Source organism: Lactuca sativa, chromosome 3 (assembly GCF_002870075.4).
Source record: "Lactuca sativa cultivar Salinas chromosome 3, Lsat_Salinas_v11, whole genome shotgun sequence".
Taxonomy (NCBI): Eukaryota; Viridiplantae; Streptophyta; class Magnoliopsida; order Asterales; family Asteraceae; genus Lactuca; species Lactuca sativa.
Window position 1 is genome coordinate 243,119,717 of NC_056625.2, and position 72,089 is coordinate 243,191,805.

General features: G+C 35.8%; 3 protein-coding genes and 1 pseudogene across 4 annotated transcripts in view; 3 read left to right on the forward strand and 1 right to left on the reverse strand.

Moving 5' to 3' along the window:
- Nucleotides 1-28,529: 28,529 nt before the first annotated feature.
- Nucleotides 28,530-29,279, forward strand: LOC111893928 (uncharacterized). Its single transcript, XM_023890004.3, has 2 exons — nt 28,530-28,629; nt 28,706-29,279. The coding sequence occupies exons 1-2, from the start codon at nt 28,593-28,595 to the stop codon at nt 29,053-29,055; spliced, it is 387 nt and encodes a 128-aa protein (XP_023745772.1). The 5' UTR covers nt 28,530-28,592; the 3' UTR covers nt 29,056-29,279.
- A 1,931-nt stretch (nt 29,280-31,210) lies between these two features.
- LOC111893930 (uncharacterized) lies at nt 31,211-37,012 on the forward strand. 2 transcript variants are annotated; one of them, XM_042900365.2, is made up of 7 exons: nt 31,211-31,610; nt 32,446-32,556; nt 33,965-34,123; nt 34,755-34,916; nt 35,177-35,290; nt 35,864-35,977; nt 36,684-37,012. In XM_042900365.2, the coding sequence occupies exons 1-7, from the start codon at nt 31,341-31,343 to the stop codon at nt 36,798-36,800; spliced, it is 1,047 nt and encodes a 348-aa protein (XP_042756299.1). In that variant the 5' UTR covers nt 31,211-31,340; the 3' UTR covers nt 36,801-37,012. The 2 variants fall into 2 exon arrangements, with proteins under 2 accessions (XP_042756299.1, XP_023745774.1); XM_023890006.3 differs by having other exon boundaries at nt 31,214-31,610; nt 36,389-37,012.
- Nucleotides 37,013-40,155: 3,143 nt separating this feature from the next.
- On the reverse strand, nt 40,156-42,238 carry LOC111893918 (putative pentatricopeptide repeat-containing protein At1g12700, mitochondrial; annotated as a pseudogene).
- Nucleotides 42,239-71,649: 29,411 nt separating this feature from the next.
- The window catches only part of LOC111893924 (uncharacterized), a 2,419-nt gene continuing 1,979 nt past the window's right edge, over nt 71,650-72,089 (forward strand). Inside the window, exon 1 of the mRNA XM_023890001.1 lies at nt 71,650-72,089. This exon is cut by the window's right edge and continues 44 nt beyond it. Within this exon, the coding sequence (XP_023745769.1) occupies nt 71,650-72,089 (440 nt within the window).

Here is a 72,089-nt window from a genome sequence, read left to right on the forward strand (position 1 = left end):
ATTGTATAATGTTTTGAATAATCAACTTAATACTTGAATTAAAACAATAGTTGTCCCATGCTCCAAGCATGCACACTATATTTATCTATGATCCTTACTTTGTGAAATAGATCAATTGGCAACATTTCAATGATGCTCATTTCACAATTCCAAATCTTTATTGCAAGTGTAAAAATTCCAAATTCTTGTCACTGCTAAACTGTTAGATTCTAAACTTATATGCAATGATCCTCTTGTAATGACTATGCATAAAAGTCACAGAGACTTGGCAACAGACATTACAAAGTATTCCAATGGGGAGCAATTCCATGGAAACGAAGTCTTAAATTCAAAGTAAATTCCTTTGAACATCCTTCTTGCATAAAAGTTCCCTAATCTTACACAGATTTAAAGAATAACTTCCACTTATGGAAATATTTTCATATTCCCATTTTGACTATCACTTCTGAGCAAGAGTTGCCTCTTTTTAGAATATGTCAATATTGTAACAATGTGAATTTCCAAAACAATTTTTTGCATTTTTAAACATAATTTCATTCATAAGAAATATCAAAATCCAATGTAACACATGTCCTCCAAATAAAACAATCCCAAGATCTCAAATACATAAAACTCCATCAATGTGTACAGATCATGCGGACGCCTTCCCGCGATCCTGGCTGGTACCTGAAACACATATCACATAAAACGGTAAGCATAAATGCTTATTGAGCTCCCCAAAATACCACATATGTACATACGCCACTCAAGGCTATAGCTCTACAAGACCTTCCGGTCCATGTGTCTCAGGGGACTTCCGTCCCATAGTCCTGGTAGACCTTTCGGTCCCACTTCTCTGACCTTTCGGTCCATATCATCTTGACCTTCTGGGCCATACACTGTTGACCTTCCAGTCCATATCATAATACTCATAACATAACATAGCAAATACATATCATATAATAGCATGCATAACATACTCATCATAGCACATAAGACCATCTAGTCACACATAATTACCACTCTAGGTAAAGTATAGTGAGAAGACACACCTTGTACGATGTCGGATAACCTCTCATGCTCGATACCCCGACCTAGCCTACTCCTATCAACATAATAACATCTCTATACTTTCTCTTGTCCTCATTTCTAAAGAATGGGTAGAAGACCATTTTACCCTCCCTGACCTCTCTTGAACCAGCTTGACCAAAACCCTAAGGTCAACTGAAGTCAACTCTAGTCAACAGTCAAACTTTGACCAAACTCGTCGAGTGCACTCGTGTGACTCAACGAGTCCATGCGTGTCCTCTTAATCCTCATAAATCCTCACTCAAATCGTCGAGTTAACCTTACACTCGACGGGTTACCATTGGTCACGAATCTCGGGGCAACCCGACTCGTCGAGTCCCCTTATGGACTCCACGAGTTCCCTCCATGGCAACACTCAAAAGACCTTTTGAGGTCAGATCTGCTTCTCTAACCTATAGATATGACCTTCCAATACACAATAATCATGTAAAGGTCAAACATTTACTCTCATGCAACACTCATAGGGCTTCTTTTGGTGAAATAGCATCTAAAATGGCTACCTAGGTTCATATCTCCAAAGGAATAGCATAAAGCAGGTTAGATAGGACTCTCTAGACCTCTTAAGGTCCATATCTAAGCATAATTCCACCTTGGGACCTCATATGCTTCGAATTCAAGCTAAAGAAGCCATAAGAAAACCCTAGATTCAAGTAGATCACCATATACACGAGAATGAGCATAGATTTATACCTCTAGCAGCCTCTTCTGATCAAATGGTAGTAGATCTGAGCTACTCAATCTGCCTAGCTTGCCCTCCTTCCTTCTTTCTTGCAAGATCACACTAGAAATGATGAAAATGGCTTCTTTTCTCACTCACAATGTTCTCAAGTTCTCTGGTGCTCTCAAGGGTGAAGGTGGCCGCAAATGAGGGCCATAAGATCCCTTAAATAGGCCATAGGCCCGAGGATTTAGGGTTTCTGTCCACAATGCTGACTCGTCGAGTCCATTCATTAAATCCAGTCAGCAATCGCGATCCTACTCGATGAGTCTATGCGTCAACTCGTCGAGTCCCCTTTCTTGACACAAACTAAATAATTAAAAATATAATACCTGGAATTCCAGATGTTACAATTCTCCCCCACTAGAATCAGACTTCGCCCTCGAAGTCTCACTCTGCAAACAACTCTAGATGTTGCTCCCGCATCTCCAACTCCGGCTCCCAAGTCAGCTCGGACCCTCTCCGATGTTGCCAATGGACCTGAACCAGGGGCACCTCCTTGTTCCTTAGAACCTTGATCCTCCGACCCAAGATCGCGATTGGCCTATTAACATAATTCAGGCTCGCATCCACCTGAATGTCTTCTAGTGGCACTACCGCTAACTCATCGGTTATACACTTCCTGAACTGAGACACGTGGAAGGTATCATGTATCTGGCTCAACTCAGCGGGTAGCTCTAAACGATATGCCACCCTGCCCACCCTCGCGGTCACCCTGAAAGGACCAATGTACCGGGGCCCCAGCTTGCCCCTCTTCCTGAATTGGATCACTCATTTCCAAGGAGATACCTTCAGGAGTACGAATTCACCAACCTGTAACTCGAGCTCGGATCGTCGCCTATCCACATAACTTTTCTGGCGACTCTAAGCTGTCAGCAACCTTTGTCTGACCTATTGTATCTGCTCAGTCGTCTGAAGCACTATCTCAGTGCTTCCCATCACTCGCTGCCCTACCTCTCCCCAGCAGATGGGAGTCCGACACCTCCTCCAATACAACAACTCGAAAGGAGGCATACCAATACTCGAATGGTGGCTGTTGTTATAGGAAAAGCCATCCATGGTAAGTACATGTTCCAACTTCCTCCAAAGTCCAACACACATGCTCGATGCATGTACTCGAGCATCTGAATCGTCCGCTCACTCTGTCCGTCCGTCTGTGGGTGGTAAGCGGTGCTGTAATGTAACCTCATACCCAACTCCTCATGGAATTTCTTCCAGAATCTGGATGTGAAATGTAGATCTCGGTCTGACACAATTCAGATTGGTACTCCATGCCACAATACCACCTCTCTCACATACATCTCTACCAGTCTCTCTGCGGAAGAGCTCTCACTGATAGCAAGGAAGTGAGCGCTCTTCGTCAGCCGGTCAACGACCACCCAGATTGCATCGACACCCCTCGCGATCCTCGACAATTTGGTGATGAAATCCATAGAAATCTATTCCCACTTCCATTGGGGAACCTCAAGTGGCTGTAACTTGCCATGCGGATGCTGGTGCTTGGCCTTAAACCTGCGATAAGTCAAGCACCTCTCAACAAACCACGCAACATCCATCATCATACATGGCCACCAATAATCTCTTTTCAGGTCCAAATACATCTTAGTGGCCCCATGATGGATCGAGAACCTCGATCTGTGCGCCTCCTCCAACAAGATGGGACGTGCCCCGCCTGCGAACAGCACCCAAATCCGACCCTGATAGGTCATAAGCCCTCGGCTATCAGTAACAAACTCAGATACCTGCCCAATCACCTGCTCTCTCTTGTGGTTCTCCGGTCTCACAGCCTCTTCCTGGGCCTCTCAGATGGTATCCAACACCAGAGTCATCACCGTCATCCTCATACAAATATCTCGTATCGGGGCACTCTCTGCCCTACGGCTCAGGACATCGGCTACAACGTTAGCCTTGCCTGGGTGGTACAGGATCTCGCAATCATAATCCTTTACCACATCCAACCATCTCCTCTGGCGCATGTTTACGTTGGGCTGATCCATCAAGTACTTCAACTCTTGTGGTACGTGTATATGATACACCGAACCCCATACAAATAATGACGCCGTATCTTGAGGGCGAACACCATGGCCCCCAAATCTAAATTGTGGGTGGGATACCTCACATCGTGAGGCTTCAGCCTCGATGCGTACGCTATCACGTGCCCTCTCTGCATAAGCACCACACCCAACCCTGGTATCTATGTGTCACAATATACCACTAAATCCTCCATTCCCTCTGTAGGGGATAACACTGGGGCTTCGCGGAGTCTCTGGCGAAGAGTCTAAAATGAGGTCTGCTACTCTGGACCCCAAGTAAAAGCAATTCCCTTTCGGTTCAACCTGGTGAGTGGCATGACAATCTTGGAGAAATCCTTGATAAATCTCCGTTGGTAGCCAGTCAACCCCAAAAAACTCCTGATCTCTGTATCTCGGCACCTTCCAACTCATCACCGCCTCAATCTTTGCCGCTTCGACCAATATCCCATTCTGATTAACGAGATGCCCCAAGAACTGGACCTCTCGTAACCAGAAATTACACTTAGAGAATTTGGAGTAAAGCCTCTCCGATCTCAAAACCCCGAGGATCTCCCTCAAATGCTCCTCATGCTGCTCTCGGGATCTCGAATACACCAGAATATCGTCAATGAACACGATTACCAATCGATCCATCATCGGCATGCACACCGTATTCATGAGATCTGTGTATGTTGTCGGTGCATTGGTGAGCCCAAAGGGCATCACCACGAACTCGTAATGCCCATAACGAGTCCTGAACGTCGTCTTTTAGATATCCTCATCCCACACTCTCATCTGATAAGAACTTCCAGTCACACATAATTACCACTCATCATAGCACATACATATCATATAACAACATGCATCACATACTCATCATAGCCCATAAGACCTTCCAGTCACACATAATTACCACTCTAGGTAAAGTATAGTGAGAAGACTCACCTCGTACGATATCGGATAACCTCTCGTGCTCGATAACCCGATCTAGCCTTCTCCTATCAACATAATAACATCTCTAATCAACACTTTCTCTTGTCCTCATTTCTAAAGAATGGGTAGAAGACCATTCTACCCCTCCCTGACCTCTCTTGAACCAGCTTGACCAAAACCCTAAGGTCAACTAAAGTCAACTCTAGTCAACGGTCAAACTTTAACCAAACTCGTCGAGTGCACTCGTGTGAATCAGTGAGACCATGCGTGTCCTATTAATCCTCATAAATCCTCACTCGACTCGTCGAGTTAACCTTTCACTCAACGGGTTACCACTGGTCACGAATCGTGGGGCAACCCAACTCGTCAAGTCTCCTTATGGACTCGGCGAGTTCCCTCCAAGGCAACACTCAAAAGACCTTTTGAGGTCAGATTTGCTTGTCTAACCTATAGATCTGACCTTCCAATACACAATAATCACGTAAAGGTCCAACCTTTCCACTCATGCAACACTCATAGGGCTTCTTTTGGTGAAATAGCTTCTAAAATGGCAACCTAGGTTCATATCTCCAAAGGAATAGCATAAAGCAGGATATATAGGACTCTCTGGACCTCTTAAGGTCCAGATCTAAGAATAATTCCACCTTGGGACCTCATATGCTTCGAATTCAAGCTAAAGAAGGCATAAGAAAACCATAAATTCAAGTAGATCACCTTATACACGAGAATGAGCATAGATTTATACCTTTAGCAGCCTCTTCTGATCAAATGGTAGTAGATCCGAGCTCCTCAATCTGCCTAGCTTGCCCTCCTTCCATCTTTCTTGCAAGATCACACTAGAAATGATGAAAATGGATTCTTTTCTCACTCACAATGTTCTCAGTTTCTCCGATGCTCTCAAGGGTGAAGGTGGCCGCAAATGAGGGCCATAAGATCCCTTAAATAGGGCACATGCCCGAGGATTTAGGGTTTCTATCCACAGCGCGGAATCGTCGAGTCAACTTGCCGACTCGTTAAGTCCATTCATTAAATCCAATCAGCAATCGCGATCCTATGCGACGAGTCTATGCGTAACCTCGTTGAATCCCCCTTCTTGACACAAACTAAATAATTAAAAATATGATGCTTGGAATTCCGGATGTTACAAATATGGTCCATCCATTTTATACTTCCAACTACAAGAGACCAATCCTTGGCGAACCTTAGATTGTCCTTAATAGTTGTTAACCACTTTAGTCATATCCAGTTCTAGTCCGTTTTCCCTCTTAATGCCCTAGGCATTTAGAAAATTTAGAACGCGAGAATATTATAGCATATGCAATCGATCCTATACCCGAAGTATATGGGACATGATTCATAATGTCTAACATAAAGACATGATACTTGATCAATCTTTGCTATAATATTTTTATTTTCCATGTTCTCATAATTTGAATTATGAAGAGGGATGTCGTAATCATAATCAAATTTTGAGAACGTAATTAAAAATTCCATATAGAATTTCCTTATGTCGAATCTTTTCAACATAGCATTCATATATGTCCTTGACTAAATTTGATTAAACTCAATCTAAGCTTTTAGAATTGAAATGAAGTATAATTTCCTTTCCCTTAATTATAGCAAAACAACTTTTCAAATCCTCAACTTTGCGAATTGAAACCTTTTGTTTTCTATAATTAACATTGCTAACTTGCAACACTTACCATAATAATTATGCGCCCACTAGCACAATAATTATTATCTTACATGCATAATACTTATGCTCCCACTAGCTTTGACATGTACTTGAAATCAGCTGGACTTCTAGAAATCAATACCTATTGACTTTCATCACCAAAGTTCAAATTTCTGATACGAGTTATAACGAAGAAGTTATGACCATTCTAAGATTTCTGACAAAACCGGAAACACTGATTAAACAAAAAATGCGAAGCTTCAATACAATAGTTTTTAGCCTTAATTATCTAAATGAAAGTTGTAGATAACATTAAACCATGAGCGTACATAAAAAGAACGTCCAAATATGACTTCGTATGAGGAAGTTATGATTTTTCCAAGATCCGAATATAGTAGTAGGCAGCTAACACCTCGAAATAGAGCTCGAGAGACTTTTAGCCAAAACAACCTAAATGAGAATCTAAGGTCTCAATAATAGTAGCGCAACGGCGAAAAGTCTGACGAAAACGGACATCGGATGAAGAAGTTATGGAATTTTAACGGACTTTTCGTGTCCCGGCCCGTTATAAATAAATAATTAAAAATAAAGTCAAAAATTGCCGATGAAGTCTAAACGAGAGTTGTAGATCATATTTTCAGCTACGTGTTCATATAAAGAACGTCGAAAACGGAGCTCGTACGCGAAAGTTACGGACTTTACAAGTTCGAGGCCCGAAATCTGAGGCTGTCAGGCTTGCCACGATGTGGCACAAGTTTGTCGCGACCCGGCAAGTGACTGAGGGCGTCCAACCAATGGAATAGGATAATTTTGACTCCCCACAACGTGGCCATCCCTTTCCACGACGTGCCACACCCCAAAAATACCCCTATAAATAGATTTCAAGGGCTCCGGGTTCCATTGCTCAGTTCCCTTCTTTCTCGCACCGAAACTCTGCGTTTAAGCCCCCGAGACCCTCCCAAAGCCATGGTTTTCACCTTCAACTCCCGAAGGAAGGTTTTGTGTTCACGAGGTTCCCAAGAATCCCGAGATTTCCCGCATTTTCAACTCTTCTTGTCGAAGTTCTGCTCTATTCTTCTCTCAGCTACTTCAAAATCAACCACTTTAATCATGTGAGTTCATACCCCTATAATCTACACTTTCAAATGCTTTATAAATGCTTTTTATACACTTTTAAGGGGGCGAATACAAGTAAACACACGGTTATCCCCGTGTGAAAGACATAAATCTTTGTTATACTTTTTGGTTATGTAATCAATCACATGTGATTTATAACTAACATATAATTGGACTTACTACATTTTTAGCCGTTTCACCAAATGGAGTACTTCAAATAGTTTTCTCAAATGTTTTTACATGTTAAAACACTTTTAGAAACTATCTTACAAACTGTATGTTTCCTTTCTGAATCTGTTATAGTTGTCCTTCAAACAAAGGTTTTCTTACACTTAAACGGTCTTATCAACGGTTTTTGAATCATTTTATAAACTGACATCAAGTCATAAATTCTTATTTATTTAACTTTTCAAAGGTTTTTTTCAAAACATCTTTTATACTTTTATATTGTAAATGCTTTCCTACATATGGTAGTTAAATAAGAAAGGTTTAAAAGACTTGGAACGGCTAGCACGCCTTATTTCTTTTTTTTTTTTTGTTCTCATTAGGATGTGGCCTTAGGGTATCAGTTTATTCATCCAAATGTCATCTAAATATTAGTTATATATATATCATGTATACCTATATAGACATAAAAGTTCCAGCACTTAGTTCAGTTCCGACACTCTTGGGTAGCAAGGGTGTATAAACCTACTTGGACACTCATCAATTATATTCTAGTAAACTATTATAGGAATAGTTTAGGGGATACAAAACATTATTCCTATTACAAGGAATCACACAAGAGTCAGTTCATTCATGAGTCTATACCAACGTTTTATTTACAAGTATGCATTTGCATAACAAGGATAATCTTTTCATACAAAAAGGCATTTCGTTATATTACTCGTGAACTTGTTGTTAGCAAACATATGAGACAATGGCTTTGTTGGTACCAAAACGAAAGTCCCCACCTATAACCAGAGTCTCTTGGAGGGAGAGCGTGACAAGTGTGTATAGATCTATACGGGGCTGACGACTCCGCACCCTGATTGTTAGCTACAGTTCACGGGGTGACAAATGTCAACATAGGTACTGCGTCCAGTATGGTTATGAGGAACTCACAACACTCGGAAACAACAACTCTTGTACGTAGTAATATACATTTAACTCAATCATGCTCAGGGGGTAATAACTACACCATGGGATATTATTAGCATGTTCACAATTCGGGATAAACACCCTTTTAACCAGTTTTACTTAAACAAAAGACTCACAGGGAGTATTAAAAATATATTGGTTTACAGAGTCATCAAGTACCTTGGCGATTTTATACATACATAAATCTATTACTTAGGCATGAAAAACATCATTGTGTTATAGTTTTGGAACTTTTAAACTACCACACACTTATGGATAAATGTTGGACTTTTAGAAACAAATATTCAAAAACGGTCAGGTCTTGGTAGAAGACTAGTTTCAAAACATTCAGGTCTTGGTAGAAGACTACTTACAAAACATCCAGGTCTTGGTAGAAGACTACTTTCAAAACATTCAGGTCTTGGTAGAAGACTACTTTCAAAACATTCAGGTCTTGGTAGAAGACTACTTTCAAAACATTCAGGTCTTGGTAGAAGACTACTTTTTATACTAGTAGGAAATATGGGATTTTCTAGGGTTTTCATACTTATACTAAATGTTTCATCAAACATTCACCAGTCTTTCATAACAACTTTTTAAAGCAATAACATTAAAATACTTATGAATTCACCAGCTTTATTGCTGATACTCGCTTTCAAAATAACTTGTATTCTCAGGTTACAAATAGACAGGTGCCGATGCAAGGTTTAGAGAAGACGGAGCAGTCAAGACTCGTCTTTTATTTTGATTAGTTATCATGTTGTCTTATACTATGAAAGAACACACTTGTAATCAAAATTATACTATTAATGAAATGGATGATGTTGTTGCTTGTTTACTACTTTACATTTGTTGTGATACATTACATGACGTCCTCCGCCCCAGAACGTTTCCGCCGTTCTTGGTTTTGGGGTGTGACAGCAGCACAAGGGCCTACCATTGCTTCCAAGTTGTTATGCAAACAACTGAGAACTCCCAGAACTCACATGCATAGTCAACTTTAACTGGAACGGGCACAGAAACAAGAATATGTCAACACGATAGGTTACAAACCTCAAGTCCTGTGCTAGTGTTTAACAACAGATTTACTCTTGATTAGTTCTTCAAACTATCAAGATCTTTAAGACTCCTACTGAACTCTTGACATATACGATTCACTTTGTCAAGGAACATTACTTTACAAACAAATATTCAAGAGTTAGTGCGGATTCTAATCAAGACTAACACTTCACACAATTAGCTTTAGTTGGTCATTGTTTTATTCAACACATCACAACTTACCAATTTCAAATGTACAAGAGTATAAACATTTTACTCTACATTTGACAAGTGTTATAAACCTTTATTAAGATTATGTCACTCAAGGCTCAATCTTGGAGTATGGCCCTAGGACTCGATTTGGAACGAAGTATGACTCATCATCTACATTTAACCATTTCAACAATTCACGATTCCACTTCTTAACCATACAAATGCACTAAGATATCCTTATAGGGTGAATTGTGACATGGTTTTCCATAATCAGTAAGATGATCATAAAACACGATACTCAACTACTCTCCCATCTTCAGATTGGAGAAACTTCTATCTTTCTGCCTAATTTGATTCTTTTCATTCATTCTGCCATACATTGAACTTTTCCAATGATTCAGAATTATACTTAAACTTGTAAGCATAACCATATTTACTAAAATTTAGTAAATCATGACGAATAGTCATATCATTCTTTGTAGTGGATCTGACCAACGCACACCCAGTGTTCCCGATCCCCTAGTCCTTTACTTGACTCACATATTCATGTGAACAGGGAATTAATCTTAATTTCCCAAAGATGAAGGTTATATTCATCACACAATACAAGTTGCATGATTCCAAGTTTCTATCCAACTGAAACTTGGGTGATGAGAATCTTTCCTTATTTGATGAATTATGACACTAGCATAAACGAAATATTCAAATCCATATTGAACATTGCTAGAAAATACATAAACATCAATTTTCACAAAAGCCATTGTAAGGAGATATAAAATAAAAAAAAATCAAAATATTATTTATTTATAAAATGTGGAAAACTTTTCCTTACAATGCAATTACAAATGAAAACTATGTTTCTAAATATTTTGAAGCAATCTATTATAACTCTTAAGAAGCAGCTCAAGAATCCGATCATCGAACCATGCGATCGAAATTCATTTCTTCGCGATCAGACTCAGCCTACTCTTCTTTTAACTCTTAATTGCATTGCATCATGTATTAAGAATCTTCAAATAGGAACTTAATAGAGTTAGACAGTGGATTTTACCTGAAGTAGAATAAAATTTTTTGACTTTACCATCCTTGCGATCTTGCAGGTAAATCTGGCAGCTTCGTAACCAATGCGCCTTCTTTTGGCAATAGAAACATATGGACTCTTTGGTACACGGGACTATCTCATACTTAGATTTTCTCTTTACCATTTGGTCAAATGACCTGACCATGGCTGATCCCTTTCCATTAGAAAGAGAAAGCTTTTCTGGACTTTCAATGTTACCATTTTCAGTGTCCATGGAATTTTAGGGAGTAGATCTTCCAATCAATTTTGCTTTACCAGTGCACCAAACCATTTCTGATTCAGCAGCAACAAGCAAATATGTTAGATCAATAAGGGTCATGGCGTGATCTCCCATATAGTAGTCTAAGGGAACCCGCTATATGACTTAGGAAGTGACTGAAGAACCCAGTCAACAGCCAACTTCCTCGAGACTTTGACACCCAACTCTCCCGGCTTGTCAGTATGTAACTTCATCTCCAAGACGTGACCATATACAAACTTTCCTTCCTGCCAATAGGGATTTGAGTGACCTAGAACTTGTGAGTTAAGTAGAATTATTGGAGGAGGTGGAGGAAGTGAAGGGACTACAGAACGAAAAAGGGATCAATCTTTTACCTTGATCACCTTGTGGAAAATCATCTTTATAAAGAAAGCTTTTTCCAAAAGATTTGGGAAGACCATAGTTGTCTGAACTAGACATCTATAATGGGAGAAATTCAAGTTAGTTGATTTAAGTCCTTAATATAACACCCAAATGAAATATTAAAGCTAGGACCCAACGCAATATTTTACATTTCGGAAGAGCGATGTCGTAATCCGAATGCAAAATATTTGAAGGTAGGTAAATGACGATTTACCAATTTCCACCATGAAAAACGAAATTGGTTATTAAGTTTTAAATGGATTGAAAGTCTTAGATCCTTTGAGATTCATTGAACTTTTCAATGGCATGTTTAAATCTCGATTGTGCCCTTCAAGTTTGTGACTGGGATGCCGAGGATCACAAACAAGGTGTGAATAACCATGCAAATTAGCTTAGTACACCCAATGTTACAACCACCTAATCAATGTGTCGGTTAACCAAACACGCTCCATTGATCTATGATTAACATCAAGCTACCCTTTTCCACACATTGTTAGTCCCAAATTAGTGTGTCAATTAACCACACATGCTCCACTAACGACTTAACAAGGTAAAAAGTGCAATTTCATGGGTTAGCACCAAATTCACATTTTTCCTAAGTAACTAAGTTTGGGAATTTATAAGTGTTTAGTTACTTAGTATTTCATTACACTTTTAATGAGAATTTAAATGCCCTGTCAAACCCATTCAGCTAACGACCCTCCATCAGTCAACAAAGCGGTAGGTAAGAGTGGACACCCATTAAACTGCCATTTTATAGCCAGTAACCTTATACCCTTCTTATAGACTGGCTTCGTGAATGAGGCATACTAATGGTAAGACTGACTTTACTTTTATACATATATAAAAATATTAAACCTATAATATTACAATAGTATAAGGGTTAAATTTTAAACTTTTAAAATTCTATGGTTTGGAACTAAATGTTTCAAAGTGAGACTTTGCATTTACAAATTCAAAAACTTGAGGGCAAGTTTGAACTATTCAAAAACTTTTGGAATCCATAACTTATGAGTTTAATATAGGTTTTATGAAAAGACTCTTAGCATTCCATAACTTGAGGACAAGTTATGGAGTTTATAAAAATATTTATGTAAAAGACTCTTCAAGTTCCATAACTTGAGGACAAGTTATAGAAGACTTAAAACGATTTAAGATGACATTTAAAAATGAGACCTTTCATTTTCCATAACTTGAGTACAAGTTATGGATTTCATCAAAAACACCTAGATCAAAAAATTGTAACTAACAAAACCAAACAATTTGTCTATTATCTAACTAAACTCATAAATTAAGATAATTCATATCAAACAAATTTAAAGAAATTAGCCTAATCATATAAACTAATACAAATCATGAAACTTTGACAATTATCTTTTATTTAGATGAGAATCATCATTACCATATCAACAAAATCAGATTTTATGAACTAAAACATTTTATGGTAATGATTCTAATCCAAAATAGGCCAAAAAACTCGAACATCTGCCCACTAGAGCACCAACTCGGCGAGTACATGAACTGGACTCGTCGAGTTGGCCATTTAAAGAGGGGACTCGGCGAGACACCCAGTGGAATCGGCGAGTTCACTAGGCAGAAGGCGAGTGCCCCAAGTGTTGCACCTCAAATGGAATCACAACACACCTAGAACAAACGATACTTTTGAGAGAGTATTTCTTGCACCAAAATTGGCTCATGAAACTCCAAGGATCAATAGTGTGTCATTTTGGATGCTAAGGGGCTTCCTATATAGTGTGGCAAGATTAGGGTTACACTATGATAAGGGGCTTCTTATATGTGTATGTCCTTCCATATTCCTTAGGCTCCATGGGTTTAAAACCCCTAACATTGGTTTATCCTAACCTAAAGAATCATGGATCATTGGCCCACACCATAAGAGTGAATGATTTACCAAATCAATCCCCCTACATTTAATTAGTCTCTTTTGATCACAAAATTAATTCTTGATCAATATTAATTAAATAATATGATTTCATATTAATATATTAGAGCTTATAATATATTAACAAATCATAAATAACCTTTTCTCAAAAGTCCATCCTATCAAATTGTCCTGGTGATATGCAACCCAAATGGATCATGTTTCTCTCGGGTCAAGTACATACCAATTATAGTTATGGGCTTAGACACCTAATCCAACAATTTACGCATAGCATAAATACACAATGCACAAAAATTAATATTTATGTTTTTATGGAATTTACCTGGGAACAGAGCATTACACACGACACAATTATCTACTAGGTTGGCACTTAGGGTTCAGACTCATGATGAGAGTCGCCCTTGTTTTGATATGAAAGTTCCTTACGATAGCGATGATTCGTCAAGGATTCTATTTTCCAGTAATATCAACAAGATAATTCAAGTTTGGAAGGGTTTTTTTCATTTCAGATTGCAAAGTGGAGTCATATTGACAGTGTTCCAGAATGATTTCGTATGTTGAGAAGTCAGACAATGTATTGGATTTTTATTTTTGAGCAGAGTGGTGATGGTTATTCTTCAGTGGTTAAGGTTGGTGGGGTAAGGATTCATTTGTCGTAAGTATGTGGGTACTGTTAAGTGTTGGATTAGTGTCTAAGTCCATAACTATTTTGGTATGTACTTGACCTGATGGTGCATGGTCCTTTTGGGTTGCCTTCACCAAAGCAACTTGATAGGATGAATTATGGAGAGAGATGATTAAATATGATTTATTAATATATTATGGGAATAATATATTATAGGAGAAATCATATTGTTTAATTAATATTAGTCAAGAATTAATAAGAATTAAGTTTGTGACTAAAAGAGATTAATTAAACTTAAGGGACTGGAATTGTAATTATAAGATAATTGCAATTGGGCTATGGATTGCCTTATATTATAAGGTTGGACGAATTCTATGGGGAAACCCATTGGAAATCGTCCAAGGCCTTTAAGGAAAGGAGTCCATGGGTTGCTTAGGGCTTAAGCATCCAAATTAGGGTTTCCTTGTTAGATAACCCTAATAGCCTCACTATATATAGAACCCTTATGCTCCAAAAACGTGGTGAACAAATTATCTAGGGTTTCCACACGTTTTTGAGAGCCTCCTTCTCTTCTCTTCTTCATCCTCTTGCTCTTGGTGTTTGTGAACCATTAGAGGAGTGACATTTGTGACTCTAAGCTTTCTAAAGTCATTACAAGGAGGATTTGAGATTGTTATTGCTACATAACAATCAAGGTATGATCTAAACCTTAATTATATGTTGTGTTGATTATCATATGCTAGATCTAGGGTTTATAGTCTTGGATAAATTGCATGTACAATAGAGAAACCTAGATCCAAGCATTAGGGTTTGTATGAGCACATAGGATGTTCTTATGGCCAAAACCCATCATTAAGGTTGGGATCGATTATTATTTTGGAAGGTCAGCATATGTTAGAGTCGATTTGTTTAGGGTTCTAGAAGAATTAATCGAATTGTCTGGGGTGCTTGGAATATAGTGATGTGTGATTTCGAGGAAGAAATCTAATTTAAGTGGGGGAGACTTGTAACACATGTGTTCTATATTGGTTGTGCTTACTTTTAACAAGTACCTAAGATGGAGTTTTGGAGGAAACTATGTGCCATGGCATGACCAAGGAAGGCCGCAACATGGAAACAGTTAATTGGTCGCGTGATTTTTTGGACCACCACGTCGTGTCCAAGGAAGGCCATGACATGACAGTTGTCCGGTCCCAAACTCATGAATATTTTAGGGTTTACTTCATATTTAAACTCCTCTAAGCCATTATTAGGGTTCCTTGTCAGCCTCCATCACCCTCAAGTTTCAGAAAACCATAACCCTAATCCTTCTTGCAAGTATGAGCTCATTTTGGGAGTCTTTGGTTACTTTTGAAGGAGGAATAAGCGTTGGAAAGGATTGTGGTGAATTTTGGCCAGCTTGAAGACCTATTTTAGGCATCTCTCGACCTTTTTAAGTGTCCAAGTTCATAGATTTATGGCTTTTGGTGGTTAGATCTTGAATTTTATCTTATGTTCCTTATATTTGAGCAACGTTGGAGGGAAGGAACTCATAAAGTTGTCAACTTTATAACTATCATGAGTCCCAAGAGCTTCTTATGTTATGGATCTAGCCTTTGATGCAAGTTATTGTCATTTTCTCAAGTTTTTGGTCTTTAGAGCTCATTTTGACCTAAAATTGATCTTAGACATGTATTGGACATAAATGTCTAGAAAGCTTCCACCTTTATGATAGATCTGGTATTATACACCCTTTTGGAGTGGTTGGGTCAAGGAAATTTTCAAATTAAGGACATTATGAATTTTGGCCTCATTTGGACCAAGGGTTTGAGATCTTGATCCCTTTGGATGTCTTAATGGATAAAGTTGGAAACTTTATCCATTTAGACCATAGTATGGACCAAATATGAGCTTTGCAGCTCTTGGAATCGAGGAAGGCATCTTAATACATAAATATGCTCGAAACCTAGTGTACACACGTATGGCCATACGTCTCCACGGCGTGGCGACTGGGAATTTCCCATATGTTTGGATGGGTGAAGGCCACGACCTGGACAAGGAAGGCCATGACGTGACAGTTGACTAAAGTCAACTTTGGCCATTGACTTTGACCATTGACTTTTAGCATGCGTTGACTTTTGTTCAATCTCTATTTTTAGAAGGTAGACTTAGGGTTTGCCTTGTGTGGATTGTTAGGAGGTGTTTAGTCTCCATCTTTTGGCGGTGAGAGCTGTTGGTTGTGGTCGGTGCAGCGTTGCATGAGGTTTTAGTTAGCTTTATGATTTAGGTAAGCCTCCTCACTGTACTCGAGGGTCGAAGGCACAAATTTCGGCTCACTGTGTTATTTGATATATGAAGACCAGGGGTGGCCCATGGCATTTGTATGACAGACTTGGAGGTGGCTACCAGCAAATTGTATGCAAGGCCAGGGACCGCCCCTAACAGTTATATGTACCGGACCTTAGCAGTTATATGTAGTATGCTAGTTGTGTTTGTGATACTTGAATGGAAGACCGGGAGGTGGCTCTTGTCACTTGTCTGTAAGACCCAGGGTTTTGGTCCCCAGCTTGGCAAGGAAAGACCATGATACGGCTCATGGCATAATAGCAAGACTATGGATGGAACATAGCAATCTCTATTGTAAGTATGGTATGTGGTATTCTGGGGAGCTCACTAAACTTTGTGCTTACAGTTTTTTGTTCATGGTTTCAGGTACTTCTAGTTCGAAAGAGAAGGGTCTGACATGACTACATCATCCCTTAGAGTTTTCCGCATTGTCAATTTATGATATTTTCTCTAAATAATATATTCACCATGGTCAATTTTTGGAATAGTTTGTATGGATTATTGTTTTAAAAATAAAAAAAAAATACTATGAATTTTTGAGATGTTACATATCTTAAGCCCCAAAGGCATCAACTATCAACCAACATTAACAAAAGGTTAAAATTGTTTCAAACAAAACCCTTCAGTGGAAAAAAGATCAATCTTAAACCTCCCCACCACCTTCAACTGCCTCACCTTCTTCTCCCTTCTCTATCGTACCTTCCTCAACATCCTTGCTAGCATCTGTACATGTATTCTCAACCACTTCTGGTTCCTCTCCCATTATTTTCTTCTTCTTAACCAGCTTCCATCTTTATCAATAAAAGCACTATCGCCCATCTCCACAACAAGGTTCTCTAAAGATTCATGACATGCTTCCATGTCCCATTAACCTTGTTTACTCAATTCAAGATCCTCCACCATTTTAAGAAGAGCCTGAAGGATGGACATCGCAAAAAAAATTGTAGCTCCACAAATAATCCCCTTCACCTCCTCCCCAGGATTTTCTAAACAATCTCGGTTGATAATGTCATTGGCAATTGTGATTTTGGATGTAACACCTTGTTTCGGGTCGTTCCTTAATTCAGGGCCATGATCCAAGGTTCAATCATGAAAAGGGTTTTGGGCTTTGAGTAAAGGAAGTTTTGGGCCTTACTCAAGGTTAGTAATGTGGGTTTTGAGGCTCAAACTATTTTATTTGTGTGTTGGACCAAAGGGTAGAAAGGGAAAAGTTATAGATCAGGCTTCTTGCAAGGGTTATGGTGTTTGAATAGTTTATGGTAAGTCAACTATATTGGATTGTGGGTCTTTTCAAGACCTTTCTGTGCATATAAGGAACACCGAAAACGGAGTTGGGAAGAGCAAGTTATGGTTGTTGGATGTTAACATGGAAATAAGAATTGGTCTGCACGTTGTTCGTACATAGAATGTACATTAGGCGTACATCATTAAAGTGGATGCGAGCATCCTTAAGTATGTAGGGTGTACTCATGTAGCTCCCAAACCCTAGTCTTTAGGGTTTAGACCTTATCTAAAGACCGTATGTCCTTGAGACATCCCTTATCTTCAACCTCCATTCCCTCATCCTGTCAACTCGAAACCCTAGCCACATTTGTGAGAGTTTAAGGTCTTGGTGTGGGCTTTTGATGTGATCTTGTGAAAAAGGAATCTATTATAGAAGCCTTGGTGAGCTTGAAGTTTCAATATCCAAAACCTTCATCACCTTTGCAAGATACTAGAGATATAAAGCTCTCAAGTTTATGGTTCTATGAATAGATCTAGGTTAGAGCCTTGCTTTACAAGCCTTTGGACCCATGGTTTTGGTTCTTGTGAGTAAAAGCTACTCCAATGCTCAATATTGTTACTTTATGCTGTTTTCGAGGACCTTGTGTCAGAAAAATGAAGTCTTTGTTGCTATTTCTCACCCATGTAAGAGTTTGAGGTTAATAAAGTGTGTTATGGATCAAGGGTTTGATTTTTGGATCCCATTAAGCCATTCAAAGTCATAAAGTCATGAACTTTATGACATAGGATGTCAATAAGAGTCAGATTCGGGTGTTAGGTGTTTAGTCTCAAGTTATTAAGAGATTAACACAAAGGTTGGCATCGTGCTCGAGTAAGTTGGGTGTAACTCTCTGTTATGCAGCGTGCAACAGGTTTTGACCTGTTTCCTTTTCAGTGATTGATCAATATGTAGATCGTAAGGTTGGAGTATGCATGGTGTACTCCTAGATGTGTACTTGGGCCATTTTTGGGCCTTTAGCCATGTTTGGGTGGGTTCGGCTTGGAAAAGGAAAATGGACTTTTACCCTAGTGAGAGAGAATATGAAAGGGACCTTTGATTATAAATTATTACCTTAATTCTTAATTAGGGTTTAATTTTGATACGTTCAGTGTGAGGAGCTTTTGTAGCATCAACGTGTGTCTAAGTTTTGGCTATCTTCGGATTGAGGTGATTCTCCTCATAGTATTTACGGGTCGAAGACACCAATGTCGGCCCATTGGTGTATGTTTATAGGATGCTAGTTGTCTGTGTGACTCTTGTATGTATTGTATGTTTTTGTATGTATACCAGGTGGGCCCTGATGAATGTGTTGTGTGGGGCCCATTGCATGTTACTGACATATAGGTATCGGGTGGGGCCCATTGTATGTATGTATCTGCTATTTTGGGGAACTCACTAAGCTTCGTGCTTATGGTTTTATGTTTCTGGTTTCAGGTACTTTGGTTCTAAAGGGAAGGTCCCAACATGACTACACAGTATCCCCCTAGAGTTTTCCGTATTGGCTATTTGTGAGTTATACTCTGATGTTAGTTTTTTAATTGATATTGGTTGGTTTTGGAATCAGTATTTATCACTTTCTGATTTTAAAATGAAAATTTTTCTATGAATTTTTAGGACGTTACATTAGAACGTATGTTCTTCTTTTCCATTATCATAGAGGAAGAAAACATAAAGGATTAAAAAAACATACCTAAGAGAAGACATAGGAATTCAGCTGAGAGAAAAAAAAAAGGGTTTTCATTTGAAATCGTGCCTCCAATTTATAGCATTCTCGAGAATCTAGAATGCAAAACGATGATGTTTTGAAAATAAAGGTAAGTGTTGCATCTTATCACTATCCTACTAGGCATATTCTTGGAATTTTAAAATTTTAAAATCTAACTTTATCTTTAAATTCATATTTTAAGGGGCAATTGTTATGGGTATAAAGTCTCTATAAAATCTTATATAGGATTTGGGGTAACATGTTGATCAGGATCTTGCCCAAAATTTTGACAAAGATGCTAGAAATTATTTACCTTCATGTATGCTATTTATCTGTGTATTTCTTTGATCGATGTCCTGAATGTGTCAACACCCGGTCAAATCAGATTTATCATAGGAAATGTGAAGAAAAGACTTGGTCATTAAGAAATTCAGGATAAGGGAAAATTGATCATCAAGAATCTTGGAAGAGAAGATAATGTCGAGATTCTAGGGATATAGCTTATAGCCATTAGGAATTCTCATATATAAATAAGCAGTTATACTCACGAATACACTCTTTTTTTACTTATAGTCTACAACGAAAGTCACAACAATTTGTAATGGTATGATTATTCAATAAAATATCAAAGGTAGCCCCAATACTTCTGGATCCCAAGGTTTTGTGTCAGAAATCTTAGTAAAGATAAACGGATTTCCTCGTAATTCTTGTGTCTTGCACCTTGGGATCTTATGTAAGGTTCTAATTACAAAACCACAACCTTTACTAATTAGGTTGCTATTTATTTGGTACATTTTTCTACCAAACGCTTATCAATATTTAAATTAAAAGAGGTATTATCCAAAAATTTTAAAAAAATATTCAAGGTTGTTTCTTGCAAGACAAGTTAGGAAACTTGTGAAACAAGTTAGGGTTTTAAGGAGGTGAATATGGTAGAGGCGCGGCGTGCCTGAGAGGAGGCGTGTCGTGGTCATTCGATTCTCCAAGTTTCTTTTCGACTTTAGTTATAAGGTTATGGTCATTAAACCCTAGCTTAGAGCACAAGTAAAACATAAAATGACCATATAAACACGAAAATAAATCTTTCTCACCGTAAAACCCTAAACATAAAACAATATTTAACCCAAATAAATTTGGATCTAGCAGTACAAATAATTATGAACTAAGGTTATGATACCACTATTAGATTTTCTATACACTAACACACAATTATGAGAAGCGAAAGCATATAACAAAATTCTATGTTTTTCATGCAACCTATGAGGATCTAAGTTTCACTTTATTATTATAACTGCTAGAATAATATGAAAAACATATATACCTCTTTATTAGCTAGATATCTCCTTACCTAAGATTGGTTTCTTGACAGCTTTGCTTGCATGAGAGGACCCAAAGTAGAATTCCTCTAATGGTATCATACCCAAGAACACCGAAAAAAAATCAAGCCAACAAAACCATAGGAGAGGGTAGGCTAGGAACGAAAACTTTACAAACCCTAGAAAAGTTAGGATTTTCTTCCAATATGGTACAAAGCAAGGGAGAAAATTTTTTTGGAAGAGTAAGGTGTAACGCCTGGTTCCTGGTACGCATTTAAACTATAAATTATTCATTTCTGTAGAGCAACTCAATGAGTTGGGAGCCCCAAACTCGTCGAGTAGAGACCAGAAGTGACGTAGGTTTTAAGTAACCTACTCAACGAGTTGAGAGCCCCAACTTGACGAGTAGGGCTGCCAGAATGAAATCCTAATTTCGTGGTTTTTCACCCTATTTAAGCATCCTAATCCCCACATGATGGCCTCACTTCCAACCTCCAAGTCCCAAACCCTAAATCTCGAAACCCTAATGCATTGTGTGAGCTTGTAAGTCATTTTTGAGAAAAATCTTGTGTGTGTGAAGCTTGTGGAAGAAGGAGAAGCTTGAAGACTCAAGAAGGAGATATGGATCAAAAAACTTCATTTCATTCTTAGTATTTTCTGGTAAGCAAGTCTCAAACTTGCTTACTGATTTCTTTGATATCGTCTCTATCACTTTTATTGGGTTTTTGGTCCAAGAAGCTTGATCTTTCGTATATGGATGTCCCAAGTGAGTAAACCATCAAATCTGGAATCATGGAGGGCTTTCATGGCATAAAGGTACAAACTTTATGGCCATTGAAGCCCCATGCAAGCTATAAGATGTCATTTTGGCCTTTTAAGCTCCAAAACGCCATGCATGGAGAGAAAGGTGGAAGCTTTACGTGTTCATGTAGTGCCTAGGGTCTAGATTTTAGTTTATATGCCTTGGTTTAGAGTATTGATGGATTTAGGATCAAGATCTAACTCCTAAAGAGTTAGGGTCTGAGCTAAAATCGTTAAGTGAGGGTATTAACGAGTAAAGTTGGAAACTTTACCCTTAAAAGGACATTTTCAGTGTATATGGGAAGTATGATGCTTAGATATGAAGAATAGGAGCTTAATCCATTAATATGGCTTAACAGACTAAAGAACTCATCGAGTCCATAAAGGAACTCAAGAAGTTGGGTCGAAATGCCCCGACCCCATAGAAGGAAAAACTCGATGAGCTCAGGACGAAATCGACGAGTGGAACTAGAAAGTCCTGATTCCGATGACAAGGAAACTTGATGGGTTCGTGAGGAGCATGACGAGTCGGATCGCGATTTTAGGGTTTCTGAGTTATGGAACTCGGCGAGTTGATGGGTCAACTCGGTGAGTTGAGTCAACCCAGAATGTTGACTTTGACCAGGGGTAAAATGGTCACTTTACCCTAAGAAGGATTATTGGATTTTGACTAAGTGTTATTGTGATAATGATAGTCTGGAAGTCGTTGAAGCAGCCGTTAGAGATTCTTCACCACGAGATTTCACAGTTAGCTTTGAGAGGTGACTTTTCTTCCAGTAGGAACGGGTCGAAGGCACCAATGTTGTCCCGTTTATGTATGTTAGCATATACCAGACTAAGGTCTGATGCTGGGTTGTGCCCGATGTAGGTTTATATGTTTTCGGATTTCGGTCTGATGTCGGGGCAAGCCCGAGGAATGTTTGTATGCTTGATGTCTTCGTGATTCTTGCATGTGTCTGTTTGAATGTTTTTGGACTTCAGTCCAATTTCGGGGTAAGCCCAAGGAATTTTTATATGTTTATGCTATGTGTTTTTGTTGATATACTTATGTATACCGAGCTTTTCTCGATGCCAGGCGGGCCCTGATGCCGGATTTCGGTCTGATGTCGAGTAGGGCTTGATGCCGGACTTCGGTTTAATGTCAGGCGGGGCCCGATGTAGTGGGCTAGGCCTAAGTTATGTGTTTATGTGATTATGTGTATGGTATGTGGTAGTTTGGGGAGACTCACTAAGCTTCGTGCTTACAGTTTTCAGTTTTGGTTTCAGGTACTTCCGCTAGTAAAGGGAAGAGCTCGGGATGATTGCATTGCACACACCATAGCGTTTAGCCTGGGATAATTTACTCTAATATTTGGACATATGATTTTGATACAGTGTTTTGATATGATGTTTTAAGATACTATCACTTATGTTTTATGAGATGTTTGGGGTTACTATGGTTTTATTAATAAATTAAAATGAAATTTTTGGACCATATTTTTGGGATGTTTCATAAGGAGCATCTAGGGTTTGTTCCTTAGCTCCCTATTTATAGGCTTCCATTGTCTAATCCCAAAGCAACTCCAAAATACTAGATAATCCTTATCAAATTTTTCCACCTTTATCCCTGAAGGATTATAGAATGTTCCAATTAGTTAACTTTTAGTTAACATACAACCTCTCTGATTAATTAATTCTCATTTAATTCTAAGATAGCTACTAATTAATTTATCAAAACATGAAAAATTAATAAAATAACTTCTCCTAAATTTATTTTGTATTTTAATTGCTCAAATAGGTCATAAGGGAAACCCAAAAGGCCTTGCTATTATTAAAAATATTACCAATAGTTAATGACATTCGACATTATTTCCAACTCTAACTTCAAAACAGATCAAGATAATTATGAATTATAATCAAGTTATGACTTCATTATGAATGAAGAAGGAATTTGGTTGGAACGAGCTTCAAGAAAAACATAGTTTCATAATCTACTACATAATAAGAATACACTGTTGCTTCAGAAACTGCAACTGAATAAGATTGGATGAAAAGTTCAGTGAAAAGCTACGATCAATCCCGCTATTTAAGCGCCCTTAGAAATCTTTTGTGACAATGAGAGTTCACCTACTCAAGCTAAGGACTATAAATCACATCACAACACCAATCATATTCTCCAAAGATTTAACTATATTTAGAATAAAGTCAAATTAGTAGAATGTATTTGTAGAATTCACACATATCAAAATTAAGTTGGATCCATTCACGAAGCCCTTCCATGAGCTATACACGAAGGTCGCACTTGAGCAATAAGACGTCGTTATTATATTAATTTGATTTGATTTGAAGTTAGTATTTGGATATTAGAACATTATAGCAACAACTATTTTATTATTTTGATAAATTAATATATAATCCTTTCATTAATATTTGGTGTGTCTTATATTAGCATGTTTAATCCATAAATAATATAACTATTTAAAGAAGGTCCATAGTCAGTCATAATTGTGGGAACAACTATGATGAAAGACTAATATAAATTGGATTGGTTGACTTTCATAATATGAAATTAGGAAAATTGTTAATGCCAAGTTCATAGGTACTTGTTAGAGAACAAATATTGGACATGACCCATTTCAAGATCACTTCATGGATTGGTATCATGAGTGATACTTTATAAAGGTAATATATTTGTACTCTTAGACCTAAGATACATATTTTGGACATGAGTATGGGGAATGCTATACTTTGATATGGTTAAATCATGTTCTTTGAGTAGGAAGTTATGAAGTCCATTATTAGGTATAGTATGGAGTATGCAAGAGGCGCATGTATTCAAGAGGAGATTTGTTCCTCATATGTGTTGGGAGTTATACATATAAGGTGTCTTACTAAATGTGGAACTAAATGGGATTGATTGCGACCCCCATTTCATGTTCAACATGATGTTTTGGAAAAAGGGATAACTGATAACTTACCTTATACATCAATTGGAGCTTTGATCTTTTTGGGAATTGGATGTTGTTAAATGACACTTCGTTGTGTGTTATTGAGGGAAGTGAAATGTTGCTAGCTGATCACCAGTGTATATATATCAAACTATAATAAGTCATGTGGAAGTAGAAGATTGGAAGATCTACATGCTCAAGAATCATTTTAGAATGATATTTGCTAATTACATATGATCATAAAGAGTCACACTAACACAAATAAATTATTTATAAGAATGATTCTTGATAAATATTTATCTCTTATAATTAATTGGAAATTATCTATTTCATGGAAACAATATTTTTCAATCTAAAGTATCAAAATATATCATAATGTATGATATATAATGTCATGTACGTCCTTTTGGACCAAAAAGGGTTTTATCTAATATATATGTACATAAGTTTATATCTTATAAATGTTTAGAAGATTTTTTTTATAAACTTTTGTCCCCTTTCTTTCTTAAAATCAGGAGGCTAGTAAGGGGACAAGATATAAAGGCTTTTGATTATAATACAATGTTAGACATGCTTAAGAAGCATGCATCTTTAACATCATTAATCATAGAAGTATGGGGTGTCTTAAAAGGTTAAGACATAATAGGTAAAGGGATAAGCATAAAGGCTTTACACTTGACTTTTCCTCCTCACTTCTTAAAGCCGAACACACTCTATTTTTTCTATCTTCTCATCCATCTTAATTTTTAAGACAAAGTAGAAACAAAATGATACTTGCATTCTTTCTTTAAAGACAATTGTTATTTTGTCTTAGAAGCTTAAGAGTTTAGGATAAGTATCCAAGTTAAGTTGGTAATTGTTGGTGTCAATCTTTAGATGATCACTCTTTGGGTTCTTGCCACACTTCATCAACTTCCAACATCTCAAGAGGATTCAAAGTCTTCATCGGTTGTACTTCTTAATCCTTTTATGGTTGTTTTAATCTTTCATGTTCATGCAAAATGATCATTTGTGGGAATAAAATTGTTTTATGTTATTCAAACTTTATACTGCTTCCATTGTCATTTTTTTTCATTTTAAAAACCAAATTTGTGAATAAATCTCTACAGATAAAACAGTTAAACTTAATTACCATTCGGTTGGGAGAAACCCTGAACTTTTTACCATGATTAGTCTTCATGGTTGATGTCCAAATTTGAGAAGGGTGCCCATAACCAGAAGGGTTTGCATCATCAAATATCTTATATGTCTTTTAATTGCATGAGTTTGAGTTGGAGATCATGAATGTAGTAGAAAGAAGAAGTCATTCGTTCATGAAAAATCCCTAAATCAGTCTATAAATGTGGGATATATCAATTAATGTCATTTCACCAACAAACAGAGAGTTGGTTACTAGTGGTTAACATTTACACACGATGCATAGTTCGTTGGTGTTTTCTATACTAAGATGTTATTTGGATTATGTTTTTTAACATACCAAATTTAGATGATGTTTTATGAACGATTATGAAACATAGTTACCATCACGAGTCATTTTCTCTTAATTAACTTTCACATATAATATCTTGCCCATCACTTACAAATTCCAGTTACTATAAAATGACATTTGAACAAAATATATAGTTTATTAGTGTTTTTATACAAAAATCTTATTTGAATGATTTCTTTTAAACATACCAAACTTGAGTATGTATTTTTAATGATTTTAAAATATAATTATCTTCCTAAATTATTCTTCTTTAGATATAACTAAAAACGGACTAAATTTGACCTTATACCATGTTCCCGAGTTACAATTAACGAGGGACAAGGAAAGAAAAGGAGGGAATCGGTGAGAAAGAAGGAGTCTACAGTGTTCCCGAGTTTATTTTGTGGAGTGATTTGGGAAGAAAGGAATGGAAATTGGAGGTATCTTTTCTCTCCTAATCTTCCTCCAAAATTGGAGAGATTTGGAGAGAAGAGAACCATTGATAAATAGAATATCCTAGTGATAACCAAACTACCCTTGAACCATATATAATCACATATAAAAACAACACGCAGAAAAAAAAATCGCTGCTTCTCATCCTTTGTTTCATGCTCTGTTCACAACTCACTGCTTCATCCTCTATTCATGCTTCCATCATCAGGTTTCTTATCTTCTTTGATTTCTCTTTTGTCTTTCTTATACATGATGCCATTCTATAATGAATACAAGACAGTCCATTTCATCTCTTCTTAGATTTCTTCTTAATATTTCTTCTATGTTTGTAATTTGGTGTTAGTTTTGTATTTAATTGGCATTTATATATTCACATCATATTTGGTGCTAGTTGGGCACGTCAAATAATTTTGATTGCATTCTTATACATAAAGGTCGTGTATAACTAATTTGGTACTGTTTCGATTTTGCACTATAAACTTTCAGTTTAATAATAAATTGACTAGGTCCAACCAATAGTTTTGGGTTTTCTTTGCAACTCTGAAAATTTTAACAGTAAACTTTAATTGTTGGATTTTTTAGTTTGACTAATGGCTCAAGTTTAGTTATTATTCAATGATTTAAGGCAAATTAAATTATGGTCTTATAGCATCATCCTGCAATATAATCAATAACATATTGTCCTACAAATTTGAAAATTGATTTTTTTAATTCAATGACTATTTTACCCTGCCGTATACTTCAAAACCATGAAAAATAGAAAATTCAATGTTGCTATTTATAGCTTCATACTTTTCCTTTAAAACATTTTATATCATCGAACTTTCATGCAGTTTTGAAAATCCAAAATTTTTAATGAAATTACCACTTTATCCCTGCATTAGCTTTCCATTTATTTAGAAAAAATTAAAGTACATTGTCATTTACTGCAAGTTTTTAAACAAAGATATGCATTTGGGCTGAAGTTGATTATAATAAAAAAGCGAAATTGGTTTTTAAATGTTGATATTTTGGTGTTTAAACTAATTTTATGCAAAACTTTACCAAAAACTTGAACTAAACAATATTATATTTTTACGTGTTTTAAGTAGTTCATAAATTTTTCTCCTTATTCGTATCACTAACTAAAATTAATGGTTTTCACGTTTCATGTTATTTTATAAATAACGAAATGACTATTTTAATAAAATGATGTATCACCTCCTAACTAGAAACTCTTAGACATGTTCTTATAATATGTTTGTTAAATTACATTTTTGATCCTTGGTTATACTTCACTTTAGCAATTTTGGTTCCATAAATTTCTTGAGCTTATCAGTTTAATCTTTTATTATGAACATTTTTTTCTCTTTGACCGAAATTGATAAGCAAATATACCATAGTGACCAAATGAACGAAACTTTCAAGAATCACATTTTAATAACCATAATATACCCTATACATCCAAATACAACACAAGAATCATAGTTTAATAATTTCAATAAAATAGGTAACATTTTAGATGGATAGTGAGCTACAAACACCCGCTCAATTTTTGAGAGCCAGGCAAAGGCAAGTAGTTCATCTGCTTTGCTTGTCGATGGCCATTCTGACACATCGTGCCCTTGCCAACACAAACCGTCCCAAATTACCTTCTAGGAAACTTATTTTAAAACGACAACATATACACAAACAATTGCTACACGACCTTTCAAACGGTGGTCAATGTTGTGAACTTATTCGTATGAGTGAGCAGGCTTTTAAGAAATTGTGCACTATCTTACAACAAGTTGGTGGTCTTCCAGCTACTCAACGCATGTCCGTTGAAGAGCATGTTGCAAGATTGTTGCACATTGTCGGAAATGATTTTATAAATCGATTTGTCTCTTAGTTGTACCGTCGCTCTAAATCCACTACAAGTAGGTGCTTCCATAGAGTTCTTCGGGTAATTATATCACTGGAAAGTCATTATATTCAACAACCAATAGGTGATGTTGTACAAAAAGAAATTCAAGAAAAAAAACGATTTTATCCTTACTTCAAGAATTGTATAGGTGCAATTGACAGGACACATGTTCGTGTCAAAGTACCTAACAAAGATGCCCCTAGATATTGTGGTCGCAAGGGATACCCTACGATAAACGTTTTAGTTGCTTGTACATTTGATTTAAAGTTTACGTATATTTTAAGTGGCTAGGAGGGTACAACATCAGACTCAAGGATACTAAAGAATGCACTCAATAAAGAAGATAATCTTAATTCCAAAGGGTAAATTTTTAATATCAAAATTACTCTTATATGTAATATAATTTTTAATACATAACAAATTACAACTTATTTGTAGGCCGATACTGTTTGGTAGATGCTAGTTTGCCTCATACAACTACACAAATGGCACCATATCGCGGTGTCAGATATCATTTGAAAGAGTATTCTGCTCGGGCCCCTAAGAATGCAAAAGAGTTGTTTAATCTCTATGATGTTTCATTACGTAACGCTATAGAACAGGCATTTGGTGTTCTAAAGAGAAGGTTTCCTATCATTAGAAGTACACAAGAACCTTTTTATTCTTGTGAAACACAATCAGACATTTTCTTGGCATGTTGTATTTTACATAACTTTTTGTTAGAAGAAGATCGAGACAAAAATCTTAAAGATGAGGTCCTACAGGAGATGTTAAATGAACCAAGGTAGGAAATGCGCCATAATATAAGAGAAACAAGTGAGGGTAATGTTGCGGTAGAGCAAATGAGGAACTTAATTGCAAATCAAATGTGGACTAATTACTTGCCAAATCGAAACCATGAGATAGATATGTTAATGTAGCTACTAGTTTTTATTACAACATTTCAATTTGATTTTGTATGGATCTTTTGTGTTTGACTTGATCTTGTATGAATCGTTAGTTTTTGACTTTATTTGTGTTATTTATCTTTGGACATGTTATTTACTCATTATTTGTACATCCTCTAAGTATGTATTTTTATGTTATCAATGCATGCTTTGTTGATTTATGATGTTATGCATGTCAAAATGATGAAGAAAGAACAAGTTACTAAGAAAGAACAAATAAAATGGACAGAATGGATGGATTATTGTTTTATTCAATCTATGATGACACAAGATGAGAAAGGATTAAGGATTAGTAGGAGTTTCATCCCATAAGCGTACAATAACATGGTGGAGGAGCTTAATCAAAAGTTTGGGAAGAGTTTAACAAAAAATCATTTAAAGAATCGTTTGAAAACTTTAAAATTAAGTTTCTTGCGAGTGGGAGTTTCATCCCACAAGCGTACAAAAACATGGTGGAGGAGCTTAATCAAAATTTTAGGAAGAGTTTAACAAAAAATCATTTAAAGAATCGTTTGAAAACTTTAAAATTAAGTTTCTCGTAATGGTATGACATGATCCGCGGAACTTCATTGAGTGGGTTCGGTTGGAATTCTGAAACACAATTAATTGAAGCGGACGAGGAAGTATGGGCCAACCTAATTAATGTAAGTTTCTTTTATTGCATGTTACTTAGTTTGTATACATTTATGTTATTTTTCTAACAATAATTGTATTTGGGATTGTGTGTTACAGTCAAAGCCAGGGGCAATTTCATTGAAGTCCAAAAAAAATACCAAACTACAATGAAATGATAGCTTTGTTTGCGAAAGATAGGGCTTCAGGGGTGCATGTTGAAACCTCGAAAGAGAAGAATGCTCGATTGAACAAGACTGGAGATATCAAAGTAGAAACAATTGAAGAAGTGGATCAGTTACTAGCAAACAATGACATTACACTTGAGAAACAACAAAAAATAGTGATGATGATGATGATGGTCTTGATGATATTCAAGTGTTATCTCCTACATGCTTTCACCGGTGCAAAATTCAAGTTCTAAGAAGTACAAAAGAAAAAAAAAAAGGAAACATGAAATTGAAGATGAAGATGAACCTGAAGCTGAACCTGAATCGTTTGAAAAGGTTATTACGAATACAATTAAAGATGTGGCTTCTGCTATGAGGGAGGGTAACAAAATCTTCGAAAACTCTCATCATCGGGTTTATACAGGTGATGAAATTTATAAAGAGTTAGAGCCAATGAATTTGGAACCTGATGAATTAGCAGAAGCTCTCATATTTTTGTCGTGAAATCAATCTGATGTTGGGACATTATTTAGAGTACCATTTAAAATACGAAAAAGTTTGCTGAAAAAAATGATGGGGGAAAGTAAATGACTTACTTAGGATGATAGTTTTTTGATTTTTTATCAATTTGACTTTATATTTTTTTGGTTTTTGGTTTGAGTTCATACATTAGAATTTGTTTGATTATTCTTGCATCGACTTTAAATTGGTTTCTTATAAATTTGTTTGATTATTCATATATTTATCTTATTTTTTTGTTTGGGTTTATTGAATTCTGTTTCTCTTTATATTAATTTTGTTTGAAAAAAGTTATACAAATAAAGAACATACTAGAATTGTGATTAATAATAAATTATTCATTAGTGATTTTTGTATAAATAATCATGTGAAAAAAATAATTAAAAAAGTCAATATGTAGGCAATAGTTGGCAAAAAATAATAGTTTAGGCATAATTTTGTTTTCAAGAGTATCGTATGGTCTATATTTGAAATTATAGAAAAAAAAATATAACAAGGGTATAGTTGTTCACTTTTAATTTTCATTTCTTTTTCCAACTCGAAAACACAAAAAAAAGAATTTCTTTTTCTTTCTCTTAAACTCAGAAACAGAAAAATACATAAATGGAATTACCTTTGACTTCTTTTCTTTTCTTTTTTTCTTCTAACTCAGAACAAGGTGTTAATCTTAAAAAAAAAAAAAATAAATAAATGGAATTACCTTTGACTTCTACCGCGTCATTGTTGACATGACTACTTACCTGGTTTTCATGGGTACCTGCCGACCTGCGTATCATCGGGGTTACAGCCTTACAGGTTAGGCTTTCAGTCGATTCCCTTCTAAATATGGTCAAATCGGATAGCAAAACCTCAACAAGCACTCAATCTGAAGAGGTAGAAGAACGAAAACCGAATCCGTCCCTGATTTTGCTCAGCAGAGACGATGATGCTTATGAGGACCTAAGCCTGAAACAGGTGGAAAAATTAGTTGTAGGAGAATGTAGTAATGTTAATAGCAATGACAATGCTTCATTTTCATCCTATTCCGAAGTTATCATCACAGATGTTAGGGAGATAATTAAGAATACGAAGGAGATGACGGGAGCACAAAGCAATGTAAGCACTTTAGATCCAATTGAAAACTCCTTTTTTTTTTTTTTTTTTTGCTGTTGTACTACTTATTGAAGTCTATAGCTTCGAGTAATTGGAAAAAGTGTCTACAAGTTCGCTCATATTGTGCGCAGATTTACTGGTTGGAGCTTATCTGCTTTTATTTTGTTTCCTTTCCAGTAGTGTGGGGGATGCTGAATAGAAACTGAAGCTCTTTTAATTCAATGTTTCAAATATGATTTCTATGACTTCGAACCCCAAACACTACTTCAAAGATTCATAAGAAGTATTTGGTAATCATTTTTTTTTGGGTAATTACAAGTTCTGGAGCTAGTATATGGGGGTTTTTGGATTTGCTTTTCTAAAGTGATTATTCTGATTTCAAGAATTAAATCAGATAATCATTTGATAAAAGTTGGTAGTAATAAGATAATTTACATTTATCCATGATTACCCTACTTTCATTTCTTCCTAAATCCTAATACAACATTACACTTTAAAGAAAAATTGAAACCCATTTATAGCAATTTCATTGAAATTCAAATCAGTTATCAATTCTATAATCGGGTAGATTTTTCAAGGTATAATGTCTTAATATGATTTTTTTTTTTTTTGAAATACAGTGCCATAATTATGTAGATTTTTCAAAGTACAATGCATTGATAAGAAAAATTGAAAGTACAATGCTATAACAAAAAGAAAAAAAAAAAACTAGGATGCTATGATACACAAATAAATGGAAGTGCATTGCTATTTCATTTAGCCCTGTATTTTAGTTACTAAATTGGCTGAAAGGTATATTGATGTGACTCATTTGGAAACCATTATTTGATTGCATTAGGTTGAAGACGCAGAGAAGAAAGAGGAGGGTATTGAATTAATAGAGACCAATGGGGTATTGGAAATTGATACCATGGAGAAATCTGATAATGTTGTACTAAGGAAGCTTCTTGTAAGTTGAATAAGTCGATTTGAATAGCAACATACTTGCATTGGTTTCTTTATTATAGCATCCAACTTTCATTTCTTCCTATTGCAACATAATACTTTAAAGAATCTACTCATTTATATCAATGCCATCCAAATATAAACATTTTTCACTGTTAAAATTTCGTAGATATTTCAAAAATATTGTCATAATAAGAAATAAATTGAAAGTACATTGCCATCATTGTATAGATCTTACAAAGTATAATGTCTTGATAAGAAAAAACCTGTAAGAAGAATGCTAGAAAGAAATAAAAGCAGGATTGTATAAAACACAAATAAAAGAAAGTAACTTGATATTTCATGCATTTAGCCCTTAAAATATCAATTCATAGCAATCCAAATGTTTGATTGTTTTATCAAAGGGTCAAGTACAATAAATAGCAACATACTTCCATTGATTTGTTTTATGTAGCATCCTACAAAGAACAAATTAGGTAGATTCTTCAAAATACAATGTTTTTTTAAGAAAAAAAACTTATATGTAAAATACTATGATAAAAATAAATAAAAGTAGGATACTACAATACACAATTAAATAAACGTACATTGCTATTCATGATATTTAGCCTTTAAAGCATCAACTCATCTTACTAGTTTTATGAAGGGTCAAATCCAAGAAATAGAAAAGTACTTTTATTGACTTGTTTATTACAACATCCTACTTATATTTCTTCCTATTACAACATTATAGATTATACTTTGAAAAATCAACCCAATTATAGCAATGTCATCCAAATACAAATCAATTTTCACTGCTATAATTGTGCAGATTTTACAAAGTACAATGTCTTAATATCAGAAACAACTTCAAACTATACTATCTTAATTAGGTTGATTTATCAAATACTTCCAACTACAAATACAATAGAAAGAAGGGTTAATCCCAAAAAAGACCTTATATTTTGTGCTTTTTCCGGATTAAACCTCAAATTTATCTTTTGCCTGAAAAACACCTTGTATTTAGTCATTTTTTTGCCAAAAAAAAATTGTAAACTGTGAGGGTTTTTTTAAGAAAAACTAAAAAAGTTGTGGGTTTAACTGGAAGCATTTAGAAAGTTGAGGGTTTTTTTCGGAAAAAATACAAAGTTGAGCATTTTTTCGGAAAAAATACGAGGTCTTTTTCAGACAAAAAATAAATTTGAGGTTTAATCTGGAAAAAAAACAAAATATAAGTTCTTTTTTTGAGATTAGCCCTAGAAAGAAATAAAAGTAGGAAGCTATAATGCACAAATTAATGGAACTAGAACTAGAACTAGAACTACCTTTCCATTTCTTGCATTTAGCCCTTATAATATGAATTCATTGCAAACCTAATGTTGATGTAATTGTATATGATGAATTTTATTAATGTGTTAATTAATTATGTCCAGAGGGGACTCAGGTATTTTGATCCTCCAGATAATAATTTAAGAAATTGTTATAATTGTGGAGAAACTGGTCATACACTTGTCAATTGTTTATCAGCTAAACGCAAGAAGCCTTGTTTTGTATGTGGAAGTTTGGAGCACAATGCAAAACAATGCAAACAGGTTTGGATCTTTAATTTTTCTTTTACATTTTTGATAAAAAAAAATCTTTATTATGTCTTTTAACTTTTTTTTTTTTTTTTTTTTTTTATCACTATGTTTTGAGCCCTTCATGGTTAAGATTCTTTGAGCCCTTAATTGTACTTAAAAAAAATTGTTTAAGGATGTTATACTTCCATAAATGTAGAGAATTATAGGAGTGACAATTGTGTTATATTTCGCTAACATTGCTATAATTGGGTAGATTTTTCAAAGGGCAATTTTGTAAATTGAAAATTTGGAAGTAGGATATGCTATAATAGTAACAAAAAGTTACACCTTTGACCCTCTAATCTACTTTAAACAAAAAAAATAAAAACCTTATCATGTCTGTTTTTTTTTTAAATAAATGAAGCAAAACAATAAATCTTATTACAATATGCAACTGGAAAACTTTCACATGTTTGTATATATGTTACATTAATGTTTATTCACAGTTGTTATCAATCATGAATTATTAAAATAAAAAGTTTTTGACAATTAGCAACAATAACTATCCAAAGCATGTTAGATAAATATTATCCATTCAATCCATTAAAAGTGAAGTTCTAGATCAAATTTTATGTCATTGTAACAAAATTTTATTTTTTGACAGGGAAAAGATTGTTATATATGCAAAAAATCTGGTCATCGTGCAAGAAACTGTCCAGAAAAAACTACAAAAAGCTTTCAAAAAGCTAAATTATGTTTGAAATGTGGTGATTCTGGACATGAAATATTCACATGCAAAAATTTCTACTCCCCTGATGACCTCAAGGTCAAAATCTCATTTTACATGAAATAAAAACTTACTGTTTATTTTAATAGCAACAGACTAACATTTCTTTACACATAAAAACAACATACTTTTTAATTCATTATCATATAAAGACATTGCTATTGTGGGTTAAAAAAAAAGGTGGAAGTATGTTGCTATTATGGGTAAAGAATTGTAAATAAAATCCGTTTATATATTTTTTTAGTTATTTTAAAGAAACTGACTCATGACATATTGACATGTGTGTTCGCATTTTTCAGGAAGTGAAATGTTACATTTGCAAAAGTTTTGGGCATCTTTGTTGTGTTGACTATGGAAAAGGTGCAAGTGAGGTTTCTTGTTACAGATGTGGTCAATTGGGGCATTCAGGTTTGGTATGTTATGTCCTCTACTTTTATAAATATTTTAGTTCAATTAATTTTGTATATTCTGTAAAAAGTTAGGGTTAGATTCACATTTATACAAACAATGTTTCACCATTTCCCCAATTTATGCAATAAAGTGGTTTTTAGATGAAATTGTATCCTCACATATTTCGTATAATAAACCACTTTGTTGGTTAAATTCACATTTTTATTATATTTTTTAATGGAGGCATTGTATACAAAAAATAAAATTTTGAAGGAATGAGACAATAATGCCCCTTTTAGTGGCAGATTAAACCATAATAAGTTTATCGTTTTTCCCAATTGTCTGGATAAATGATTTATTAAAAATATATTTGAAAAAATGACCATGCACTTGGGGAAATGGAAGGAAAATATAAACGAGGGCAAATTTGTAAAATATTAGGACTTAATGGGAAAGCCTCATTTACCTGACCTTCTCTATTAAGTCGTTCTTTATGCTTTAAATTAAAAAAGTAACACTCATACATAGCTTATTGGATTAAGTCTGAAAAAAAGACGTAAATGCCCTTCTCATCCTCTGATATATTTTTTTTACAGGAATGTGTAAATTCTCATGCACATGCAGAAACAAGCAACACAATGTCACCTAGTTCTTGTTACAAATGCGGAGTGGAAGGCCATAAGGCACGTAAATGTCCAACTTCAACTAAGGTAATAATAATAATACACTCATTTTTTAAACACTAACTTGTAGTCATTAATGCTTAAAAAGACGTAAATGCCCTCCTCACCCTCATCATCGAAAATAGCCCTAGAAAGCTTGTCTAGTTGGTTTACTTTTGTGAATGGGACAAAAATATCATCTTTTTTGTCCCACCTAAAAAGTTGGGACAGGCTCGTTTTTAATCTCTTGTTTGTGCAAAAGACGTAAATGCCCTTCTTACCCTAATCATTGAAAGTTGGTAGAAAGCTTGACTGGTCACATCAAGTCGTGTTAATGGGACAAAAATTGCAACTTTCTGTTCTATTGTGAAAAAGACATAAATGCCCTTCGCACCTTCGTGTCATACTTTATATCATCCAAACAAATTTTAAACCCTAAATTTTTCTTTTTCATATTAGAAGCGAAAGAGGAAAGCCAAATTTTCACACAAATTACAAGATAACCATGACCAAATAGGGGTTAGGTCCGCACCTTCTACTGTAACCGAAGGGCGAAATAGGAATATAACACAAAATGGACACTCAACTTCATATCAACCAAAGCATAGGGGTGGGTGGATGAATGAAGATCATGATGGGAATTACCATGTTAACGAATGGGGATCTCCTTCAACACCACAAACTTATAAATCTAACAATAGTTTCCATGGAAATCATGATGCAAATAGTAATGGTTTTAGTTTTCCATATGAAGCTTCAAGTGCTTCCAATGGGTATCAACATGGTTTTTCAAGATCAAGATTTGGTGACTCTGGTAATTATGGAATTGGAAGGAGAGATTACAATTTGGATAATTAGAGCTACAAAATAGATTTTAGTGATTTGAAAGTGCTAAAATGTTTTCTTCTTTGTATTCTTCATTTTAACTTTTCCAATTAGGTAATGTGTAATCCATAGTTTTTACTTTTTATTAGTGTTTTGTCATCATGTCATATACAAATATTGTATCATGTTGTTTTGTTGATATGATAAAGAATGTATTGAACATTTTAAATTTTATAGCATGATTTTTAAGATGTTTCATGGAAATTGCAACTTGTTATATTATCCCTATATGCAATAGCATGTTATTTGGTTTGATGTGTTTTAGACTCGCTTGTAAGAGGATATACACATTTTTATGCGTGTGATAACATTTTTGGCTCACTTGTTACTAGTATACACATCCTTATGTGGCTGAAAGTGATATTTCAATGAACAAAGGGTTAAATGTGTATTTATGGAATAATGTTATACTTTTTTTTCTTGGTTTTTGTAATAAAATGGGTTTTTTTGACAAAATATGCAGCCATATTTTCATTTTATGATTAAAAGATGCAACATTTTAATGTAACATGTGACATGAAATATTAGCGAGTGATTGGTTAAAAAGTGAAACATTGTGGGTCATAGGCAATATAGTTGGCTCCACCTCGATAGTGTGATTTTTTATTGGAATCATTGTGGGCATTTGGTCCTCATGCTAGCCTCTTAACACATAACATATACATGATTTATATATCACATGATGTTTTTAGGGGATAGGCTTAAAAGAATAACTAAACAAAAAAAATGTGTAATGTGTGGTCATTTAAGGCATGTGGGCGGGTCGGGGTGGGGGTGGAGATGTAGGGGTGAGGTGAGGGTGGGTGGGTAGCATGGTGGGGTGAGGATAGATAGAGGTAGGTAAGGGTAAGGGTCGGTGGGGTGTAGGTAGGTAAGGGTTACTAGGTAGGTAAGGGCAAGGTGGGGTGGGTGTGGGGTATGAGGTGTGGCTAGGGGTGGGATGGGAGCCAATGGGTGGGGTGTTGGTGAGGGTTGGGGTGTGTGTTTAAATATTGTAGAAAAGTTTTGGAAATGAAAAAAGTGTGGAAAACAATAATTATCAGTTTTCTAAGTTCTTTGTAATTTTGGAAAATGGAAAAAATTTGTTTTCTAGGAAAATTTTGGAAAAGTAATCAAACCAAACACGTTTTCAAAATTTTCACTTTTCTTCGAAAACTAGTGAATTTTTCACAACCAAACACAACTAAGGTGCGTTAGTTTGTGAAAAATTGTTTTCATTTTTCTAGAGTGTTTCCAAAAAATAAAGTTAAGTTTTCATTTTTAGTTTTCAATGAAAATTTTAGAAAACACGTTTGGTTGAAACTCATTGAATTTTCATTCTCCATTTTATAAATTTACAAAACCTTGAAAAACTGTAAAAGTCAATTTTCTAATTTACATACAATTTAGAAAACCAGGGGAGTTCATAACACACGTACCTTGTTCGATATCAGTGTGACGGCGTCACCATGCCGCAGTGTCCTTTAAGTACCTTTTAGCAGCCTTGATCTTCGTATCATCATCCACTATGCTTACTCCTTCAAATTATTGCTTCATTTCCCATAAAAAGTCATCGACCACCCTTGCTTCTCTTTTACCCACGAATGTTGATGGTTTTGGGACTTCAACTTTTTGAGCATAGATGTTGGAGCCACCTACTCCGCTAACTACTGCAATTTTGTAAAGGCCCAATCTGCATGCATATCTTCTACTCGTTGAGTCAAAATACAGAACTCACCTTGCACTTACTCACGTAATTTAGCCACCTCACCTAGGAACAACTCTTGTAAGTCACACATTTCTTTCCGTAAATCTCCACCAAGTTGATTGATCGCTCCATTTACATTGTCTTGCATTTCTTCATTGTCTAATGTCATCATGCCCATTTGTTGATGTGCATCCTCAACTTGAATGCACAACGTCTCTATAATGGTCCCGACTTCGCCAAGTCTCTTGTCTACGGATCCCTACATATCCTTAGACTTGCCTTGTCCCTTGCTTGCACCTTGACGAGTCTCCTCTCTTCCTCGATTTTCTTCGTTCTCCACAACACCAGTAACATTCTTCTCCATCTCACCCGACATACCTTCCTTTACTTGATGTGCTTTGATACCACTTGTCACAGACTTGATTCTTCAAGCTCACCGTACAACACTTAGTTCTCAAACTAAGTCAGCCTAACTCGAACCGCCACATAAAATCAAGGAAGAAAGTAACTCAACACTCGAAAGCTCTTTATTGCTCTAGAAAACGTAAACTCAATTCCAATGTGGAGAGAAATGAAATGGAAGAGCCCTATATATACATGAGACAAGAAACTATTAGGAACTAAGGGGCATCTTTAGAATGTTTCTAGAAGATGACTCTTCATAGGACTTCTATGATGTTTCTAGAGGGTTTCTCGAATCTTTCTAAAAAAACCTATTCTAGAGGCGACTAAAATAATTGGAAAATATATCTAAATAAGGCAGGTCGTTACAATAAGGTCACCACTCAAAATAAGTATTGTAGTTCAAAATCCTACCTATGTAACAACATGTAGCTGTCAAGGCTCGGTTCTTTTAATAAGATTAACATTCAGAAGCTACCAACACGTAAGTTGAACTATTTCCTTGTTGATTACTATGATCCCAGAAACAACCGTTTGATCTTGCAAAATGTTTATTTAGATGTTACAAAAATAGAGGATTCATTCTGTTATAAGAAAAAAGTGGTTTTAGTCTTTTGCTCATTAGAACCCTGTGATCCGAATGACTATATTCTTAGAATCGAAAGATCAGTTTCTTGATGGGAAGTATAATAGTGATGCTTATTTGGAATTCATTAAAAAGTCACCTAACGCTGAGATGATGTTCAAACTAAACTCTCTTACATTGTTTATCAATACATTTTTTTGAGTCAATGATGATGGGTACACGTAACATATGACATTTACCTTAAAACAGGGTATCTTGTGTGCAAACTTCGTACTTAAACCTGTTCTTGGATACAAATGAAAAGGTTTTAGTTCAAATTTTGCAAATAAAAAAGAATGATAAAGTGCAACTAATTTGACGTCTCACAACGGAATATTGTATTTATTTTATGCAAAGAATTGAATGCATTTTAAAACGTATGTGTAAATGACCCAATACGAATATGAAAATCATCTTGAACACCAAATGCCAATTTTGTTCTGACCCTATGCCTTATGGTTCTGGTAGTTTAAGGATCAAATTATAATCAAAACTGTAGACTTTTCATTTCGAGAAACGGTAGATGACACTAAATAAGTATCGAGTAGATATTAAAAAGTTACAAAAATGGTCTGCATATTTTAATGTGAAGCTGAACATTAATGTGACATAAGATGAGAAAAGTAAATAGATAACAATGAAGAACAAGCCATAATAATGGTGAACTTGATATTGGCTAACAAAAATAACTAAATGATAACAAACTTGCAGACCAAAGATGGCCAATACCACACCTTTTAGAAAACCAAGGATGTCATCTACACTGTAAAACAACAAGGAGCATCCACTCCTTCCTTTGGCACAAGCTTACCAATCAGCTTAAGCAAAGAAGCATCTAAAGATCTAGCTTTTATATGATCAAGTAACATTGATACAGTTGAAGCATCAAGTGAGAAGCCTTTTCCTTCCATTTCCAGTAAAAGCATCTCTATGTTATCATGTTGTTGGTTCTTTAGAAATCCTTGGAGAAGAATACGGTAAGTCACATCATTTGGCGAGCAGCCTCTCTTTTCCATTTCAATAAACAAATCTTTTGCTTCCCCCATCACACCTTCCCAGCAAAAACCACCGATCATTGTATTATATGTCCAAATATCAGGTGTTAAACCTTTAACAATTAGTTCATTGAAAAGGTTCCTTGCAATATCAAACTTCCCGCTTTTAATTGCACCATCAATAACTATATTGTACACAATAATATTTGAGTTTAGGTTGTTGTCACCTATTAAATAGAATAAAGAAAGTGCTTTCTCCACTTGATTGTTGTTGCATAGACCCTCCAAAATTATTCTGTAAGTGCATTCATCCGGAATCAGTTTGTTTGCTCGCATCTCATTAAAAACTTCATCTGCATCTTTACAATGTCCAACTCGAAACAATCCCTGTAGCATGGTGCTGTAAGTGATGACATTAGGTCTCATATACCTTTTTTAATTATTTCATGAAACAAATGCATGGCCTCTTCTATCTTCAATTTCTTGCAATACCCATTCAACAAACTATTATAAGTCACAATATTAGGAACCAGACCTCGAAACCCCATCGAATCAAAAGCTTCCCTTGCTTTCGTGACTTCACCTCGCAAACAATAACCATCAATAAGTGAGTTGTATGTGACTACATCAAGAATCTTTTCCTCTTTGGATCATTATGTTGATAACACAGTTTGCATCCTCCACCTTCCCTTCCTTGCAAAGTGCATCAACTAATATATTAAAGGTGTTAACACTTGGGGAAATCCTATCATCCTCCATCTCTTTGAGCAATTTAGAGACCTCATCCCAACGACATAAGTTACAAAGGCCATGAATCAATGAGTTATAAGTGATAACATCAGGTAGGATGCCTTTGTGGAAAACCATCTCTTTGAAAAGGTTGAAAGCATCATCTACCATTTGGTCCTTGCAAAGACTATCAATGATTGTGTTATATGTGACCACGTTACGTTTACAACCACTCCTATCCATTAGTTTAAGCAATGCAATGGCAGTATCATTATTGCCAAATTTGCAAAGCCCTTTAATCATAGTGGTGTACATAATTGTATCAGGTTCACAGAGTTCCTCTTTGATTAGCTTCTTAAATAATCTTTCTGCCTTTAGGACACTATCTTCTAGGATGAGCCCATTTAAGAGTGCGCTAAAGGTGCAGACATCAGGTGATATATCGCGTTTGAAGCCATAGCCTAAGACTGCAAATCCTTCACTCGTGTGGTGCATTTGGCAGCAACACTTGATCACAATGTTAATAGTGTACGCATCAACAGGAACACGAACAACATTCATTTGTTTAAAAAGCTCAATAGAACAAGAATAATGCTTCATTTTGGCAACAGCTTGCAACGACTGGTTGAATTTAACAACTGAAGGCAGAGGTTGTCTCTGTGTCATTTCATCAAACAGTTGGAGGGCATCATCGAGGTTAGTAATCTTCTCACTCATAGATCGAGGATGCTTGACCATTGTTTGCCGGTTGGAAGAAGCCGTTGAATGAGAACGAGCTGAAATCGTTTTGGGGGTAAATATTCCGTTGCTTAATTGTAAAAATGATGAAGGATTTCTGAATGAAAGGATGGGGGAATGAGTAGCTAAGATGTCTTTGAATTTGTCGAAGGAACCTGAGACGATAAAAGAAGCAAGGTTTTTGGGTTTCCCTCTAAGCACCAAAACCATCTTCAACTGCGAGGTTCAACTGCTTGGATTCACGGTTAAAGGCTGACATAAGTTAATTAATTTTCGGTATCCTAACTATTTTTTTAATATATATATATATATATATATATATATATATATATATATATATATATATATATATATATATATATATATATATATATATATATATATATATATATATAAAAGTAACAAACTTGTTAGAAGTGTTCATATATGACCATTATGATGTGCTATAGCAGGTTAAATCTTAGATATGAATGTTTTAACAAGTTCGTTACCTAGATGTGTAAAAAAAAATAGTTACGCAAATATGAATAAAACGAAAAGTAAAAATTAAATTACACGAATGGTCCATGTGGTTTGGGGGAATTTGTGTTTTTGATCGTTAACTTATTTTTTTAACTTGGATGGTCCCTACTGTTTATTTTTGTTGCGTGTTTGGTCATGTCTTACCTAAAATGACTATTGTGTCATTATTAATTTATTTTTTAATTAATTTTCTTATTTATGTATTTATTTTTTACATATTTAAAAAATTAATAGACCACACATATTTGTATCTCTTCGGATGATCCTTACTGTTTATTTTTAATTAATTTTTTTTAACTCGGATGGTCCCTACTGTTTATTTTTGTTACGCATTTGGTCTCTGTCTTACCTAAAAATACTATTTTTCCCTTATTAGTTTTTTTTAATTAATTTTTCTTATTTATGTATTTATTTTTTATATATTTAAAAAAACTAATATACCCCACATGTCTATATCTTCTCACCGTAAACCTAAAACCACATTTGAGAAATTTAATTTGGGTCTTAGTGGTCACCATCTTATCTCTTATCCTCCCAAACTTCTATTTCTTTTCTATCTTTAGTAATACTGACGTCTTCACCATCCTTTGTTTTGGTACTTTAACTCTGGCGAACCAACATCATAACCTACTGTCTCTTCATATTTAGTGGGTTGTGGTGTTGATTTGACGGAGTTGAAGGACCGAAAAAAAAAGTGATGATGAAGATGTCGATATCACTAAAGATGGAAAATAAATAGAAGTTGAGAATGATGAGAGATGGGATGGTGAGAATATACAGATATGTGACGTCTACTAATTTTTCTTAAATATATAAAGCATAAGTACATAAACAAGAAAATTAATTAAAAAAATAAATTAATAAGGGCAAAATAGTCTTTTTAGGTAAGATGGAGACCAAGCTCGTAACAAAATTAAACAGTAGAGACCATCCGAGTTAAAAAATAAATTAATTAAAAAAATAAATAGTAGGGATCATCCAAGGAGATACAAATATGTGTGGTCTATTAATTTTTTTAAATATGTAAAAAATAAATACATAAATAAGAAAATTAATTAAAAAATAGGGAAAACTGTAATAAAGTCCCTACATATTGACCTTATAATTGATTTAGTCCTTGTAGATTTTTTTTATTCAATTAAGTCCCAAATACCGGTAATCGTATTCAATTTAACCCTTTGACCCGGTCAACAGGTCAGCCAACTTTCAAAAATTACATTTTTGGCCCAGATTTCAAAATTTGTTACAAATTTAGTCCAAAATTTACACTTTTAGCCCAGATTTTAAATTTTGTTAGAAATTTGGTCCAAACTTTACTCTTTTTGCCAAAATTTTAGAATTTTATTATGAATTTATCCTAACTTTAGTTCTTTTTACAACTTTTTTCTCAAAAAATTGTTTCTAATATGTTTTTTCATTATAAAATCATATTTGTACAAAAAAATGTATTTTCATATAAAAATCTTATATTTTCTATATAACTTTTTTTTTAAAAGTTATTTGTATATGAAATATCTAGTTATAAAAATAGGTATTTATTAAGTATATAAATATATACAAATCCGTTTTTATAAAAAATGTATACAAAAACATTATTCAGACACGTTTATATAAAATGTATAGAAACACGTATTATATAAAAAATTATTCAAACACGTTTTTATAAAAATAACATAAACAAACACGATTATATAAAAAAAATATGAATACACACCTATTTGTGTGTGCATATATATATATATATATATATATATATATATATATATATATATATATATATATATATATATATATATACTAGTGGGGTACCCGAGCGATGCAGCAGCAAGTAGTTTGTTTCGGCAATTAATTTTTTTCGACACGTTGTTTCGTGGTATCTATGTGATACTACGGCTAACTTATGCGAATAATTTTCAACTGACGATTAGACATGCACACAAAAAACGGTTTGGGCTATAGGATCCGATCCGATCCGAAAACCGGATTTGGTCAAAACCGGTTTTGACCGAACCGGATCAGATTGAACCGGCCACCGGATTGAAACCGGATCGAGACTTCAGACAGGAAATCGGATTATACCCCGGATCGAGAACTGGATTTTGTTGAAACCGGATCAAAAACCAGTTTGAAACCGGATTTTTTGTTACCGTTAATAAACGGGAAAATTTGAATTTTTTTTTACTAGCCGTTAGAACTTAAAAAAAACGGCTGCTTTGACTTTTTTTTACTTTTTGGCACTTCTAAACACCTATATATACCTTTCATTTGCTACATTTCAATTTTACACAAAAAATTTACTACTTATTTTCATAATACTCAAAAAAATGAGCTCGAGAAATTCAACCGCGGGTCAAGATTCGGATGCAACGGTGGTTAAAATCATACCAACCACTCGGAGTAAAGAAGTGTGGGAACATTACGATTTGTGTTTGTTGTCGAACGGGAAGGAAAAAACGAGATGCAAGAAGTGCGAAATGTTTTTGGGAAAAGATGGCAATAGCACGTTAAGGAGTTATACAACAAAAACTTGTCCGTCTGTAAAAGGTCAAAGCGATCCAAGTCAACCAAATATTACTCCCGACGGGTCGATATTCATTTACAACAATGATGACCTTCGTGAAAGCTTTTGCAAGTTCGTGGTTCAAGAGCGCTATCCTTTCAACCACTTCGACAACCCGCGATTAACAAGGATTTTGCGGGAAAAAATGCAACCGCAATATCGACAAGTAAGTCGCACTTCTCTTAGACGTGATGCTTTAAAATATTGGGATATAGCCAAAAAAGATATGCAATTGAGATTTTTAAATATAAAAACCGGTGTTTCTTTAACCTGTGACGTTTGGTCCTCCGCCGGTAGTTGTCCCAAAAGCTATCTTTGTGTCACGACACATTGGATAGATCCCTCTACTTGGGTAATGAACAAACGAGTTATTGTTTTTGAACTTTTTGTGCATCCTCACACGGGGGCAAGATTATTTGCAATTTTAGTAAGTGTTATAGAGACTTATAATTTACGCGACAAAATCTTCTCTATTTCGTTTGACAATGCAAGTAACAATACCGTCGCGGCAAAAAGATTAATTGCAAAATATAAACCTATTTTTGATGGCTCGTTTTTTCATACTAGATGTGTTTGTCACATTATTAATCTTGAGGTACAAGATGGTTTAAAAATGATAGATTCGACGATTGAAAATTTCAAAACTGTGTTAACTAGAGTTTTTGGAAAAAATAAAGCTACAATGGAAAAATATCGAAAGTTTTCCATTTCCATTAACGTAACTCCATATAGTCCTCATTGGGATTGTGACATTAGATGAAGTTCAACATGCATGATGTTTGAAAGTTTGACACGTCAAAGAATCGCTTTGCAATTATTTTACAACACAATTTCAAAAGGAAAAAACCTAGTTTCGGATTATGATTGGGATTTGATGGAAGAGTTTGTGGAAATGTTAAAAGTTTTTAAACAATCAACCACTTTTCTATCGGGTGTGTATTACCCTACAAGTCCGTTGTTACTAAATGAATTATGGTTGATGTCCGCACAATTGGAACGTTTTGAACAAAGAAGTGAAATATTTGTTTTGGTTACGAGACCAATGAGACAAAAACTAGCCAAATATTTCAAAGAAATGCCACCACTTTTTACTTGCGCCACGGCATTAAACCCATGTATCAATGTTACGGGTGTAGAGGCTTTAATTACCAAAATTTCTATGTCTTTAAATTTGCACAAAGATAACTCAAACTACATCCGTAACCAAATAAAAATTTTTAATGATACTTTTACTAATTTGTTTGACATTTACGCTACAAAATATGGCAATATGTCAAACACTTTTGCAAGTGTAACCGACTCTACTAGCGGTGCATCGGGTGGTGGTGGGGGTCAAACGGATTTTCATATCGACCTCTATAACTACATTTTGGAGGATCAAAACAAAAGAGCACGCACATTAACGCCTAGTAGCGAACTTGGAATTTATATAGGTTCAAACTTTTTAAAATTCATGAATGCACCACAATTTAAAATTTTGGATCTTTTGGCTTGGTGGAGAGAAAAGGAAGCACAATTTCCTATTCTCTCCGTCATGGCCCGTGATTTACTAATCGTCCAAGCTTCCACGGTAGCTTCGGAATCCGCTTTTTCTTTTAGTGGAAGAGTTTTATCAAAGTTGAGGACGAATCTTACCCCGGTTGCGGTAGAGGTTTGCGTTTGCTTGAAGGATTACTTGGATTCTGTGGAACGTATACAACACTTGACATCACTAGAAGGCCCACTATCACAAAATGTTGAACCGGAGATCATGGATGAAGAATATGCACAAGGCTTATCAACACCTCCGGAAGACGAAGACGATGACAATGAAGTCGAAGACGAAGACGGGGATGAAGAATATGGCATTGATGAGACCCCTAGTTACTTGCGTGGCGGTTGAAGAATAATTAAATGAAGGCGGCATGAAGTGGAAGACCACAAAAACTATTTCCATTTGGCTAAATGTTATAACGCCACTTTATTATTATTATTATTTAACTAGTTTAAAAACTCTTTCTAATTCGACGTTTGATGTATGTTTTAACTATTTTAATGTACCCATGTTGCATTTTGTGTTATATTTGAGGTCCAAAAAATGTGTATTTAAAAAAAAAAAAAAAAGGCAAAGTCGGATCGGATTTCTGATCGGATCGGGTCCGGATCGGATTAAACCGAATCGGATGCGGGGCTCGGAAAACCGGTCAAATCCGGTTTGAAACCGGTTCGGATTAAAGGTTGAATCGGATTCGGCGTGACATCATCAAACCGGATCGGATCCGGATCCGGATCGGATCGGGTCTTTGTGCATGTCTAGTGACGATTAGTATTCTTTCAATGGGCAACATATAGTTATTTCAATTAACGGTGTTCTTTCGATATATATATATATATATATATATATATATATATATATATATATATATATATATATATATATATATATATATATATATATATATATATATATATATAGATATAGTTCTATTTTGATTAAAATTTTATCTCGTTTATTAGTTTTATTTGATAAAATATGTATGTTACAAATAAACGTATCATTCTGATGAATCACATAAGTGTTTCCACACTTATTTTCCTTCTTTTCCATAATCAAGGTTCTAAATAACGTAAGGCGTGACTTGACGTTAATGTCAAGGCTATGCTTTTCCGAGCCTTGGCGAGCTACGTCGTTTCTAAGGCGTGACTTAAGACGACAATTTTGTATATAATTCATATTTTTATTTGTATTTTCAACTATTATTTATTTATATACACATATATAAGTTAAGGCGGCGTTTTGGTAAAACTTGGCAGCACATACAAGCTTTGGAGCCATGACGAGTTTTTTAGAACGTTGATCATGATACTACGTTTCTTCTATAAATTCAAGATTTAATTATTCTAATAATGAAAAAGGTTAATTATATAAAATAATTTGGGCCTTTTTTTTGAAAAGTATATAGCGCTTTCATAGATTAAATTAATAAATTGATATTAGAATTTTAAAAGTTGATTATTTGAATTTAAAATTATAACTACAAAGTTTTCACTTTTAAATATAAGATTTTTATGTGAAAATACGTTTTTTTGGTATAAATATGATTTTATAAAGAAAAAACATAGTAGAAACAATTTTTTGAGATAAAAAAGTCGTAAAAAAAACTAAAGTAAGGATGAATTCATAATAAAATTCTAAAATTTGGGTAAAAAGGGTAAAATTTGGACCAAAGTTGTAACAAAATTTAAAATTTGGGCCAAAAGTGTAAAATTTAGACCAAATTTGTAACAAATTTTGAAATCTGGGCCAAAAATGTAATTTTTGAAAGTTGGATGACCTGTTGACCGGGTCAAAGGGTTAAATTGAATACGATTACCGGTATTTAGGACTTAATTGAATAAAAAAAATCTATAGGGACTAAATTGATTATGAGGCCAATATGTAGGGACCTTATTGCAATTTTCCCTAAAAAATAAATTAATAAAGGCACAATAGTCTTTTTAGGTATGACAGGGACCAAACGTGCAACAAAAATAAACAGTAAGGATCATTCAAGTTAAAAAAATAAGTTATGGACCAAAAACATAAATTTCCCCAAACCACAGGGACCATTCGTGTAATTTAATTTTTACTTTTGGTTTTGTTCATGTTTGGGTAACTATTTTTTTATACACATCTAGGAAACGAACTAGTTGAAAGCGTTCACACCTAGGATTTAACCTGCTATAGCAGGTCATAATGATCATATGTTAACACTTCCAATAAGTTTGTTACCTAGATATGTACAAAAAAAAAAAAATAGTTACCTAGATATAAACATACCGAAAATTTAATTATCTTAATAAGTCATGTTCCCCACCGTTAAAAGACCGGAGTGCTTCTATTTCATATAAAAGAGAAACCAAGAAATCAAATCGTATGCTAGAGACCTGTGTTTGACATTGATTTTAGAATAACTTTTATCTTTTTAATTTTTTAAAAAAGCCAAAAATATTTGGGTAATAGAAAAGTTTTTCTGAAAATGACTTTTTGTATAGAAGAAAATGATGGATTTAAAAAAGTCATAAAAACCTAACTTTTGTGACATGTAAAAGTTACACCAAAAATCATTTTGCTAATCCAAACATATTTTAACTAGATCCTTTTGCAAAAAGTCATTCTACAAAAAGACTTTCTATGTTCAAAAACAATTCCAAACACCCCCTCCTTTTCTTTATAAGACTGTGCTTGGTCAAAATCCGGGTTCCCCAATTGAAGGTGTACGGGGCGGGGGTCAGCTTTTGACTTGGATGTGTTTTTCAATTTATTTTTATATTTTGCAAGTTGCAACAAGTTAGAAAAAAAAATCTGAATATTGAAAGACATACTTTCACAACAACTCAAATAAAGTCACATACTTAATACTTCATTTTAAGCAAATAGACATGAATTTTGGAAATTATGATTTACAAATAAACAAGGTAAAAATTGATATTTTGATTTCACAAAAATGTCTTAAGTGCCAATCACTTATAATTGCAAAATGCCGATTACAGAAAAGCAAAACAAATCACATATTAGGCATCACTTATAATTGCAAAATGGCGATTACAGAAAAGCAAAACAAATTATATATTAGGCTAAGGGGTATGGTTACCACCAGTCTACTAAAAAAGTGAAGTCACGTCAGCGACACATCACCTTTACCACTAACCTACTATCAACCCACTAACCCTTAGAAATGATTACCACTCCACAATATTTTTTTTTCTTTTTTATATTTTTGAATAATATTAAATTAAATTAAAAAATAATTCAAGTAAAACACACATTAAAAACATTAAATTAAAAAACATTGCATTAATTTTTAAACACACAAACTTAAATCCTAAAATTTTTAAAAAACAACAATAAAAAAATCCTAAATTGTTTATTTTTCCTAAAATACTTAAACGACAAAAAAAAATCATAAATTACTTATTTATCCTAATTTACTTAAAAAAACACACAACAACTAAAACATACATATTAGAACCTAATCCGCATACTTAGCACGAACACGTTGTTGAATTTTCATAAATGTCGCGAGATTTTCGATGTCGAGATCCGGTAGGGGCTTCGAGTTTATGATTTGAAGATCGGTAAGAGCGATTTTTTGGCGACGAGATTCCTCCGTGGATTCGTATTTTTTTTCTAGAAAACTTAAAGTTTTATCTATTGATTCCACAAGTCCGTGGTCGCTAGTTGCGGTTGCTTTCCCGCTTGAAGACGCCGCCCGTTTTGCTTTGTCCCTTCTTGGTGGTCAACGGAGTTGGATTTCAGGTGGACCGTCTCCCTCGGCAACATCGACGTCATCATTGAGGTCTAACCCAAAACCCGTGTCCGATTCAGAAGTTCTTGCTCTTTTGTTGGAGCCGGTGGTCGAGTCCGAATGCGATGTCTCCGGATTAAGGATCCACTTTGGACCTTTACGGCAAGCTTCCCATGCTTTTTGGTGACCAAATGGTTTACCATTGTTGGTCACTTTGAATTGGTAGCACGTTGTTGATAAAATGTTGAAATCGTTGGAACCACTTTTATGCATATTTTTTAGATTTTCAAATATGCCATTAAACTTTGTGCAAATTGCGCGAAGATCACACCATTTCCCGTTGACCGCGTCGTAGGACCGATCCCTTTTCCTTCCAAGTAGCGCGTGAAAGTGATCCAAAACACGATTTCAAAAACTTTCTCCAGTTTGCGCGTTGCCTCTTCTCGAATCACAGGATATGAAAATCCAAGCTTTTGCTAAAGCTTCTTCCTCTTCTACGATCCAAGTTGTTGCTTTCTTTTTCCCTTTTTCTTTTGGTTGCCTTCTTCGGGATGATTGTGGTGTTTCTTGGACAAGTACATCGTTGTTGTCGAGGTTCACGATTTGAGATTGAGATAATGGGACTTAAGACGATTGAGTTTGGAATTGTGGAGAAGCTTGTTGTTGGAAACCTTGGAATTGGGGAATGAATTGTGGTCGTTGTTGTTGGAAGATTTGTGGGTTGTAGGGAAGGTTAGTGAATAAAGGTTGTTGTTGGATTGGAGAATTCAACAATTGCATATAAGCTTGATAATCATTAGGAGTGTTTGGGGTGTATGGAATGAGTGGAGTATTTTGGTTGGGATCCATTTTTTTGAAGAAAAGTGAAAGAAAGTAGAAGTATTTTTTTTATTTGGAAGTGTAAGTGTGAAAGTGTTGGTAAAAGTTATATATATATATATATATATATATATATATATATATATATATATATATATATATATATATATATATATATAGAGGTAAAAGATGTTGTTTTTTAAATTTAAAATAATTTTTTTTTGTTTAATACGCAAACGGTCAAAAAAAGAGACGTTACTCTCTCTCCAAATGTCCGTGATCCCCACTACGCCACAAGGCACCTACGCGCGCTTGGGGCGGTGTTCACGCGTAGGTGGCCTTGCCACGTCACCCTCACGCGTAGCCACCTTATATCGATACCGTTTAGCCTTAGCTACGTAAAAAATGGGCAATTTGGCACACGCACGAAAGTTGAAAATAGTACAAATAATTTAAAGGAACAACTTATGTTCACATTTTGCAACACAAAATAATGTGTGTTTCTTCAATACTTGGCCGTTAAACCATTACTTAAAGTTAAAACGACTTTTTATAAGTTAACACATCAAATATCACTTATATAGTATAGGATATTAAAGTATTAATCGCAAAATTTATATGACTTTGACGCGTTTATAAATGGCTTAGAAAGAAAATAAAAGTATATTACATAAATAATCTATGTCGGTAGAAGAAGATTGTGGTTTCAATCCAAAAAAATTTTGTAATAATTTAGTCCTTAGGTTTGTTGTGGTTTTAGTCTATAGTCATGTTAAATTACAATCTTATCATTTGTAATTTCTTTTATTTTTCCTATATTGATTAAAATTTATACAAAACCATCTTTTTAAGTTGTTAATATAATGTTTTTGAGATGTCATAATATTATTGTTTTTAACATATAAATTATACCATAAATAACTATTTTTAGCCAAAAATAGTTTCTTTTAGCCCAAAATCAATTGGGAGCAGCATAACAGGGGTGGGGGCGTGGACATAGGTAGGGGCGTGAACATGGATGGGGAGGCTGGAGATTTCTAGGTGAAGGTCGGGGGAATTTCAGGGGAGGGGCAGGGGATGCAACCCTCGTCCTATTTGGTCTCATTGACATCCTTACTTCTTCATTCACACACACACACACACACACATTCATACACACACACCCACTCTCTCTATCCCTCCCTCCCTCCCTCTCTCTCTCTCTCATTTGGTTCTCTCTCTCCAAAACTCTTATTAGCTACCGGAGAATAACAATCCACCACTACCGCCTTCTCCGCCTCCTCCTTTCACTAAGCCAACACCTTCCTCCTCAATTTTCTTATCCTACAAATACAATTTTGGGTGAGCCTCTGACCAACATTGTGACATCCCCATTTTCACGGCCAGAAAAGACCGATTTGTTTATGCTTGTTTTTTTTTAATCAGAGTAATCTTTTAAAGAAAACGGTTGTAGAATTTGTTCCCAAAACAAGATATGATAATAACTTATCAAAACATTTCTCAAAGAGAATGTATTTTCATTTAATAATAAAACCTCGAGATGTCATTTTCCGATACAGAACTTACATTCAATTACACTAATGATTTATATCTCCTTTAAATCTCTCTGTGAAATATGTCTTCGTATCGATACCTGTGATACAAAGAAAACTGAGTGGGTCAGGCTTGGAAGCCTGGTGAGCATATAGGGTTTTCATCTTACAATGTTATATCATATATTTATAAATATAGAACATTCAAACTTGTACAATTTCACCATATAAAGGCAACTCTTATCCCACCCCATCGATCCTCACAACGACACGATCTAAACTCTCGTATCTAAAATTTTCCTCTTTACCTAATCCCTACTCACGGATCTAAAACTAACCTTTTCACCTGATCCATACTCACGGATCTAAAACTAACCTTTTCCCCTGATCCATACTCACGGATCTAAAACTACCTCCTGATCTGATCCATACTTCCGGATCAATAATTGTACCCAATCCATACTCCCGGAATAGGACAATTAACTATACCTTAATCCTGATCTGATCCATACTCCCGGATCAATAACCGTGCCCAATGCATACTCCCGGACTAGGGACAATTAACTTAGTCTTAATCCATACTCCCGGACTAATAACAAGTTTTATCTCTTTACATGATCCATACTTTCGGATCTAAAACTAACCTCTTGGTCTAGTCCATACTCACGGATCTAAAACTAACCTCTTGATCTGATCCATACTCACGGATCTCATCTACCCCTGTCATACCCAACATATTTGTAGATTTAAAATACATATACAGTTTAACTCATTAAAACCTATATAGTTCATCCATTCCACCAATATCTCAAATAAACAACAATATATAAACACATAGCACGTATTTCGTAGCAAATACTTCATACTTATGTGTTATAAGAAAGTAACCACACACTCACTTGATTAGAAGATGATCGGACAACACTACGACCGGTAGAAGTAGTATTCTTCGGTAGATTTGGAAGATCTTCACAAAAATTGGCTTCTCGCGGGTAGAGCTTCGGATCGGGAATCACACTTCTCGGGATCTTCGGGGTTTCGGGACTTGCTTCGGGGCTTGGGAATGATACCAGGGCTTCGGGGTATAAGTTGCATGCAAAACGAGGTAAAAACGCGAGAGTAAGGAAGAATGGAGCAATAGAACTCGGCTGCCCTCGACTTCCTTTTATAGGGGGCTGGAAACCCGAATTAGACTGGGCGTAAATTAAATTACGCTGGGCGTAATGAGGATAGGGTCGCTGACTCCCCCCTTTGGATAATATCGAAATTTATATTTAAATTTAATATTTTAATTATTTAATAAACTTCAAAAATTCATATCTTTCTCATACGAACTCCGTGTTCAACATTCTTTATATCCACGCGTAGGTGAGACTACGCTCTACAACTTTTGTTTAGACTCTGTCGACTAATTTTGACTTTATTTTTATTATTTATTTTTAGTAGGACGGGACAAGAAAACTCCGTTATAAATTCATAACTTCTTCATCCGACGTCCGTTTTCGCCTGTATTTTTATCATTTTACTACAATTAACGAGATCTTCGATTCTCGTTTAGATTGTTTCGGCTAAAAACTGCTCGGTCTCAAATCGAGTATTCAGGCTGCATACCGCTAAGTCGAAACTTCGAAAAATCATAACTTCCTCATACGAAGTCAGATTTGGGAGTTCTTTTTATGCACGCTCATGGTTTAACGAACTATACGGCTTTCGTTTAGATTTCTAAGGCTAAATATCGGTCTAACGTAAATTCACCCTTTTACGTCGCGCAGTGTCGTGCCGGTTCTGTCGTGAAACTTCGATAGGTCATAACTTCTTCGTTATAACTCGGATTTTGGCGTTCTTTATATGTACGGAATCCTTGTAACATATACTACAACTTAGTTAAGATTATTCATCCTAAATAATCTTCTATCAAAATGTCATTTTTGACGCTTGTCGTCTCTAAATTGACTAGCCCTGATCTACAGGCGTTACAATTATCTCCCCCTTAGGATGATTACGTCCTGGAATCATCAACGAAAATAGAACTTATATAATGATTCCATAAGCTATCTCTTCATCCTAGGTAATAATCGTAACTTCTATGTTTCCTCGAAAGAGTATTTAACTCTATGGATTTCTTGACCGCAGACGATGCTCAATCTTGCATCTACTTATCGTACTATGTTGTACTTTCAACCGTAACCTTCGAGTTACCAAATAAGTCCTTATTGTGGACTCCTTCTTCTTTTTAGGATAAATACTTTCCTTTATCTATTGTAACAGACCGATGGGTCATGCTCTATTGACCTCTCATCGCACAATGCGACGCTTAGACTCGGTCTTTTTAAAGTTAAATTCCATAATGGAATATACCTTCCTTCATATTCTAATGTGATATAATCACATTTCAGCATGTAGCATTTCTAGGTACAACTCTATGAACAACGATTGCGATACCAATGATCGCATTGACTTCAATCTTTTGACTTACGTCAGATGTTACTTCGAACTTGGTTCTCCGAACCACGTAACATACTCACCGTAGTTGGACTCCAATTGGATATGATCGCTAACAACAACTATCTTACTAGTCATTACCAAAACAATGGTAATGACATACCAGAATAAAACGGAATCAATCACTAGCTTCTTGGTAACCTTGTGACTTTCCCTGATCCAAGTGCGAGTCCCGTGCTTCCGGTAGTATATGCATCTACTACCTTTCACACCTACTCATACTCGTCCCAAGTATTGTCCCGCAGTCCACCAAGTCACCATACAAGAAAATCAGACAATCATTCAACACATCAGTTAGCAAAACTAGGGTTTATATTAATTCCTTGAAACGATTACACAAAAGTTCAAGTTCACCCTATACTATGCCTCTAATAGGCTACACCACATATTACTTTTCATATCGCTACTTTATAACTTGATCTTTAGATATAAAATCCTTATTCTTAATTCCTTGCATTGCCATCTACTTCATCAAGGATCATTTGAAATGCTCTTGCCTTTGGCTTTGGCGGCACATATTTTTAATCTCTTCCCTTTCTGGTCAGTTTTGTTTGAAGTGTCCTTCACCACACTTAAAGTAGGTTTCTCTTTTGTTTAGGCATTTGCTGGCGTAATGACCAGTCTTCCCGCATTTGAAGCAGGTCATTTCTTTAGAGCATTCCCCAATGTGCTTCCTTTCGCACTTGTCACACCATTATGCTCCTTCTTCGAGCTTCTTCGAATTAGACTTCGAAAGTTTTGTCTTCTCATCAGACCTTGAAGATCCTTCAATCTTTCTTTTCTTGCCCACCTCGAGTCTCTCCAGTCCCCTTTCCTTTAACTGGTTCTCCACATTTCTAGCTGCTCGGACTGCTGTCTTCAAAGTAGTTGCCATCTTGACCTTTGGGCCAAAGTCGGCAGGCAGTCCATTTGCGAACCTCTCAATTTTTGAGAGTTCAGTTGGCACTAAGTATGGAAATAACTTCATCTTTTCGGTAAATGCAGTAGCATAATCATCAATGCTCAATTTACCTTTCTTCAGGTTCTGAAATTCATTGTTTAGAACAATCAGATCTATCTCTGAGCAGTACTATATCTTTAACTGCTCCAGGAATGATTCCCAAGACATCCTTAGTGCTTCCCCTTGGGACATCATATTTGCCAGTAACTTCCACCAGCTCAAGACTCCAGTCTTCAGTTGTCTAATTGCAAAGACATTCTTCTGTTTGTTGCTACAGTCGCAACTTTCAAACACCATCTCCATTTAGGAGATCCAGTCCATAATCTCTACATGCTTTAGGCTCCCAGAAAGACTTGGGGGTTTGGCGCACAAGAAATTCTTATACATACGCCCATCCATGTTTATTTCCCTTTTCGGTTCATTCCTTTCTACTACTGGGGGTTCTGCTTGTCCAACAGTCCCACTGTAGTTACCTCCCTCCGAATGCCCTTCTTACCATTTTTGATCTACACACCGAATAAGGTGAATTTAGATCCTCATTCACGGTAGATATTTAAATCATCCTTATCACTCCAAAACGTTTACATGCTAGTTCTAATATCGTAGTCATACGCTTAGAATCCGAAACACATAAGGTTTCTAGATCCGGTCGGCAACAAACCATAGATCCGAACAAATAATAGCATCAATATAGCTATCACACAAAACATTTAGCACATAAAAGCATTCTTAGGCATCATTCATAAAATAAACTAGTGCTTGTGTCAATTTAGGTGTACTACCTAACATATTTTATACACACTCCTCACAATCATTACTTAGCATTCTAAGTTTAAGTCTACAAATTTCCTACAAATTCCTAATTCGCTTAAACTAATGCTCTGATACCAACTGTGACATCCCCATTTTCACAGCCAGAAAAGACCGATTTGTTTATGCTTGTTTTTTTAATCAGATTAATCTTTTAAAGAAAACGGTTGTAGAATTTGTTCCCAAAACAAGATATGATAATAACTTATCAAAACATTTCTTAAAGAGAATGTATTTTCATTTAATAATAAAACCTCGAGATGTCATTTTCCGATACAGACATATAAGCATAAACAGAACTTACATTCAATTACACTAATGATTTATATCTCCTTTAAATCTCTCTGTGAAATATGTCTTCGTATCGATACCTGTGATACAAAGAAAACTGAGTGGGTCAGGCTTGGGAGCCTGGTGAGCATATAGGGTTTTCATCTCACAATGTTATATCATATATTTATAAATATAGAACATTCAAACTTGTACAATTTCACCATATAAAGGCAACTCTTATCCCACCCCATCGATCCTCACAATGACACGATCTAAACTCTCGTATCTAAAATTTTCCTCTTTACTATGACAACCCGATATTTCGACTCTATGTAATGACCTAAAAAGTCAAGTATTGTAACCACTTTTGATATAATGAAATTAACTTCGAAAATAAAATGTCCAAAAATCTCAAATTAATTACCTACTATGTTAGATGACATTAAACCGTGATCGTACGTAAAAAGAACGCCCAAATCTGACTTCGTATAAAGAAGTTATGATTTTTCCAAGTTCGGCTTAGCGATAGACAGCTAAAAACTCGAAACGGAGATCGAGCGACTTTTGGCCGGAGGGATGACCCAAATGAGAATCGAAGGTCTCGACAATGGTTTTGCAACGGTAAAAAGTCTGGCAAAAATAGACGTCAGATAATGAAGTTATGAATTTCTAACAAATTTTTCTTACCGCGACCTTTTAAAAATAAATAATAAAAACAATTTCAAAATTTGCTGACGGAATCTAAACGAAAGTTGTAGAGCGTAGTGTCACCTACGCGTGGATATAAAGAACATCGAAAACGGAGTTCGTATGAAGAAGATATGAATTTTTGAAGTTTATTAAATAAATAAAATATAAATTTTATTATTTAATCTTGGTATTATCCGAAGGAGGAGTCACCAGGTCGATCCGAGTTACGCCCAGCGTACTCGAGGACTAGGCCTCGGATCGTCCACATCGCCCCTATGCGAGGCTATGCCCCGTCCCAACCGAAGGTCCGAGGCAGTCGAGGAAGCAGTCACGCATGACGCACGCATACGCCCAGCGTACCGAGGCGGTTCCCACCCCCTATAAAAGGAATGCGAGGGTTCCGAAGAAAAGGGCCAATTCCTCTCATGTTTCTTGCGTTTTTGCCTCGTTTTCCGTGCACTTACTATCCCGAAGCCCCGGTTTCCTTGCTCAAGTCCCGAAGGTCGTTTGTGCTCCCGGGATTCCCGAGAATCCCGAGAAAATCCGCTTTCTCGAGTCGAAATTCTGCTCGGTTGTCATCTCGCCTTTTCCGATCTTTCAAGTGAGTTCATACCCTTATAATCCACACTTTTAAATGTTTTATAAATGCTTTTATATGCTTTTAAGGTGGGAAATACAAGTAAAACACACAATTATTATTGTGTGTTATATAAAGTTTCATTAGACACTTTTTATCAACGGAATCATACGTGATTTATAACTATTATAGGGAAACTTTCGTATGCAAAATATATCATGATAACATCATATCTTTTAAAATGAAAAATGTTGTTATATATGTATCAATCAAACACTCTGGTTATACTGTATGTATATGTGTCCATCTTAGGCACTACAAAAATTATACTTTTCATAACAAGTGAGCATTTCACTAGGGATTACTATACAAACGAGACACACTTTTAGAAAAATATAATAGGTATAGTTTTACGAGAACATCACGAACTTTTACATACTATAAACACTATTTCAAGAAGATACTTTCACCAACAAGAACAAACGAACATTTTCACACGTAAATCTGTTTGATACTAAGTTTTGTGAGACATTAACTTCACGTACGTTCGAGTACACATTTCAAGTCCTATATTATATACCAGAATCCCTTGGAGGGGGAGCATGGTGTTTGTGTATAGATCTATACGGGCTTGACAACCCCGCACCCTGACTGTTAGCTACAGTACACCATTTGGGGTGACAAACGTTAGAACATTCCAACGCCTGAAGAACGTTGTGTATAGGCATTTCTAGTCAATAGCATGGTTATAAAACTCACATGGGGTATTAAAAATACATTGATTTACGGGGTTTTTCAGACGTATTGGCAATTTTATACGTACATACATTTTCTAGAAACAAACATTGGTCTTGATAGAAGACTACATTTATGCTAATAGAAAATATGGGATTTTCTATGAACAAACAAACAAAAACAAAACATTTCATTTCATACAAACGTTGTCATTTAATACTTATGAAACTCACCAGCTTAAATGCTGATCAACTCTTTCAAAACTACTTGTATGTCCCAGGGATTCAGTAATTACAGGTAACAAACAGCTTTTGATGAAGGGACGCTACGGCGCCAGTTTAAATTCATATTTTGGCATCATATTGTAATTGGTTTTCAACATGTACCTTGTAACAATGTAAACTTTCAATTATATATATGATGGTTGTATTGCTTTCTTTACTATGTATTCAATTGTTACGTTACCACATGAAGTCATCCGCCCCCGAACGTTTCCGCCGTTCCGGTTTGGGGGTGTGACATTTACCTGATCCTTACTCACGGATCTAAAACTAACCTTTTCACCTGCTCCATACTCACAGATCTAAAACTAACCTTTTCCCCTGATCCATACTCACAGATCTAAAACTAACATTTTCCCCAGATCCATACTCACGAATCTAAAACTACCTCCTGATATGATCCATACTCCCGGATCAATAATTGTACCCAATCCATACTCCCGGAAAAGGGACAATTAACTATACCTTAATCCTGATCTGATCCATACTCCCGGATCAATAACTTTGCCCAATCCATACTCCCGGACTAGGGACAATTAACTTAGTCTTAATCCATACTCCCAGACTAATAACAAGTTTTATCTCTTTACCTGATCCATACTCCCGGATCTAAAACTAACCTCTTGGTCTAGTCCATACTCACGGATCTAAAACTAACCTCTTGATCTGATCCATACTCACGGATCTCATCTACCTCTGTCCTACCCAACATATTTGTAGATTTAAAATACATATACAATTTAACTCATTAAAACCTATATAGTTCATCCATTCCACCAATATCTCAAATAAACAACAATATATAAACACATAGCACGTATTTCGTAGCAAATACATCATAATTATGTGTTAGAAGAAAGTAACCACACACTCACTTGATTAGAAGATGATCAGACAGCACTACGACTTGTAGAAGTAGTATTCTTCGGTAGATCTGGAAGACCTTCACAAAAATTGGCTTCTCGCGGGCAGAGCTTCGGCTCGGGAATCGCACTTCTCGGGATCTTCGGGGCTTCCGGACTTGCTTCGGGGCTCGGGAATGATAACGGGGCTTCGGGGTATAAGTTACACGCAAAACGAGGTAAAAACACGAGAGGAAGGAAGAATGGAGCAATAGAACTCGGCTGCCCTCGACTTCCTTTTATAGGGGGTGGAAACCCGAATTATGCTGGGCATAAATTAAATTACGCTGGGCGTAATGAGGATAGGGTCGCTGACTCCCCCCTTTGGATAATATCGAAATTTATATTTAAATTTAGTATCTTAATTATTTAAAAAACTTCAAAAATTCATATCTTCCTCATACGAACTCCGTTTTCGATGTTTTTTATATCCACGCGTAGGTGAGACTACGCTCTACAACTTACATTTAGACTCCGTCGGCTAATTTTGATTTTGATTTTTATTATTTATTTTTAGTAGGCCGGGACAAGAAAACTCCGTTATAAATTCATAACTTCTTCATCCGACGTCCGTTTTCGCCTGTATTTTTATCGTTTTACTAAAATTAATGAGATCTTCGTTTCTCGTTTATATTGTTTTGGCTAAAAACCGCTCGGTCTCAAATCGAGTATTCAGGCTGCATACCGCTAAGTCGAAACTTCGAAAAATCATAACTTCCTCATACAAAGTCAGATTTGGGCGTTCTTTTTATGCACGCTCACGGTTTAACGAAATCTACCACTTTCGTTTAGATCGCTAAGGCTAAATATCGCTCTAACGTAAATTCACCTTTTTACGTCGTGCTGTGTCGTGCCGGTTCTGTCGCGAAACTTCGACAGGTCATAACTTCTTCGTTATAACTCGGATTTCGGCGTTCTTTATGTGTACGGAATCCTTGTAACATATACTACAACTTAGTTAATATTATTCATCCTAAATAATCTTCTATCAAAAAGTCATTTTTGACGCTTATCTTCTCTAAATTGACTAGCCCTGATCTACGGGCTTTACAAACATTAAAGTCTGCCACCAAGCTTATCCTCCAACCTTTCATCCGCCTCCCCCAAATGTCATGTTTGTTGTTTCAAACTATTTTAAGGTTTGTTTCAGATTTTGGTAAGGCTTTGTAACATCCATAAAATTTACACCAAATTTAAACTTTTTAATCATAAATAAAAACTAATAAACGATTGTTTACAAAATGTTTTCAGATCACTATCCATCAAAGTGTCCCAAAATCATAGCATAAGGATGAGGAGCGGTACGGTCACGCCTTCGCTTTACCATGGTCTCCTGAAGTACCTGAAACAACAAACTAAAAACTGTAAGCCCGATGGCTTAGTGAGCTACCCCCAAAATACCAATACCACACTGACCAAAAACCATATCAATAACAATCAATCAATCAACATGCATACTGGGCACGAAGCAGGACCGCCTCAACCCAACCAACAAGCAAATAACAATGTGCGCATAACTATCATATACGGGCATATACAAACATCAAACATATCTATATTACTGATCATCAATCATGGAATTCTCTAGAAAACTGACCTGGCAGGTCACTAACATACCAATTCCTACGGATCATAAAACCATAACATAATGTCTACCCTAATTCCAATTAAGCAGATCATAATCACATGTAGCATACCATAAAAATAACAACTAAAGGGCCGGCCTTGGTGTCGTAGACCCTATCGATATAGTGAGGATAACTCACCTCGCAGATGTCGACTTGGAAGGTAAACTCCAACTCTCGGATCACTCGACACAGGCTCCACCACCTATGATCATAGTACAGTATACTCATAAGTCCTTAACATTATAAGGTACTCCATAACCCACTAGTCAACCCCTGATCAAGGTCAAAGTCCTCAATCAAGGTCAACAGTCCATGTTGACCTCAACTCGCCGAGTACACTCGGCTACTCGCCGAGTCCCTTGAAGCACATTCCAACTTGCCGAGTCATCGGGGTGACTCGTCGAGTTCCTTCGAATCTCGATCAAACCTTAAGTCCATCTATCGAGTTTCCTCCTTGAAACTCGACGGATATACATGCAAACATATCCTGGTTAAAACTCATCCGACTCGTCGAGTTGTTCTTCAACTCGTCGAGTCTTATGGCAATCTTCATTGGACTCGCCGAGTTGTTCATCCAGCTTGTCGAGTTCACGGCCATCTTCATGCGACTCGCCGAGTCAACCTTGCGAATCGCCGAGTCCATTCAGTCCTTTTTCCATATAGATCTATTTTGAGCCATGCAATGGTTCCAAATCACAGATCCAAGCTTCTAGGGCATGCTTATCACGTAAAGTTGCAAACTTTACGTGCATGCATGGCTTTAAAGGCTCTAAATGCCAAATCTAAGCTCTTAATGGGGCTTCATGCACAAGGGGGACCTCAATCACGACCAAAGCTGTAACTTTATGTTTCTAGAATCCAAGGAGGGTCCAGATCTGAAGTTACAACTTTAGATCTAACCCATACTCACCTTATCAACTTCAAAATCCATTAAAAACCCTAGAAACTCAAAAAAAGGAAAAAGGCAAGTAAAGATAGCACTTTGATACCTCCAAAGGATGCTAGCTGAGGTAAATCCGGCTTTCCACACCTTCATTGCTTCAATTCATTTGCACTCCTAGCTTTCTTCCTCCAAGATTCTCTTTCCAAGCTTTAAACACCCACACAAGGCACACACACACGTATAAGACTCTCAAGGACCCCTTTGGAACTGTAAAGAGGTCCAAAGGAGGCTAAGGTCCCTTTAAATAGGGGTGAAAACCCCGTTATTTAGGGTTTCATTTGCCAGCTCCTACTCACCGAGTCCCCATACGGACTCGTCGAGTAGGTCACTTAACACGCGATCCCATCCCGCTGCTACTCGACGAGTAGGTCAACCAACTCGCCGAGTAGAGCTTAACCCAATAAATCATACTTAAGCAATACCTGAGAGTCGGGGTGTTACAGGCTTGTTTCAGAATGAACTATAAATGGAGGAATAAACAAGAGAATTAGAGACTAAAGTTTTTTGGGAGGGTGAACAAATTAGAGACTGTTTTTATTGTTGTTATAGGTTGTATAGTGGGAAGCTAAAAAGCTAATATACTTATGGTTCCACTAGTGAATGTTTACCGAAAGAAACGAGAAGGAGAAGGTAGTAGATGGGGCTCAGAATCAGTACCATTGAAGCATGGGATTCCAATCCTTAATGGCTTTGCACTCCAACTGTTTGTTATTTGTGTTGAACAGATGCGCCATTTGAATTCGAATTTAATTATGGATTAATGCATTGTTATTCCATACCGGCATTCATTGTTGTAATCTTGAAGGTTAACTTGATCCAAACAATAAAAAAATTCCAGTCATATTTGTGCCCATATCTGTTTGAACTTTGAGTAATTTCGCTTGAATTTGACAATTGGTTTGTTATGAAATTAAACGGGAATTAGTATTACCACCATAACTTTTTTGATCCATTGGTTGCCCTTATTGTAGAAGTTTTATTGATCAATAGATTCCCCCTTCTCGTGGATGGGGCCTGTTTAGATATCTAGGTTATATATTCTTTCTGATAAGAAAATGAAGACTATGCCATCCTTTTGATTTCTTCACATGAGAATGGGAGAGAGGAAAATATGGATGGCTGACGGAGGAGAACTGATATATGCATATATTTTACATCATATCTTAATATTTTTAGCCATTTTTATGCCTATTATAGAACAAAAGGTACTTAATCTATTATATGTTGTGTTTCAGTGGTAAAAGACATGCTTGGAGCAAAAAGGAAGCTAGAAGTTGGAAGCTAGGAACTTGGATCAAGGCTAAAATGAAGAAAATCCTCATTACCACATCGTGGAATTTTGAAGTTTCCCGTCAAATCTCGAAGACTTTTGGATTACGGGATAAACCAGAAGACTACGTCGTGGTGGACTAACTTCGAGAAAACTATAATTAGAAGACATGGAAACTTTGGTTGGAAATATTATTGTCTTTTGAAGGCCAAGAACACACTTTGAAGCTTGGGGTTGAGAAGATTGATTTAAAGCTTGGACTTGAGAAGATTTAAGGTAAAACCAACTTACTAACACTTTTTCTTCTTGAGTTTGATTATGAATTACAAGACGAACCTCATTTTTATTTGTTTACCTGCTGAAATCATGGGCTAAAAACCTATGAATTTCGTTTAGATTAGATTGCTTGACTTTTTATGGTTTGATTTATGGTTATGATTTAGCTTGGTTGGTTATTGTTACTTTAGCTTATTAAAGAACCTCTTTATGCTTATGACAACTACTCTTCTATTTATTGTTGAGTTTAATCAAGTTTGCATGACCATCATTCTTAATTGAACTTGAATCTTATGATCTTTGTGAATTGCAAAATTATAGGACTAGTTTTTTGACCAAAACCTAGGGTTAAATAGAAAAGTGAGTAAGTAATTGTAGAAGCTAATATATGACAACCAATCATATATTGAATTGATTTAATGAACCAAATTGATCAATCCGTTATAAGTCTAATTTAACTCGATCCGAACACTAGTAAATTTGTTAGTTTATTCGCCTGGTCACCGTATGAATGAACTTATTTGCTAAAGGATTAGGTTAGTGAACATTAACATGGTCATCTTAGGAATCGGTAACCAACGAAACATTAATCCATTGCACTTCCATAAATCAACCATAATAGCAAGTATATCAAAGCTAAAGGAAAGTCTCTCAATTATCTCAGGTTAAATCGTCTTTTGTGTTTCTTGCTTTTAGTTTTAGTTTTTGTTTCATTAGTTGATAATTAGTCAAGAATTTTAATTAAGTTAATATGAACTTGTAAAATCAGATAAAACCCCCCTTTTAGTTGTTTTTCTTAGTTTAACTTTTAGTAGTTATTTTTCTAATCAAATAGAGGTCAAGGGTTCAAGTCTCGGTGGAGACATAGGTGGTTATTTAGGAGTAGATCTAGATTGGTTAGTTTGTCGTTCAAAAAAAATATCATTCCCTATGTTTGACACATGACTTACCTAAGCTATTCTACAATCTGACTAGGTACACTACCTAGGGGCATTCTAGCTAGTTAAGTTTGTTAGGTTATAAATTTAAAACTAGTAGGTACTTTTGTGCACATCAAGTTTTTAGCACCGTTGTCGGGGAATGGCTTATTTGATTTTCATTTTAACTGCTTTTAGTTATTTGATCCTTTTTGTGGGGTAAAAAACGCAAAAAGTTAATTTTTATGCATTTATTTTTCTGTCTGATCAACAACCACGTAATGGGCATCTTGGCCACATCGTGGTTACGTTACAGTCATTTTTTAGTTTAGTTATTTTTTGTTCGTTTTATGCGTTTTTTTAGTTTTGTTTTAGCAGAAAAAATGGGTGACATAATGAACATGACAATGGAAGAGTACAAGCGGCATATGAGGAACGAAAACAAATGGGGTCTTGATCCACCAAGAATCCCAACCACAACAAAGTTAGAACTTCTGGGGCACATTCTTAATATGCTAAAAGATCTACTTTTTATGGAAAGGAGCATGAGGGTGCTTATGAGCACATAGAAGAATTGGTGGAGGCTTCACATTATTTTAATGCACCAAATGTGAGTAAAGATGAAGTGATGCTTCGACTTTTTCTGGTCAAATTGAAGGGTAAAGCTAAGGAATGGATAAAATCACTTCCCTTTGGAGCAATCACGACATGGGTTGATTTTAGGACTGAGTTCATAAACCAGTTTACCCCTCCTTCAAAAGTGGTGAGGCTAAAGTGAAATATCCAGAATTGTCAAAAATTAGAAGGGGTTCGCTATAAGAAGCTTGGGAGTGTTACAAGATATTGTTACGACATTGCCCTCAACATGACTTAATGTGCAACAATAAATATCGATATTTTATGATGGAGTCAATGTGTGTACTCGTCAACTTCTAGACTCGCAAGGGCCCATGACAAAGAAGGATATGGCAACAAATAAAGCTTAAATTGAAAAAATCTCTAAGCATTTAAGAGAGTATCACAACTCAAATGAGTATTTCACTAGAGTAATATCAAGTATAGATGGAGGTAAAGATGTTGTCAGTGCAGTTATTGCAAAGCTCAATGCAATGGAAGAAAAGATCACAAAAATGTGAGGATCAATTCAAGATAGATGTGGAGCTTGTGGAGGGGGGGGGGGCATTTTACAAGGGATTGTGAGTTAGAGTAAAAGAGAGGTCGAGATACAAAATAAATTTAACAACTAAAGCATGATCTTAGAACAAGTGCAATCAGAGAAAATATATGCTCTCGAGTCAATGTTATTTAGATTCATGGAAGCTAGCGAAAAAACAAGATGATGCTACAAACACAATACTTAGAGAATAAAAAGAATCTACTTTAAGTATAATTAACAAGGATTGTACAAGAAAAACTACTAGATTCACATTCACAAAAATCGAGTCAATTCAAAACGCTCAAGTCATGGTCGTTTATATAGAAAAAAAAAAGACGAATTGGTGCTTATGGAGGACCTTGAAGAGCAGTCTGATCAGTCACTCAAAATAAAAATGAAAGAAGAAGAAGAGTGTTGTTATTCTGACCAGTCACCGCGACATGGAGGCAACAATGTCACGACGTGGAGGCAATAGTGCCACGTTATGGACGATAAAAAATGATTATGATTTTTTCTGTCATTAAGCCATATCGACCACCTCTCCCTTTCCCATCTCGTGGCAATGCAAATTTGGTGAAACAAGAAAACACGATGTTCCTTAAGCATGATGAATTTGAACGCGTGAAGGAAGAAGAGTGGGAGGAAGGGGAGGAGCCTTTACCCGAAGAGCAATTGGAAAAAGAAGTGAATTATTCGAAACCTCCGGTTTCAACGCCTATGATTTTTGATGTGTTTGCTTTTTAAAGACCGCCACATCAAGTCACAGAATTGATTGAAGAAAAATAAGAAGAGAGTGATGAGTCTAATTTTGATAAGAAAAATTCAGAAAGAGACAAGACAAAAGGTAAAGACACGGGAATGAGAAAAGAAACCAAGCAAAAGCATAAAGAAGACGTCAACCCAACAATGCAAGAAAGCTCAAGAAATGCATTCAACAGACGGGTTGCCTACAAACAAACAAGGCTCAAGATGATGGAGAAGGGGATGTTACACTTCCACCTGACGTAAAATAGAGTGGGAAGGAGTCTGGATCACGAATCTTCAAAAAGAAGCGCTTATCGGGAGGCAACCCGATGTTATAAGAGTTTGCATTTTCTTTCTTTTTGAATTATTTTTAGTTTTGTATTCATTTTTAGTTTTTTGTTGTAGTTTAACCAAATGATGATGTGTTTCTCTAGTCTTTGATATTATTTTGTAGTGAAGCAGTGAAGAGCTTAATTGTGAATCGTCGGGAGATATAAGAAGACTAGAACCTAGAAGATGTATTTTTGAATAAGTGTGGGGTACATAACGGGAAAACTTTTGAAGAAAAGCACTCTGTGAAGGTACCATGACGTGGTCATCATTACCACGTCATGGCAATTTAGATTTTCGCAATCAAACGAGTTCTGACTAATCATCATGATGTGGCCCTCAATTACCACATCGTGGCAATTCTTATTTTCACGATCATATTTTTCCACCATTGACACCGCGACGTGGCGTCACTTTCCCACGTTGTGGTCGGGTTTTAGTGAAATATTTTGACGTTTTTTGCACCGTACTTTTTTAAGATGCAAGTCTATGGTTCACATTTTTACGACACATTTACGAGTATTTTCATGGGTCCAGTTTCCAGTTACATTTTCGAGATGTCCAAGCTTTCCCACTAACAATTAAAGATCGACCTCACAACTTCTATCCCAGGGGAGCTAATAGCTTCATTTTATTACTTCTTTCCGTAGTTTATTTTTAGTTAAAACCATTTCATTTTAGTTAATCTTCATGCATATTTTCTCTTTTTGTTATTTTTCTCCTTTACCGGGTGTTTTCCAGTCTTTTGAGCTTATTTGCAGGATTTATCGAAGACTTTTTGTTCTTGGTGGCTTAGAAGGGTGCAGGACTTGTGGAGGCTTGCGGTTTGCTTGTGGATTTGGAGTGGTGCGATTGGGCTTGGTGCTTGCATAAACAAGAAATTAATTTGGACTTAATTTGTGAGCAAGGATGATGATGAGGCAACGTGGAATCGAGCTACAAGAAAATTGAAGGAGTATTGGGTCAATCATTAGAAGGCTTTAGAATGGCAAATGGGCTCTAAAGAGTTGTACTTGTGGGCTGAAGTTGAAGAATTGAAGATTGGGCTAGAATGCATGTTAAATGGCCCAAGTCTCACATTCAGCGTGACCCACGCGGTCTGCGTGAATTGTGCCGAGTTGTTTTCGGGTTTTAACTTGTTGACTCTATTTGTGGAAGTTTGGTGGGTGACTTTTGGACCCTTTTTGAATCCGAAAATCAGATCCCTTTTGCTGGGGATTGAAGGCATTGTGGAGACTTATCACTTGAAGAACATACACCATATTCTCTCTCAAAAAGCCTTGGAAGATTTGAAGAATTTTTGGAAGAATAGTGTAATTTCCTTCCATCTTGCATCTAAGACAATGTTTGGTACCACTAAACTATATTGCTTTTCTTTTACTTTGGCCATGCTTGGCTAAACCTTCATTTGGTTGATTAGGGTTTAACCCTTGGATGATTAATTGCTTTGAAGACTTATCATTACATTGTGTTTGAAGTTTATGGAAATGTTTTCTAGTTAAATATCTTGTTGTGTTTATTTATCTCTGATCATGAGCTTGGATGAATGAATGCTTGTTTTTGTTGACTAATTTCTTGGTTATGTAATGGACCTTCAAATTAGTAAGCAACAAATGGTTTATATGTTTGTTTTCATTTCATTTAGACCATGGAAATGTTTCCTCCATAATGATAATGTAAGCCTTTGATTATCTTTTGGACTTGGTAACTCTTACAACTTAAAGCTAATTGATTTTCACAAGATTTTATGCTTCATTGATTTTGTGCCTTCAATTAAGAAAATGTGTTAAGAGCTCCTCTAACCATTTTAATTTCTAAGAAGAGTTTAGGCAATTTGTGCTTATGAATTGCTATAGCCAAGTTAAACCAATTCACAAATGTTATTCCATTAATTCTAATGATAAGTTAATCGTATCATCCATGAGGTGTACCCCAAAATCAACCAATTATACTTCATTGAATCTAAGTCAATCTTTTACTTGTTTACTTGTCATATTTTCACTCTAGCTAGGTTTAATTTTGTCAAACAATCGAAAAGAATTAAACACCCCCTCTTTTTACTTTTAATTTTATTTTGAAAGTATTTTACAAAGAGATTTAAATTGAACCAATCTCCGTGGATATGATCCCTTTACCACTATACACTATTTTAGTGTGTAACATTTAGGTTATTTATTTTGTTGGCCTCGACAACCACCAAATTTTTGGCGTCGTTGTCGGGGATTGGTTTATTTTTAATAAATTTGTTTCTCTATGCCCAGATCTCGGCGTACAGGTAACTTGATTTACAACCCAGAAATCGAAAAAGAAGCAAGGCGTTTGGCGAAGGAAAAGCGAATTGAACGTGGTCAAAATTCTAATCCTCACAGGGATCCGGAAGTTGAACCCACTTCATCAAGTGATACGGAACCCGATTCTAGTCCCGACCCCCGCCAAGAAATTCCCAAAACACCACCTCTACAACAAGATCCACCCATAATTGAGCCAATTGCAATGGCGGACGGAGGAGAAGCTCCCGAAAGGACTTTGAGGCAAATGATGGAAACCGATGTTACACAAACTCCAACCGGTATCAATTACCCGGTTTTAGAGGGAGGTTTGGAATTGAAGTCGACTCTAGTCCATCACCTCCCAACTTTTCATGGATTAGAAAATGAAGACCCACATAAGCATTTGAATATGTTCCACATTATTTGCACTAGCATGAAGCCACAAGGGTCAACCGATGACCAAATCAAGCTAAGGGCATTCCCCTTTTCATTAGCCGATAGAGCAAAGGATTGGTTATTCTATCTTCCCCCCGGGGTCAATCAACTCATGGACCGACATGGCAAGAGCTTTTCTTGATACGTTCTATCCCGCTTCTAGAGTCTCAAGTCTTAGAAATGATATTTGTGGAATCCGCCAAGGTCAAAATGAGACTTTTCATGATTATTGGGAGAGGTTCAACAACTTGTGCTATAGTTGCCCACAACACCAAATTCCGGAACAACTCCTCATTCAACACTTCTATGAGGGATTGTTGCCAATGGAGAGAAGACTAGTTGATGCCTCAAGTGGTGGTGATGTCTTTAGTAAAACTCCACAACAAACAAGACAACTCTTCAACACCATAGCCGCAAATTCACAACATATTGGCCCTCGCCAAGATATGAAAAGAGACACACAACACAAAGTAAATGAAGTGGGAACATCAAATCTTGAGTCTCAAATCAAATATCTAACCTCTGTTGTACAAAAGCTAGCCATGGGACAAACTCCACAAGTGATGGTTTGTGCGATATGTGCAACAATGGGACACCCTACGGATATGTGTCCCATTCTCCAAGAAGATGCTGAACAAGGGAATCCCATGAGAGAGTTCCAAAATTACCACAACAAGTCATCCGGTTACCAAAATGCTTACAATTCAAGTTGGAAGCCAAATCCTAACATGAGCTACAACCCAAGACCATTGCCTCAAAATGCATTGGTTAGACCATCCTATCTGCCACCACAACCTCATTACCAACATCCACAACCACACTATCAATCTAAACCGCACCCCCCACATAATCATCAACAACTTCCTCAATCTCATCCAAGTAGCTCCGGAATGTCTCTCGAAGATATTGTCAAATCCTTAGCCACAAGCACCCAACAATTCCAAAAAGAGACAAGAACTAGTATCTCTAACCTTGAAGCACAAATGGGAGATATAGTTACATCCATAAGCAAGTTGGAATCCCGTGGTAAACTCCCTTCTCAAACCGAAAAGAACCCAAATGTCAATGTGGTGACCTTGAGAAGTGGCAAACAAGCCAGGGAAAGTAGTTCAAAGAAGAAGCCAAGGGAAGAAGAGGAAGAAATGGAGATCATTCCCATTGAAGAACCTATAATCAAGAACGATGCATAAGTCGGAGCCCCAAAGGTGAATACCCCTCTAGTGACACCAATAGCCACTCAACCACCGTTCCCTTCCCGATTTGCAACTTCAAAGAAGAATATGGAGGAGAAAGAGATTTTGGACACCTTCCGAAAGGTGGAAGTAAACATTCCTTTACTTGATGCAATCAAGCAAATCCTGAGATATGCAAAGTTCTTGAAAGAACTTTGTACCAACAAGAGGAAGTTGAAAGGAAATAAGAAAATCTCGATGAATGAAAATGCATCCGCGGTTTTACAAAGGAAGCTTCCACCCAAGTGTAAAGATCCCGAAATGTTCACGGTCCCTTGCAAGATTGGAGATGTCACTTTTAGTAGTGTTATGATTGATCTTGGTGCCTCTATCAATGCCATGCCTTATTCGGTGTATAAGTCATTGAATGTTCGACCCTTAAGTGAAACCGGTGTCATAATCTCTCTTGCGGATAAATCAAGTGTCTTTCCTAGAGGTGTTTTGGAAGATGTCCTAGTTCAAGTAAACCAATTGGTCTTCCCGACGGA

Excerpts from the sequence above, each read along its gene's own strand:
- LOC111893928 (XM_023890004.3), top strand. The coding sequence starts at position 28,593 with ATGCACTCAATAAAGAAGATAATCTTAATTCCAAAGG. Across the intron at positions 28,630-28,705 it reads GATAATCTTAATTCCAAAGG|GCCGATACTGTTTGGTAGAT; the intron begins GTAAATTTTTAA and ends ACTTATTTGTAG.
- LOC111893930 (XM_023890006.3), top strand. The coding sequence starts at position 31,341 with ATGGTCAAATCGGATAGCAAAACCTCAACAAGCACTCAATCTGAAGAG. Across the intron at positions 34,124-34,754 it reads ATGCAAAACAATGCAAACAG|GGAAAAGATTGTTATATATG; the intron begins GTTTGGATCTTT and ends ATTTTTTGACAG. Across the intron at positions 34,917-35,176 it reads ACTCCCCTGATGACCTCAAG|GAAGTGAAATGTTACATTTG; the intron begins GTCAAAATCTCA and ends CGCATTTTTCAG.